Raw genomic sequence first — 72,089 nt, 5'->3', positions numbered from 1 at the left:
TTGGCACGTATAAGTAATAAAAAACAAACGAATGTTTTCAGAGCAAAACCTGATTGCTTAGGGAGTTGCGTTTTTTTTGTTTGGGAGACAATTTGCTATACACAGAAGATTTGTGGAGGAATGAAAATTGTATCAGTTTTTTAATGAAAAAACTGTGTATTGCACACTTGCATGTATCTGAAGAGCCTCAGGTCATGACAACTTTCTAAACCCCTAAAAGCAGAACTTAAAATATTTAGTTATCAGAAAAACGAGTTTGTTTCATACTTTTCTGCATTTATCGAGCAACAGCTTGTGGCACTCCAATTACGAAAGGTGCTAAATTGTACAGACTTTAGATTGACGATGAACATATAAAGATTCTCTTCCTATGTGGAATCCAATATGTTGAGAGCAGTTCCTGAAAAAGCTAGGGTAATTAATAGAGTTTTGGCTGGTTTGATGCCTGAGAGTTTGTGTCCATGGACCTCTTGAACAACAGCCTTTGTCAATTTACCATGCAACACAAAAGCAGCAAGGAAACAAGCTTGGCCATGGATAGGATAGATACAGCAAAGCAACTATACTAGAAAAGATGGAGGAAGCTGTAGTTGCTCTAGTCCACAGAACTTCCATCTCTGTCACCAGGAAACCACTCTGTCTTGGAGCTGGCTGTGAGGGCCTGCACCAGATGTCAGGCCAAGGAGACAGTAAACTAGGGTTGCTGCTGGTGTACCATCCACCCTGCTGCCCGGCAATACAAAGGCAGTCTTGGAGGCCAGAACAATAGTCCTGTGGAGGAGCCCAGAACAATAGTCCTGGGTGATTTCAATGTCTATGCTGAGGCTGCCTCTAGCGTTCCAGCTTGGTACTTCATGGTCTCCATGACGACCATGGGGCTGTCTCAAGTTGTCACTGGTCCACAGCATAGGGCAGGGCACACCCTCGATTTTTTGCTCCAGATGGAGGAACGGGTGATCTGGAGATGGGGGGGTGGATGTTATCCCATTGTTGTGGTCAGATCACTTCCTGGTGAAGTTTAAACTTATGGCTCCAATCCCCTACAGGGGTGATGGACAGATTAAGATGGTCTGCCCCCAGAGACGAATGGAATCCACTGGATTCCTGAAAGCCCTGAGGGAGTTACTAGTAGATAGAGCAGGTGACCCTGTTGAAGCCCTTGACAGAGTGTGGAACAAGAAGACACATCAGAGTCTTAACACGGTTGCCCCTGAGTACCACTTTGCACTGGTACACCAGTGAATTAAGGGCAACGAAACAAGCTGAACAACAGCTAGAGCGCAAATGGTAAAAAATGTGCTGTGAGGCTGATTGGGAACAAGTAAAACATCATAACCGTGCCTACTGTGTGATGGTGAGGGCAGCTAAGAAGGCCCACTTCTCTGTCTCCATAACATTTTCCAGTAGCCGTCCAGTGGAGTTTTCCCATATTGTCAGGGGTCTGTTGACATCAACTCCAGGAAATGGAGTTTTAGACCCTTCGGAGGCCCACTGTGAATTGTTTGCAAGGCACTTTGAGGGTAAAGTTGCTCACCTCTGTAGCAAATTTGATGCCCCATCCACATCTACTGTAGTCCCAGTGAGGTGTCCAGTGGAACATCTGCTGCAACTTCTTGGGTTCAGTGTCAGTTGATGCAGCCTGATGATGTGGGACAAGGTTTTTGTGATGATGCGACCAGCAATGTGTCCTCTCAACCCTTGTCCTTCTTGGCTTATCAAAGCTTGCTGAGGGGATATGATCAAGTGGATCCAGGATGTGGTCAACGCATCTTTGTGGGATGCAGTAGCCCCAGCTGCCCTGAAAGAGGCAGTGATCTGACCACTCCTGAGAAAGCCCACCCTGAACACATTGGTTTGTGACAACTACCGCCCCCTTTCTAGGGAAGATGATCAAGATGGTTGTGGTGCAGCAATTGTGAGTACTCTTGGTTGAAACAGGTTATCTTGACCCATTCCAGTCTGGGGTCAGGCCTAGTTATGGGACTGAATCAGCCATGGTGGCCCTAATGGATGACCTTTATCAGGAGAAGGACAGGGGGAGTGTGACCCTGTTATTCTTACTTGATCTCTCGGTGGCTTTCGATACTATTGACCATGATATCCTTCTGAGCCAACTTGGTGAGATGGGTATTGGAGGCACTGTTTTACAGTGGTTCTGATCCTATATCCAGGGTCACTTTCAGAGAATACTATGGGCAGTTGTCTTTCAGCCCCCTGGCAGTTGTGTTGTGGGGTGCCACAGGGTACCATCTTGTCCCAAATGCTGTTTGACATCTATATGAAGCCCTTGGGAGTGGTCATCAGGAGATTTGGGACAAAGTGTCAGCAGTACACTGATGATACCCAGCTCTATTTCTCTGTAACATCTGAATCAGGAGAGGCCATGCAAGCCCTGGACATGTGCCTGTGCTCAGTGGTGGGCTGGATGAGGGCCAATAAACTGAGTCTGAATCCTGGACAAAGACAGAGGCACTGTGGGTTGGGGGTTCCCGAGTTTGGATAATTGGTCAATTGCCTGCTTTGGAGCAGGTTCTTAGTCTGGGGTGCTCCTGGATCCATCCTTGTCGCAAGAAGCCCAGGTTACCTCAGCGGCTAGGACTGCCTTTTACCAGCTTTGGCTGGTAAGACAGGTGCAGCCGTGTCTGGACCAGGATAGCCTGACCATGGTTGTCCATGCACTGATAACCTTCAGGCTGGATTACCACAGTGCACTCAGTATGAGTGGGGCTGCCCCTGAGGTTGGTCCAGAAGATGCAGCTGGTGCAAGATGTGGTGGTGCAACTGCTCACTGGGGCAGGATATTGCCAACATGTTACCCTGCAGCTGAAAGAATTGCACTGGCTGCCCATTAGCTTCTGGGCCAAGTTCAAGGTTCTAATTTTGGTGTATAAAGCCCTATACAGCTTAGGACCAGGATGACTGAAAAACTGTCTTACCCCTTATATATCCAGTCAATCACTGAGCTCTGCAGGTGAGAGCCTCCTGCAGATACCAACTTATCAGGTGGTTGGTTCTGCACAATATAGGAAGCGGACCTTTAATGTTGTGGCACTGACCCTTTGGAATTCTTTCCCCTTACATATTAAAGAGGCACCATCTCTGTTGTCTTTTCGGGACCTACTGAAGACCTTCCTCTTTCAACAAGCTTTATTATTATTATTATTATTATTATTATTATTATTATTATTATATCCCGCCCTTCCTCCCAGGAGGAGCCCAGGGCCTTATTTCAATGTGCGTCACCTTATCTCAATCTGCGCCACTGTTGGATTTGCTTTTTCAGATGATTTAAAAGATGTTTTGTTTTAAGATGTTTTTGAAGATATTTTGTTGTATTATGTTTTTAAAGATGTTTTGTTTTAATATATTTTAAAGTCTGTTTTTAAGATGTTTTAGAGTGGTTTTTTATTTGCCGCCCTGGGCTTCTTCTGGGAGGAAGGGTGGTATATAAATTTAATAAATAAATAAAATAAATATGCAGAGACAATCTGCCATCAGAATGCCAAGTGGGAACAGCAAAGCTGAACAGCAGAATTAAGAAGAGAAATGGGAGTCTGAGCATGAGAAATAAGTCAGGGGAAAGGACAGTGCAATAGTCCAGATATGAAAGAATAAGTGAAACAACATGTTCTTGCACTTACTGTTCCCTCCTGGTAGGTGTTTCCAGTGCTAAAACAATCTTTATTCACTGTGCCTCTGAATACCTCTTGCTGGGAATCACAGGTAAGGAGAGTGCTGTTGTGCCTAGGTCTTGCTTGTGGGCTTGCCATGGGCATCTGTGAGAACAGGATGCTGAAACTGATGGGCCTTTGGCCTGACCCAGCAGGCTTTTCTTATGTTCTTATGTTATTTGACAAATATTTGTCAATGTCTATTCAAGTCACATTTTATATAGGAGTCCTGAAGAGCGTCTGTATAACTGTAAGGCATAAATAGCTGACAAATGTACTCAAATGAGCAGTAGAGTAGTACTACCTCATGTTTTGCATCTGACGTATGACAATCTTGCAGAAAAGGCCAGAAACTAATGCTAAAGGACATGACTAATTCTGTGCCTCTACCAGATGCAAGCTTTCCTGTGTTCCATTTAAAGCGCTATCATAAGAATCTTATCATGGACACAGGTCTTTGTGGGGGTCTGGGGGAAGAGAATATTTTTTATGAAGGTGATTCTGCCACAGTGCACCAATACTGATGTAAGTGAAGATTTGCTAGAGCACAAGCAGGGGCCCTAGTGAAGCTGGAAAAAAGATTATGGAAACAAATCTGGAGTGAGGCAGTTTGTCAGAACCCTCATTACCATCGTTTTTATGATTTGAGAAATAGAAACTTGTGAGAATAAGTCCTTAGAAACTGCAAGCAAACTAGAAACACATGTGCCCACTAAGAAAAATCTGATCGCTTGACCTTTATAAATGGATATTCGTCCCTCTTTTCCTCTGCTTTGTGCGCTCCTTGCTGCATCACAGCTGACCTCTCATTACAAGAATTCCAAACAGATTGCTATGGCTACAGACTCTCCATTCAATCACATCTTTAAATAACTCATAAACAACTTTATGCATGTCTTCAGGCATCCAGTGAAAATAAATAAAGTATTCATTATTTTAATAAAATGATCAGCCACAGACATACTCATTCTTGCTAGGCACTTCCCCATCACCACCACTTAAGCTCACTCACACAAAACAGCTCATTCTTCTCTTTATTTATTTATTTTTAAAAATTATATCCGTCCCTCCCAGAAGCAGCCCAGGGTGGCAAACAAGCACTAAAACACTAAAAACATATTTGAAACATCTCAGAAATAAACATCTTAATAACAACTTAAAAACAAAGCATCTTTTAAAAAAATTAAAAACATCTTAAAAAGCAATTCCATCACAGACACAAACTGGGATAAGGTCTCTGCTTAAAAGGCTTGTTGAAAGAGGAAAGTCTTCAGTAGGTGCCAAAAAGACAACAGAGACAGTGTCTGTCTAATATTTAAGGGGAGGAAATTCCAAAGTGTCAATTGTCACACTAAAGGTCCGCTTCCTATATTGTACAGAACAGACCTCCTGATGAGATGGTACATGCAGGAGGCCCTCGTCTGCTCAAGTTATAACAAAAAACAACAATCTTGAGCTTTCATCCTTCCTTCTATACAGCTCTTGGAGAAGGTGAAAACAACTGTAGAGTACATGCTTTGTGTGTAGATGGTCCCATGCCCAACCATTGGAACTTCCAGTTGTTAAAGAATTTCAGACAGCACTGATGGAAAAGCCCCTTAAGAGCTGCTGATAATCAGAACAGATCCTACGATTAGTCTTGTTCAGAATTGGCAGCTTCTTATATCCTTATATTTGGTTGGAGTTCCTGAATGGAGCTATCCAAGCACAGAATGACATCCTTATTTTTGGCAGGGATCAGTTCCACTCAGGAGCTTTCAATCCCAGGGCGGTTTGCATTCAACACCAAATTTAAACAGTGCCGAATGCAAGCCCATTACCAAGGAACAATCAGTAGGGCATTTTTCCAGTCCTGCACCTAGTTATGAGGGAGAAATTTCATTCAGTATGCATTTAAAGCCAAAGTTATCAAATTTGCACTTTCTGAAACAGAACCAAAACACAGCCATCCTTTTAAATTTGCACTTATCTGAATTTTGTGATGTAGCTCTCCAACTAACCAATGTTTGCAAAAATGCATATATTAGGGAAGGGGAAAATGTGTACCAAGTGAATATATTAGTGAAAATAACATACAAAAATCCATTATATTAGAAGAAATTGCTTGCAAGAATGGGTACATTAGTCAAAACTGCATACAAATATGTGTTTATTAGGATAAATTTGCACAAAAATGCTGAATAATTTTCATTAGTTTTTTTTTAAAAAAATCACAAATTACTGCAGAAAGCCGACTTTAAGATTGGAAAATGAGAACTGAGAAAACTGAAACTGACATTCTTCCAACCCTATCTGCATCTGATATATATATGTCAAATGAGCGATAGGTGGGTGTAGGTGGCTGAGAACAGCCTCATGCACTAAATTAGTCAGGGAGGTGGGCTCAATTTGGTCTGCAGGCCAGAGATCCCCTCACCCCTGACCAATATTGATTGATTGTATTTCTGTGCTGCTATTCCATTAAAGTGAATCCCAAAACAGCTTACAAACAATAAAATAATAACAATAAATATTTTTTTTAATTTTTAGTTGCATTTCTAAACCGCCCTATAGCTAGCAGCTATATTTTTAAATAATAAAAACAATAACAGCAACTTCATAGAACATCATAGTTACAGCCCAAGTTATATAATTTAATTAACAAATGATCAATAAAACAATTATAAATAACTATAATCCATAAAACAATACTAACAAAACACCAAGTAAAAAGTAAACTAAATATTTACTTTCACACCCACCCACAATAATAATTCATGGGGGAAATCATTAAAATGCATGGCCTTTACGCAAAGGAAGCAGTTGCTTTGATTTTTAAAAAAATGAAATAAAAAACAAATGCTAAACGGGATCTTGAAAGATCTCCTTACCCCATATATACACACTAAACTACTTCAGTCTGCAGGACTGACATTTTTATAAGTGCAACGTAATGTTCATTCTTCCTGTGCAAGGAATTGATCCTTCAGTGTGGCAGCACCTACACTCTGGAAATTCCTGCCCATTGATATTACACAGGCACCTTCACTGTACCATTTTTGGCACTTGCTAAAAACTTTTTTGTTTAAGCAACCCTTCTCAGACGTCTACAAATAACATGCATTTTAATATGTGATTTTATTATATATTTTTAAAACTGTTGATTTTATGTTCAAAACATTTAGGCTTTTTAACATCTGATTTTATCAGTAATTTTAATGTATATTTTCTGTACACCAATTAGAGGTTTTGATGATTCAGTGCTATATGAATCATGTTAAACAAACAAAATGAACCCTGCACTCCCCCTCCTCTGTTTGGGAAATTATTTCAGATCAATTATAGTCACACCAAGCATAAAGGTTTCAAGTAAATGCCTAACTCCAGCCTAAGAGTTTTGTTGTTTTGGATATTCCATCTGGCAGTTCATCAGGGCCAGCTCCAGGCATGCCAGGGCCCTTGGGCACCAGCCTGCCCTGGGCCCCTCTGCTCCCTTTCCGCAATCCGCAGCACGGATCACAGGACAGAAGCTTCCAAGCCACCTGCCATCCCCCCACTATCCCCCCCCTTCACCTACCTTTCTCTGCTGTTTTTGCGGCTGCGCGCACTGTGCATACACGGTTGCCATCAACCAAGATGACGGCTGAGGTTTCCATAAGGGGCTAAAACCTCTGCCACCATCATGGTTGATGGCACGCACACACGCACATTGCTGCCATCAACCAAGATGGTGGCAGAGGCTTCAGCCCCTTACGGAAACCTCGGCCACCATCTTGATTGATGGCAACCCTGCGCGCACTGCAAAAAACAGCAGAGCGAAAGCTAGGTGAATCAGGGGGATGGCAGTGAAGCTTGGAAGCTCCTCCCGTCCTGCGATGCGCCGCAGGGGAGCGGAGGGGCCCCTCAGGGGCCTCTGTAGCTCCAGGGGCCCTCAGGCCAGTGCCCCACCTGGGTGCCCTTTAGAACCAGTCCTGCAGTTCATTTACACAAATGTGCAGGATCCATGCCTTTTCTGCATGAATAGCAGCCTTATTAAGTCAATAACATACCTTCATATTAAATTTTGGTTTTTTGAACAAAGATGACCACATGTTTCTTTTCAGCCTAAACATCTTTGGCAAAATACCATTTACCCCATAGTATACACTATATGACACAGAGCAGGGGTGGGGAAGCTGTGGCTCTCCAGATGTTTCCCGATTACAACTCCCATCATCCCTGACCTTTGGCCATCTGGCTGGGGTCAATGGGAGTTAGAGTCAAGCAACTTCTGGAGGGCCACAGGCTCCCCATCCCCATAATGGTAGATACTTGACTGGACAGAAGTTTGATTGTAGGGATGAAAGGAAATAAACAAAAGATCAGGAACATATAAAAATCCAAAACAGGTAGATTTAGGATATTAAAATACACATTTGAACCCTCAATAGACACACAAAACATACACAAGCAACAAGACATGGCTTCAGGAGTCATGAATTTTGATACAAAAATTTTATTTGCACACATCTTGAAAGTTTTGTGATCTCTCCAGCCTAAACAGTCACCCACACACAAGCAGAAAGAATGGCAGTCGGAGGGACTAGAGATTTACTCACCCCTCACAGCTTCCAGCCTCTAAAGATTTTAACAGGATCTTTCCTTACTCCTCCCCACCTCCACGACAACATAAACTGCTAGTGCCAAAGCCCCACTCCCCATCATGAATCATAAGACAACCCACACTTCCCTTGGTCCTAGCTGCCTTCCCATGTCTTCAACAAGGGGGAATACCTGTATGGGCTCTTAGCCTGGCGGCCCATCACCAGCTTAAAACTCAGGCCTTGTGTTGTCTGTGTCTGAGGAAAAACACCAGCAGGCAAGAAGCAATTCTCATTATTGCTCTGAAAACTACACAAAACCAAAAATCATTCAAAGCTGTGTTCACATTAAATACCCTGATGTGTAGGATATGGTAAGTCTAAAGCCGAAGTTTTTATTTATTTATTTATTTATTTATTATTTCATTTGTATCCCGGCCTTCCTCCCAGCAGGAGCCCAGGGTGGCAAACAAAGTGCTAAAAACACTTTAAAACATCATAAAAACAGATCTTAAAATACATTAAAACAAAACAGCGTTAGAAACATTTTAAAAAAAACAACTTTAAAAAAGGGCTAAAAACATTATTAAAAAACATATTGAGCAATCCTAACAGATACAGACTGGGATAGGCCTCAACCTAAAAGGCTTGTTGAAAGAGGAAGGTCTTCAAAAGGCGCCGAAAAGATAGCAAAGATGGCGCCTACCTAATATTCAAAGGGAGGGAATTCCACAGGGTTCACTGATTCAAGGGTAAACATCAGGGCTGGCTCTAAAGGGTGGCAAGGGTGGCCCCGCGTTGAGGACCCTGTGGCCCATAGGGGCCCCTTAAGGGCCCCTCTTTAGGGTGGGAGAGTAGCACTCCCCTTCTACGATCCACAGCAGAATCTCTGCCGCAGACAGCACCGCCCACCCGTTCCCTCGCTCCGTCTACCTTTCCTGTGTAATGTGGCTCCACGCAGCACTGCCCTTAACCAAGATGGCGGTCGAGGTTTCCCTAAGAGGCTGAAGCATCTGCCACCATCTTGGTTAAGGGCAGTGCTGCATGTGCAGCCACAAAACACAGGACAGAAAGATAGGCGGAGCAAGGGAACGGGCAGGCGGTGCAATCTGCAGCAGTGTGTGCCAGGGCCCGGGGCAGGCTGGAACCCAAGGCCCCAACATGCCTGGAGCCGGCCCTGGTAAACATATTCAGATAACTGCTCCCTACTTAGAGGTAAAAGTAAAAATCTGATGACATTGTTTGAAAAAAATCACAAAAGCAGCTGGTGGGAGGGACGGGTTTCCACACCTTCCTATTTAGAAAATGCTCGTACGCAAAGCAACCCATCTGGTTAAAGTAGCATATCATGTGGATATAACCTCAATTTTTAAGAAAGAGGCTTTTTAACTTTTCATTTGTTTGTAAGTAGAGACCTGTATCAATAGTGCCTCATTCTCTGATGTCAGATTATGAGCACTAACATGTCCCAGATAAGCTTGCTTTAAAGAAAAGAAAAGCTATCGTGTTACTTAGAACTGAAGTTGCATTGTGCATCCATCATTCGTCTCTTTCTTGCTGGTTTAGAGTGATGAATGCATCATTCTCCTTGCATTCAAACTTTGGTAGCAAAATGCACAGCCAAGCCTTTCCAGTTCTTGTTATTCTGTTTTAAAAAACACTGACATTTTCTTAAACAGACATAATTTACAATGTTAAGTCATACAACACTGCCTTGGTGTGTGAAAGCCAGCAAGAAAACAAGACTCCTTTGAGACAGACTTGGGTTTGAAAAAGGAGGGGAACCAGTCTTGTGCTCTCTGAGGTCATTCCAGCTTAGAACAGATGAAGGGTGCAGGACCAAGGCAATCTTTTGATAGATTTCTTTTTTTAAAAAAGCTATTAAAAGCTCCCATTGCAGAACAGCTTCATCCAACTGAGAAAGAAACAAAACATCACAATATAGCACATGAGAGATGTGCCAATGTACTAGCTCACATTTTCCAGTGCCGTTTGCAAGATCAGATGTTTGGGGTGCATTATGTGTATAGCCAGGATAGTGTCATGGTGGGTCAAGTGAGGGTGGTCAGACTGGTGCCTGCATAGTCCAGCCTTGCAGCAGGTGGCTGGATTTGACTTATTTCTTTTCACAAAGGCCACTTGTAGAAAAGAATCTTCGGGGGGGGTTGTATCCCTACTAACCCCTTGCAGGTGTTGATATTGGGCTTCATACATACTAGAAGGTCACTGGGGATATCAGCTGGTTTCAGATACTACCACATCACTGCAACAACATCACACACAGCATTACTCAATATGGTTAATATGGTTGTGTTCTTTAGAGGGGGGAAATATATATACCCCCCATTGTGTAGTGGTGCAGCCAGGACTTCAAGAGGAGGACTGGAATGCTGCATGTCTCTAAGTTAAAGCCAGTAACTGGTCACCAGGAGTGTGCATTTTCAAAGCCATATTTGGTCACAAGGAAAGGAAATCTGCATCACCGGATTGTTCAGATTCAGCAGTCATAATTTTGGTAAGGCTATGCTGCACATTATTAGGTAGACAAGGAATTTGGGGGGAATGCAGCACAGTTCATCTGTTTCGCTACTGATCACCGGCTGCATATTGCGAATCAGCAGCTGCTGAATCAATGACTTCCTTTGAAATCTAGGGGACTCACCAATTAGGAACTCATACCCTTTATAGTCAAGAAAATATTTACTTTGGAAAAGATGGCAAAATATATTGAATTGCAAGACTTGTGGGGCAGGGATCATCTTATTTCTTTATTCCTTGCAGTTCCAAGCATGATATCAATTCTGAATATTCTAAAGAATATTCTCTTTTTACCCCACCTTTCCTTTCCTTCAATGAGCCCTAGCCAGTGTACTTGTGTATCCTCACAACACTAGGCCCATGGTCAATTGGTAAGGTTTACACCTGAGCCTTTCATGATGGGTAAGTTTTCCTGGCTCACCTCATAAATATATTGCTTTTCCTCAGTATCCTTGGACAACGCTCAGATAAGGCTTAGGATCTTTTCAAGAGGTCTCTAAGGAAACCCCAGGAAGTCTGAGAGAGCTCCAATACAACCCTTCCTGCTGCTCTTCCTATCCCAGTCATAGGGAGTATGGCTATGTGTGAATGGCCTCTTGAAATTCTCCATATTTTAAGGAAGATTTTTTTTTGCAAGGGGAGAAAATTTCATATAATTTCTTCAGGGGGGGAGAAATTCTCCAGGAAAAAAAGCAGATTCTTTCTTGTATTCCTAATGTTCTTTTTTTGCTGCCACAGCAAGTAGTAGCAGCAGCAGCAGCAACTGTGTGGGCAGCCTGGCCACCATTTTACGTCTTTATTTATTTTATTTATTTATTTTATTTCATTTATATACCGCCCTAAGCCTGACGGCTCTCTGGGCGGTGTACATAAGAGATAAAAAAAAAAAAAACAATATATAACTACAATAAATATAATAAAGTAAAAACCAAAAACAAACAAAATAACAACAAAAAACAAACAGCATCATAATACAACACTAAAAGTACAGTTAAAATACACTTTAAAAACAGATTAAAATACACTTTAAAATGCCTGGGAGAATAAAAAGGTTTTCACCTGACACCGAAAGGATAGCAGCATCGGTGCCAGGCGCACCTCATCGGGGAGACTGTTCCACAATTCGGGGGCCACCACCGAAAAGGCCCTAGATCTAGTCACCACCCTCCGAGCTTCTCGATGAGATGGCACTCGGAGGAGGGCCTTAGATGTTGAGCACAGTGTACGGGTAGGTTCATATTGGGAGAGGCGTTCCACCAGGTATTGTGGTCCCATGCCGTGTAAGGCTTTATAGGTCAAAACCAGCACTTTGAATCTAGCCCGGAAACAAATAGGGAGCCAGTGCAGACGAGCCAGAACAGGTGTTATATGAGCGGACCTGCTGCATTCTGGACTAGCTGTAGTTTCCGAATTATCTTCAAGGGCAGCCCAACGTAGAGCGCATTGCAGTAGTCCAATCTAGAAGTTACCAGAGCATGAACAACAGAGGTGAGGTCATCACCGTCCAGATAGGGACATAGCTGGGCTACCAAACAAAGATGGTAGAAAGCATTTTGTGCCACCGAGGCCACCTGGGCCTCCAGTGACAAGGAAGGATCGAAAAGAACTCCCAAGCTACGAACCTGTTCCTTCAAGGGGAGTGTAACCCCATCAAGAACAGGATGAACATCCACCATCTGGGCAGGGGAAGCACTCACCAACATCGTCTCAGTCTTGTCTGGATTGAGCTTCAGTTTGTTCGCTCTCATCCAGTCCATTATCGTGGCCACGCAACGGTTTAGTATGTTAACAGCCTCACCTGAGGAAGATGAAAAGGAGAAATAGAGTTGCGTGTCATCAGCATACTGATGACAATGCACCCCAAAACTCCTGATGACCGCACCCAGCGGCTTCATGTAGATGTTAAAGAGCATGGGGGACAGTACCGATCCCTGTGGGACTCCACAATGGAGAGTCCAGGGTGTCGAGTAATGTTCCCCAAGCACTACCCTCTGGTGACGACCCACCAAGTAGGAGCGGAGCCACTGCCAGGCAGTACCCCCAACTCCCAACTCCATGAGTCTTCCCAGAAGGATACCATGGTCGATGGTATCAAAAGCAGCTGAGAGATCAAGGAGAATCAACAGGGTCACACTCCCCCTGTCCCTCTCCCGACAAAGGTCATCATACAGGGTGACCAAGGCTGTTTCGGTACCAAAACCAGGCCTAAAACCGGATTGAAATGGATCAAGATAATCAGTGTCATCCAAGAGCCCCTGGAGCTGGCCGGCAACCACCCGCTCCAGCACCTTGCCCAACATCATCCCAGGGCATTGTGGGCGTGGGGAGGGATGGCAGCCATCACAAATAGTAATAATGGAGGATATTTGAAGAGAAGACTGAAAAGTGTATTCTTTCCCCGGTGTGTGTGTGTCTAGTAAGTAGGCCTGACTTATCAGTGACAAAAGTCTTGTAGGCTTCATCCTTAAGGCCAGGATTCTGTCGAGCATACGAGCAACCATTGATTACAGGATATATGAGAATTGTAGGTCAGGCTCCGACCACTCACTAGCTGAAGACCAACGGTTTAGCTAACACGCATATTTTGGTGTCTTAATCTGAAACAAACAGGTTGTAGGCCACAACATAGTGCTCGCACCACAAATATACCCTCTGGGTTTAAAAACGTATTTATACTGAGCAAAGAAATCCAGTTTAATGGGTAATCTTACCCCACCCAACTCCAACCCAATCTATCTTTTCTAAATTCAATGACAGGTGCAGTCTGAGAGAGCAAGTTATGCTGAGACGTTAATAAACTTGAATGTAAATAGAAAGCTAGCTGAGTATCAACTGAGATAGGTGTTCACTGCAAACTTCAGTGGTGAATATGCTTGAAGGATCAAAGCAATGCTCTGTAGGCCCCTGAAGCTTTTGAAGAATATTTAGAAGTAAAACAAGTGGGAAAAGTCCTGTGAATGCCAGATCCAAAGCTGTTCTTTAAACACTCATCAAGGGAAATGGCAAAAAGAAGCCAAGGTTGTCTCTGCCAAGATCAGCAGATTCTGCCCTGCCCCATCCCCATGAGTAAGGTCTAATCGAAAGAAGTTGTGCCACTCCCTTGAAGTGCTTACTAAATAGGCAGAAATGACTTTTATAAGACAAACCAATTTTTCCTCTGCCCATGTCAACCACAGTTGCTCCTCTGAACCTGAACTCAAATCCCTTCCCCTCTCAGCCATTGACTCACTGGGTGGCCTTACTGAAGTCACAGTTTTTGTACAAGAAGCAAGACCAGCCCCACAGTAATAGTGTGAGGATTAATGAATTACTGAATGTTTACCTTCCCCAGTTCTTTGGTTACCTTCCAGTGGGGAAGCTGCTCTATACATGCCCTTTAGGCACATCAACCACATCTTCACTGAATTCATGGAGGGAGGAGCAGGATTGCACCCCCTGTCCATGCCCCCAGCTGCTGCACATAAACTGAAAGTCTGAACAGATCCTACTCACATACATTTGCATAAGTGTATGATTGGAGAGCCTTCTTATCACAGGGTTCCTGCTTGTGTGGGGAGACAATATATAATAACAGAAGCTATGTCATGTTCAGTTGTTCACCTGAACACATGGAGATCAAAGCTGGCATATGTTGCTGCTCCCCACTACACATACTTGGACACATCCAATGAACCTGTGAAAAGAGATGCAGTTACTGACAAAATGTGGTACAGGCATTACATCATTGTCAGTACATAGATTGGGCTGATGATGTTATATGGCATAGTGAAATGTGCTCGAAACTATGTAAGGGTGAAGAGGGACCAGACTTCAGAAAGTGCCATAATGGGTGAGGGGGTTGAAATGTCAGCCAGGAAGGCGAGGGCAAGGTGTTGGCAAAGCAACTTCGTCCATGATAGAGGCTGGAGGGGACGTCCTACAGAGTTGCACTGCTGATGCAAATTGAAACACCTGGCACAGTGGCTTGGTAGAGCAACCCAGAGCCAAGTCAGCAAGTCCACAGTGGAAGGGGACATGACCAGAGCAAAGCAGACGACTCTGCTCAACCACAAGAAGTGCTCCCCCACTTTTCCTAAATCAGGCAGGACCCCTTGAAGGAAAAACGTTTCTAAAGCCTCCGTTCTGGAATTTAGGGCAGTTTGTACAATCAAGTAACATTTTTTCCCTAGACTACGCAACTTCAAGCTGTGGAGGGGGGTCTGCATATCTGAATGCTTCCCTCCCAACACCCTCTCTTTATGTAGGTGAATAGAAAGATAGGGAGAAAGCTAGGCTGTATCTTTCTTCTACGAGCAAGAATTTACTTAAAGGAGGAACATTTAAATATATAATCCTATCTGCATTTTGAAGTAGTAGAGCTTTGCAAAAATGTGTATACTAGGCATACAAATGTGTAAAGAAATGCACACTAAACTGTTGCTGAATTTTTATGAGGACCTTTTTTTAAAAAAATCACAAACTGATTTGGAAATGTGGAGAGCTGAAATAAATCAAAATTGACAGATCTGTCCATACATACACTGCCCCAGCTAGCATAACACTGGGAGTTGTAGTCCAAAGCAGGTTGCAGATAGATGCAGGAACTAGCCACACCCTTCTGCTGAAACCTTGGCAACAGAATTCCTCACTGTATCAGTTTAACATGGGAGGGAGAAGGGTGAGCATTCTTCTATGCAATTCCTTCAGGAGCAAATTGATGATAAGGATACATTTTTCAAACACAAAAGGGGAGGTTCCAAGCTATTGGAAATGTTGGTAAGCTCTCTCTGTTCTTGGATTCTTTCTCACCCTTTTTCTTATCAAAATCCAGCTTTCTGTTTTTCAAATTTATTTGAGCTATCTGTTGGTAATATCACATTAAACATGCATCACTCTTGCTGTAGTTCATTAAGTAGCCACTAGGCAAGTTTCTGCCTTGCATGTTTTGTAGTTTGCCTTTCTGCCTCAGCCTCATTTTAAGCACACCAGGGATGGGGGAGAAATTTGATTCAGTTCTCATTGAAAGCTGAATTTATGACATTCACACTTTCCAAAGAGTGAGAACCAAAATACAGCCATCCTTTGAAATACACACTTACCCAAATTTTGTGATACAGTTCTCCAGTCAAGCAGTGTTTACAAAATGCATAAAGCAGGGGAAAATATGCATAAAAATGAATATATTGGTGAAACTAACATAAATGCATTAAATTAGGATAAATTGCTTGCACAAATGTGCATATTAGTCAAAACTGCATACAAAAATGTGTTTATTGGGAGAAATCTGCACTAAAATGCTGATGAATTTTCATTAGGTATTTTTTTAAAAAAAAACATGCACATTGCTGCAGAAATGTGGAGAACCAAATTGAAGATTAGAAAAATGAGAAACTGAGAGAACCAAAACTGACAGATCATTCCATCCCTAATGCGCACACACACCCAACACTTCGTGATGCATCAGCTATCAAAGTGGGGTAAAAATACTGATACCTCAGTTAACAAATCCAAGCTCCTGTTAAGGAAGTTTTTTTCCCCCAAGATGAAACTGACTATTTTGCTTTGCTAGGGATAAACTTTCAAGCCTGTGGCTTTACTTTGCTAGGGTGAAACTGACAAGCCTGTGTGTTTGCTTTGTATAAAAGAGATAGAATGCTTTCTGCCAGGGCTGGGGAGGGAAGGATCCAATAGGATTCAGAGGAGGATGAGGAGGGTGCCAGGTAGGCACCCTTTAAAGCCCCTGTTGAAGCTGCCCCCGCCATCTATGAGCAGGTGTAGGAACCTATCTCTGTTCTCTCCATGTTTTTTCTACCTCTGGTAGCAAAGTTTCTGTTAAAGAAGTGATGTCTAGGAACACATCTACTTTGTTAACCAAGATATTACTGTAATTTTGTTACATGCTCAGAACTGCAGCACAAACCACATATAACTCATCAGGCCTCAATGTCTGTTGGAATGTTGGTGTGAACATCTATCCCCGGCATAAACTTATGACCTCAGTAGAATAACTAAAGACTCAAGCTGCAATCCTATACCCATTTATTCAGGAGTAAGCTCCATTGAGCCCAATGGGATTTACTCACTGTAAACATGTATAGTGCAGTGTGCTGAATTTTTGAGCAGGTTTAGGCTTTACCTAATTTGGATTCTCCTGCAGTCTGGTCCTCAAGTCAGTTAAAGGTATCTATAAGGAAAATGCCTCTAAGGCTTTGCCACTAAGTAGCTTTCACTCAAGGACTGACAACCTGGTTTATTCAGTTCTGAGGCCACACAATGGATCCATTCACTGACTGAGATTTTTAACCCAGCCAAATCCTGAAGGCTCCTGTCACAAAACAGCATTTAGAAGGATAATATGGCATTTAAAATATGCAAATTATTATAAAAACAAATATACCCTGCTGCATCTAAAAATAGGCATTTTTATGGAAGTAGAAAATATTGCCATATTTACAACACTTTTCAGATCTCCAAGAATAGGGCCAAGCACGGAGCCAGTAGTAAGTAAAAGGTTTGATCCTACAATAATAATTGGCTTAGAGCTGGGTCAGGTGAGGAAAATAAAGATTTAATTCAGGGATTCTCTTTATACCTGTTCTTAAAAGTAACTTGTAGTTCATGTCTAACACCTACTGATCTAAATTGCACAGCATTCAACGGTGTTTGCAGAACCACTCTTTTGTTTCATTATTAAATTTTACAGTTCACTTACGCTGAATCTTTGAGAAAAGAAGCGATTGCTTCTAATGCAGTAGAAAAATCTCAAAGGGAAGAGAAAGTTAATTTGGAATGGAAGGCATAAGACAAGATCCCCAAGGCACACATCCTAGAATTGTGATAATATACTGTCTTCTGTAGAATACCAGGCAGCAACTTATCTATCTTTAATTGGCTGCATTTAGTGGGGGTTTTATGGACACTGAACATGGTGAGCTAATTTGCATACATTAGCATGTCATTTATATGTTTACCCCAAAGTACTTCAGGTTTTATTGCCATTACCTTTTGTAGCTATGCTGTGCAAATGAAAAAAACAAACAAAACAGACTTTTGAGTGTGCTTGCTTTGTCATCTCTCTTTTATAAAGATTTTTTAAAAATAATAATGCAGCTTGCTGAGATGGAGTCTTTCCATGCAGAAATGGAGCATTAAAAAAAAGAGAGAAATTTCTTCAACATCGTTATTTCCTTATGTTGTCTGTCTGGTTTCTGGTTTCCTTTCTATGTATAGAAAACTCAGGGGCATTATTAATTCAGGTAGGGTATAAAAATACTTCAGTGCCAGGTTTTGGAAAAAAAAGCTGGGCACCAGCACCACAGTGAATGGATTTGACTCAGTCCATCCCTGCCTAAAGGCATAAAGAGAAGACAAATCGCAGCTGCAGCTGAGGAAAGCTGCAAAGGGTCAGAGGTCAGTGCCTGTATTTGCATTCAGTGAGAGACAGCAGGGGGGAAATAAAGGGGTCTCTCTTTGTTGCAATTCAGCACTATTTTAGAAAGTGCAGATACTAACTTAATTACCACAGTTCCCTTTTTGCACTGAAGCGCTGCAGCAGGTTATAAATCAATACCTAAGGTCACATTGCTAAAAGCATTGAAAAACAGCCTTTTCTCTCATTCTAGCGTGTAGCTCCCTCCTGCAGGAGTGTCTCTGGAGGTCAGGATCAGATGAGAAATAGAAGGGGAGTTGGATAATGATTACAAAGAAATCAGAACTGGTGGAGGGGGACCTTAAACGTGACCAACTCAAATAAGATCTGACAATTGCAGCTGTCTACACACCATACATATAAAGCACAACTTCCCCAAAGAACCCTAGGAACTGTAGCTTGGTTAAGGGTAATAACTGTAGTTCTGTGAGGAGTAAACTACTGTTCCCAGGATTCTTTGGAGAAAGTCATATGCTTTAAATGTATGGTGTGTACGCCGCCCTAGACAGGCAGTGTGGTGCAGTGGTTAGAGTGTAAGCTAGGACTGGGGAAACCTGTATTCAAACCCTCCCTCAGTCGCAAAGCTTATTGGATGACCTTGGGCCAGTCGTTATCTCTCAGCCTATCTTACCACACAGGACTGTTATGAGGAGCATAATATGGAATGGAGCCATGTGTGCTGCCTTGAGCTCCTTAGAGGAAACAACAGTATATAAATGTAGTAATTAAAGAAAATGTATAACCTGATTTCTCCTCCAGTCAGTTCACTGGCCCATACAGTGCCATCTGGGTACCAAACCCTTGAATCAACTTTGACTATATATTGGCTTGTTGGGTGGGAAAGCTGTGTGAGTGTTTGCATTCGACAGAGTTATTGCACTATGCATCTGGCTTCTGAAACTCATCCTTGGAAGTAAACCATATATGGCATCTGATTTCAATAAAATGCTGGGAGCTCATTTTAGCAAAGAATAGATGTCTTTCATTTGAGGGTGGGTGGAGAGTGGGTCCCCCCTGGGTCCCTCCCTCAGTTTTATCTGCTGACCCAGAGAATTTACAGCCTCCTGGAAGAGAAAACAATTCATATGAACTCCATAAGATATGGGAAAAGGCTGTTTCCAGCTGAGACAAGCTTGGCACTGCTTCTAATAGCTTTGCCAGAGGGAGGTTTTTAATTTTGGTTCACCTGGCTGAGCTGCAGCCTGCAAGTGTGTATTGCTTAGAGTAATGTGCGTGCAATCTGCAAACACAGGCATCTGGGTATTATGGGGATGAGAGCTGCAAGCTTTCATGACTCAGGGGATGCAAATTCTGAGTGCTTTACCCCCAGCGCTGCGCTCTGCACAGGCACCATGCTGCTCTCGGGTGCACATATGCTTAGTCTGCACACTCACATGGAGAGGATTCAACATACCCAAGAGAGGGCATGGTTTTTCCAGCACAGAAGTTTTAAAGCCATAGGCACACTGCCTTTGTGCTGGGTAGAACATTAGGAAAGCTGGCCTGCCTAATGGAAATGAAAGAATTATGTTTCCTTAAAAGTAGAGCTGATTCACCAGTCTCTGATCATCAGTCACAAGCAAAGATTATCATCATCAACACCACTTTTACACCTTAGTCTTATTCATGTTTACAATTATCATTGCTGCCACTGAGTTTAATGATATATTCCCAAACAAGCATGCATAGCATCACACTAGACAAGTGTTTTATATAACTGCACATACTACGCCAGCCTTCCCCAACCTGGTGCCCTCCAGATGTTTTAGACTACAACTCCCTAACCATTGGCCATGTGGCCAGAGGTTGATGGGAATTATAGTCCCACTTTGCAGAAGGCTGGACAATGTCATTCTTACATTGGGAAACTATTCAGACATATTCTGAAATTAAATGTTCCAGCCACAATTCTGTTACCAGAGCTCTTTGATAGGTTTCCACAGGGACATCTTAGGTGTCTCAGAGTTTTTGTTCATTTGATGATGGTAAGGGGGATGCTGAATACAGGGGGACTTACTTTCAAGTAAACATGCATGGCATAAGATTACACTTCATGTCAGGTCTGTACACTTTTGAGGATTGAGTGGGAAATTTTTCAATCAATTTTGTGGACTTGAAGCCTGCAATTCAAACATGCATGTTTTATGTCTGTGCACTTCCTGATCTTGGTTTCCTACCATGATAATGCAATCAACCCTTGCACCTGCAAAAGCCCAGGGCACGGATGAGGATGCAATTGCTGTCTCCAACATTCTCCTACCTTCCTCAACTAGGGTTGCCAGGCTCAGGGCCTGAGACTGATCCTGTATCTTTAGGAGAAGAGAAAGTCAGTCAAGTGCAGGTGTTCTTGCAACACTGTAATGGGAAAAACCACAAGGTGGAATATTCCCTCCCCCCTGCACAATTTTTAAAGATACAAAAGACCTCTTGGTTGCCAGGCCCAGCCACCTGGCAACCCTATTCTCTCAGTAAGCAACAGCAACTTACCTGCCAAAGCTAACATAGCAGCTCCATCCCACCCAGCTAGCCACTTCTGCCCAGTGTAAGGCACCTTCCTATGCTTTTAGATGAAGAGAACAAATGTAAAAAAAGGCACTGGCAGGAAATTTGGAAGCAACTGCGCGTCTATTCCTTGATAACATATTTTACCTTTATTTGCCTACTGCTCCAAATATTCAAAATCCTGCTGGCCCCTTCTGTATATTAAATGCTAATCCTGCAAAAAAATATTTCTAGACTTGTGTTTTCAATGAGGAGTTTCCTGAAGCCTTTCCATTTCTTACATCAGGCCCGTAACGCAACCTGTGACCCATCAGGCCAAATGCAAATGGACAGCCATGTATGGGCAACATACCAAGGATTCAATTAACCTGCTTTGCTGTCTGGGGCTGCAAAGACAACGGTATGATGAAGCACCAGGTAGCTAGGTTGCTTCTCTGACCTGGTGGGTAACAAGTTGTCCTACAGGTGTGTCCTAGATCAAAAAGGTAGAAGGCCGAAGCAACCGGTTGTATGTTGCAATTTCCGGGGGAAATTCTGAATGTCTCACAGGCTATTCCCCTTCCGTTGTGCAAGTGACTAGGTAGCTTATTACAAGCAAAACAAGAAATTCACCTGAAGGTAGCATTTGTTTTCTTCAAAGGGACAACATAAAACCAGGCCTTGCATGGCAGCCCCATTATCCACTGGCTGGGCAATTAGAAAGGCCAATGCTTTCTATCAAAGGCAGGCTTTAAATAGATACTTGTGTTAATTGCAGATAGCCACAAAATGCAGCGCCAAATCTTTCAGACTGGCATCAATGGGAAAAGGGAATAAACAAGCTACGGTAGATTAAACACTGCAGAGTGGTGTTTTTCTGTCAGTGTCAAAATGTGTAATAGAGTCCCATGCTATTTGACTGTTCCTCTCCTCGTGATGCATGCTGGATACCTATAATTTATGACAGCAAGCCACTGCTTGGTGAGTTTCCTTTCCTTTTCGACTGATGCTAACCTTGTTAGTGGGGAATATCTGACAGGCTGATTGTGGTTTCTTATCTGCAAGTTAAACATTGTCAGAATAATTCATGGCTGGGCAACTGTTAAAACTGTAATGTTTTTATAATTAGAGATGTTTGTGAAGGGTTCACCAAGCATTCAGGCTCTAGTGAGCATGCCCTCCTGTTCGGGTACACCCGGCTTGCCTCCATTCATCAACATTCAAAAAAGAGACACATTATTGGGAAGGAGAAGGTAAAATAATTCCATAGAGCCCCCAGGAAACCTCACATCGCTCTTCCTAGAGGCCCCATTAGAGCTTCTGGAAATGGAAGGTCGCATTCAGAAACCAGCTTCTACATCATGCTGAATATGATACATCAGGTTCTCAGTTAGTATAAATAAACCTGTTGAAAACAAAACCTCAAAAGATCCTAACACTGATCTGAAAATGATAGTGGCTGTGTAAAGAGAGTTTCACAATTTTGGGGGGAATTAAATTCATAACACTGATCTATTATCAACATTTTAATCTGCCTTTCTAAGAATTATGCCCAAGGGGACTGACAACAATAAATTTTATGAAGCAATTGATTAAAAAGAGCAAACTATCAAACTGAAAAATTCAAAAACAACAAACAAGTAGGTTTATTTTTATTTATTTATTATTTTATTTATACCCCGCCCTTCGTTCCAGCAGGAGCCCAGGGCGGCAAACAGAAACACTAAAAACACTTTAAAACATCATAAAAAGACCTTAAAATACATTAAAACAAAACAACGTTAAAAACATTTTAAAAAAAACTTTAAAAACATCTTTTTAAAAAAGGATTAAAGATATTAAAAGACATATTAAAAGCAATTCTAACACAGACACAGACTGGGATAGGTCTCAACTTAAAAGGCTTGTTGGAAGAGGAAAATCTTCAAAAGATGCCAAAAAGATAGAAGAGATGGCGCCTGCCTAATATTTAAGGGGAGGGAATTCCACAGGGTAGGTGCCGCTACACTAAAGCTCCGTTTCCTATATTGTACAGAATGAACCTCCTGATAAGATGGTATCTGCAGGAAGCCCTCACCTGCAGAGCGCAGTGATCGGCTGGGTATATAAGGGGTAAGACGGTATTTCAGGTATCCTGGTCCCGAGCTGTATAGGGCTTTGTACACCAAAACTAGAACCTTGAACTTGTCCTGGTAGCAAATGGGCAGCCAGTGCAGTTCTTTCAGCAACGGGGTGACATTCTTTCAGCAACAGGGATACCCTGCCCCAGTGAGCAGTCTCACCGCTGCATTTTGCAGTAGCTGCAGCTTCTGGACCAACCTCAAGGGCAGCCCCACATAGAGTGAATTACAGTAATCCAGCCTAGAGGTTACCAGTGCACGGGCAGCAGTGGTCAGGCTATCCCGGTCCAGAAACGGCTGTAGCTGTCTTATCAGATGAAGCTGGTAAAAAGCTCTCTTAGCCACTGAGGTCACCTGGGCCTCTAGCAACAAAGATGGATCCAGGAGCACCCCCAGGCTACGGACCTGCTATTTCAGAGGGAGTACGACCCCGTCCAAAGCAGGCAACTGACCAATTATCTGGACTCAGGAACCACCAACCCACAGCACCTCCGTCTTGCTAGGATTCAGACTTAGTTTATTGACCCTCATCCAGCCCACCACCAAGTCCAAGCACCAGTCTAGGGCTTGCACAGCCTTTCCTGATTCAGATGTTATGGAGAAAAGGTTTAAAACACAAGAAAAAAAGAGCAGGTAAGATATTTACAACATAAGCAGCAGTGAGAGCATAAGACAAATAATCTTACAAATACTGCCAGCTACTGATATGAATAACTCACAGGAGGATTCCTCTCACCATTCAGTAATGGTGCTTCATAAGGAACAGCTGCAGTACTGGGGGACTGGAGAATACCTGTCCTAGGAGTGAGTACTTGAGCATCTGGGTGCTTGCTTGCTTACTCCTCTGGGTCGCTCTCTCTTGAGATAGCTCAGGTCCCTGGTAAGTGCTGAAAGGACTGGTACCCCCTGCCTGACCCTGAATCCAGAGAGAGGCTGCAGAGAATCTTGCAGCCTCTTGCATCAGCACCTGGTTGGGTCAGGTGACATAAAAGCCCAGCAGCCCTTGGGTGGCAGGTCTGCAGCCGCCAGGGTCACCACTGAAGGGGTGACACCATAGGGAGCTGTCCCTTGGGAAGCCCCTTATGGAGTCTCGAGGGGGAGGGCACCATCCTATTTTTTTAATAAAAAAAAATATAGAGGAGATTGGTAGTGGGGAGGGTGTAAGCTGCATGTGTAGTTCTTGTGCAGGGTGAGAGTGAATAAGCAGGTGGGCAGCTCCCTTCCTGCAATCCGCGGCAGGGAGCCTGCTGCAGAAGGGGAGCACTACTCCCCCACCATAACAAGGGGCCCTTTAGGGGCCCCTGTGGGCTGTGGGGCCCTTGGCTATAAAATGATATTTTTATTTATTTATTTATTAAATTTACATTATTTATTTATTTATAAGATTTATATCCTGCCCTTTCTCCCAGTAGGAGCCCAGGGCGGCAAACAAAAACACTAAAAACATTCTAAAACATCTTAAAATGGACCTTAAAATATGGAATGAAAATATAATTTGTTTTGTCTTAAAACAAAACATCTTTAAAAACAACTTAAAAAGTAATTCCAGCACAGATGCAGACTGGGATAAGGTCTCAACTTAAAAGGCTTGTTGAAAGAGGAAGGTCATAAGTTGGTATGGAAAAGATAACAAAGATGGCAACTGTCTAATATTTAGGGGGAGGGAATTCCAAAGGGTAGGTGCCACAATGCTAAAGGTCTGCTTCCAATGATGTTCTCAATGTTCAATGTAATTCTATTGTTAGGTCATATTGGTGTATGAAGAATGCAGTGGGTTAAAAGGGAGCCAAGGAAGCGAAGCCCATCACTTCCTTCAACATATTATTATTATTATTACTACTACTACTATAAATAAAATTGGATCCATTTTGTTGTTATGTGCCTTCAAGTCGACTGCGACTTATGGTGACCCTATAAATAGCATCTGTCATGAACCACCCTGTTCAGGTCTTGTAAGTTCAGATCTGTGGCTTCCTTTATGGAATCAATCCATCTCTTGTTTGGCCTTCCTCTTTTTCTACTCCTTCTGTTTTTCCAAGCATTATTATCTTTTCTAATGAATCATGTCTTCTCATGATGTGTCCAAAGTATGATAACCTCTGTTTCATCATTTTAGCTTCTAGTGATAGTTCTGGTTTAATTTGTTCTAACACCCAATTTTATTTGTCTTTTTTGCAGTCCATGGTATCCCCAAAGCTCTTCTCCAACACCACATTTCAAATGAGTTGATTTTTGTCTTATCCACTTTTTTCACTGTCCAACTTTCGCATCCATACATAGAGATCGGAAATACCATGGTCTGAATGCTCCTGACTCTAGTGTTCAGTGATACATCTTTGCATTTGAGGACCTTTTCTAGTTCTCTCACAGCTGCCCTCCCCAGTCCTAGCCTTCTTCTGATTTCTTGACTATTGTCTCCATTTTGGTTAATGATTGTGCCGAGGTATTGATAATCCTTGACAAAACTGGATCCATAGATATGCCCAAAATTCATGGTTGATGAACTTGGGAGACCATTTTGCCAAATAGTCTCCAAGAAAGAATGAAATTCGGTAACAGTTCAGGAAGAGATTGAAAGAAGAACTTTTTGAAATTTTGTAAAAAAATGTGAGACATTTTGGCTCAATTTTGGACTAAATGTGTAAAATAAATGCCTGCAAGTCTAATAAAGGGTGGGATTCATGTGGTGAGCTGGCAGGGAGCCGTAATAGGACTATTGATGGCTGGGAGGTGAATACTATCTTTAGCCTCTCCAGCCCTTCTTTACTGTACCTGCTCCTGTTTCTGCATCTGGAGAACTACAAACTGTTGAGAAGTCAGAGCGTTTAGCCAGCCAGTCCTGCTCTGAAGAGCAACTGTAAGAACTTTGCCAGTAGGAAGCTTGTTGTGTGGGTTATTATTTTATGGATGGCAGTTGCATTTGTGGTGGGAGCACAAATACAACTCATGAATGTATAATGTGTGGTTTATGTTGTGCCTACATTTTTGTTAATTCATATTTTTATTGATTTATTGTATTGTGCTTTTGAATTTGTATTTACTGTAATTTTATTATATTTTCTTCTGGATTAGTCTGGTCACCACTTTGGAGGCCTTGCCCCCAAAGTGGCATATAAATAAACCAATGAATGAATGAATGAATCTCTGTCCACACCCAAAACCTGACAAGTTTGGTACAAAGAAAAGGAAGCACTCATTTCCACTAATGCATATTAAGAGCCATCATGTTTTCTATTTTTTTTTACAATTGTATTTTTATATTGTTGTAACCTGTCCTGGTTTACCTGTGGTAAAGGGTGGGTAAGAAATCCTACAAAGTAAACAAATAACTAGAAGACTACACAGCAGGAGACAATTAGCTGAAAGCTGACCTCACAATCTTAATAAAGAAATTCATCACACAATGCCTCTCCCTCATTGACAAACTACATTAATAATAATAATAATAATAATAAAATTTTATTTCTAGGCCGCCTATCTGGCCGAATTAACGGCCACTCTAGGCGGCGTACATAGACTAAAATATAACATAGAGTAAAATATAACATATAATACAAAACAAAACCCCAGTAGTCTATAGACATCCCGAGCAGCAGGTTCACGCACACATACACACACGGTCTCTGGCCCCTTCAGCAGTTGCTGCTTTTGTAGCTGGAGAGAGACAGGGCCCCGCCCTTCCAGCCCAGGTGGAAATCAGCCAGAAATGCAGGGAGCAGGTCTTGCAGAAACTCACACAGGTAGATGGTCTCTGGCCCCTTCAGCAGTTGCTGCTTTTGTAGCTGGAGAGAGACAGGGCGCCACCCTTCCAGGCCAGGTGGAAATCAGCCAGAAATGCAGGGAGCAGGTCTTGCAGAAACTCACACAGGTAGATGGTCATTGAGATTCAAGCCTCCATAACTGGTTACATGTGGTACACAATATACCCCATATCACAAGTAGCAAGGAATCTATGGGGAAAACAGATAATCATTTACTCTATTATCAGGAATGACTAACTGGTGGCCCTCAGATCTTGTGGGACTCCAACTTCCCATCATCCCTGACCACTGGCCATGCTGGCTGGATCTGACTGGAGGGAGAGTCCAACAACATTTGGAGGACCGCAGGATAACCACTCCTGCTGTAAGTGGAAACATACCACAGTTTGCTATGAAAACAGTTAATAGGATGGTTGACTCGAATAGCCTGTCAAGTAGTGAGGAGAATATTATCATGCCCTGATTCATCTGATAGTGATAAAATATCATCAGAATGGATGATCCAGTCTACCATTTAAGTATATGCCCACCATGGTAAGTCATCACATGGTAAAGTCACCCATAATCACCTTCTGTAAGGCTAACAATCATGCACTGTGATACAAGCCAATAGTACATGAGCTTCCTTAGCAGAGAGGATATCCTTTAACTGCCTCTTTTTCCAACACTATCCTTCACCAACTAATCTTCTTTAGACTGAACAATACACACTAGTGGGAGCTGGGGGGGAATAACAATAAGAAAACATAAGGTGGCGGATGGGAGGATTTGTTTCCAAAGATCTTAAAAATGAAAGGATGGGAGAGGAGAGAACTCTCCAACGGAAATGACATAGCCAGGGAACAGTGCAGGCCACTGGAATAACAAGCATGCTGTCAAAACACAGCCAAAGGATTCCAGTTTGCTGAGAATTACAGTATCATTATCGGTGACATGGAGGAAAAAAGATAAGAGCAGCTTAACTACTGCCTGTCAGTGTCTGTGCCTAGTTCAGCACCCAGCTTCAATAGCACTCAGCCAGCTGCCTGTGGATATACCCAATATTACATGGAAATGTAAAAATTGCAATGCCAAGAGAGATCCCCCCCTCCTCTGAACAAACAGAGGAAAGTGGAAACCTTCCACAAAGGCGTGACCGTGGTGATCACAAAACAGAAAGTGTTGGTTTCATTGTGGCTGTGATCATGACTGCCGGCCTCACTGGCTCCTCAAGAAATGGAAAGTAGGCTTTGGGAGTCAGAATGTTGAAGTTTTCTGTTTATTTTTTTCTTTTTGCAAGGCTAAACATACTTGCAATATAAATAATAATGCTTAATAGCAATAAACATTACAACTGTTATGCTTGGATGTTATTTCATTCTTTACAAAATGAATTTTTATGGTGATTGTGCATGGGAAAACCTAGCAAGTCAGGATCCTAATAGGACTACAGTAGGGTATTAAATAAGAGGAAACCAAACTAGTTTTAGCAAGAACATGGGGATGTCTCACCCACAAAAAGGTTACTCTTATACATTAGGGGCAATATGCCTTTCTCTAAAACACATGAACCACACCTCTCCATCATTTCTTTAGCAATACTATACACATTCACTAGCGACTGTAAACCCTGTTAGATTCACTAATAGGCAAAAAACCTTGCAGTTTAAGAACGTACCTATAGCCCACATATATTTCTATCAAACTTAAAAAAGGAGGGAAATTGGGCAGCTATAGTGAATGCACCAGGGGAGCAGGAGGCCTCCTCTATGAGATATTGTACTGCCCTACAAATTGGTCAAAATGCAAACACCATTTGAGTTGGTCTTTCACAGTCCAATCCACTTCCTGTGTAGCTTGGAAGAATTTGGTAACATGTGCCTCTGAGCATATGGTGAGTGGTGGTCAGCATTTCCTCCACCTTTTTATTCTACAACAGGCACATGTAGCCTCCCACCCAAATTTAAACCAAAGCTGTCCCTGGCCACATCCACACCAGACTGTTATTTCACTTTAGGCAGTCATGGCTTCTCCCAAAGAATCCTGGGAAGTGTAGTTAGTGAAAGATGCTGAGAGTTGCTAGGAGATGCCCTGCTCTCCTCACAGAGCTTCAGTCAGAGTGGCTGACTGTTAAACTAGTCTGCTCACTGGAGCTCTCTCAAGGGAATAGAAGTCTCCTCTCAGCACCCTTCACAAGCTACACTTCCCAGGATTCTCTGGGGGAAGCCATGACTGTCTCACGTATGAAATCAAAGTCTGGTGTGGGTGTGGCCCCTTGATTAGGCAAGCCCAGCAGCTGGGAGTCTGGCTTTTAGAAGACTGACAGTTGGTTCTTACTGAGCATGCCTGACACTATCATTCAGTTTTTAATTAAAAATCAGCCAGGCATTTTTTTAACTTTTAAACTGCAGACGATGAAGGTCATAGTATGTGGCAAGGTCAGTAATAGGATTACACATACTCTGTGAACATGGCTGATTTTTAATGAATTTCTACAGATTATGAGAACTCTGAAAAAAGTGCAAAAGGGCTCTGGGTTTTTTTCTTCTCATTTTAGATTTTGAACGCTCTATTCTCTCTGTTTTGTGTATCACCATGAAAATTTAGAGGGTTGTTAAGCAAGCATTTCTGAGTTCAGGAGTATATGTTTTGTAAGGTTTTGGTTTGAAATGAGCTTATGGGAAGCATCAGAATGGCATGTGGGGTATTTTCAATTTAACATTGCAGAATGTGAAAAGTCCATTCTGGCTATAGTATATAGCCACTCTTGTGGCTGTATAATTTGGAAGTTTTATTTTGTTTGTAGTTTTGGTTTTTATTTTGTCTTGTTTTTGTTGTGGTTGTTTGATGGTTTTATATGATATTTATATTAGAAGATCTTAAAAAGTGCCCAGCCCTCATGCTGACATTTGGGATCCATTTTGACCGCAGGTACACTTTTCATTGTGTAATTTACACATAAGCAGACCTACAAGGATGTCCTTCTAGAACATTGTCACAAATTTTAACCTGTACAATGGCCCCAAAATTCAGCCACTTACCATTTTTCTTCTGGAAAAAAAAATACCCCAGCAAAAAGCCCCAAGGTCAAATATCTGTCTCAGGCACACTTTTCATTGTGTAATTTACACATCAGTAGACTTAAAGGGCTGTCCTTCTAGGACATTGTCACAAACTGTCACTGTACAATGTCTCCAAATTTCAGCCAGTTACCACTTGCTGTTTTTCTTCTGGAAACAAAAAAACACTGGGGTCAAAATATACCCTAGAAATTGTGATGTACTCATTATGCATGGGGGAAGGGGCCAGCGTATACTGCTCAGAAAAATTCTACCTCCTCTGAATAAGTGTTTTTTTGGCTCAAGGTGCTTTAGTATTGTCAAGCACACTAGTGCTGACAACATAGAAAAAATGGTTTCTGGTGGACACAGTTACCCCATCCTTCCATTGGAAATCTCATTGGGGTACAAATATACTCCCAAGTTTTATAAGGTTATGTTTTCAAACGAGGTATGGGAAGCATCAGAATAGGAAGGGGGGGTATTTTCAATTTAACATTGCGGAATGTGAAAAATCCATGCTGGCTATAGCATACAGCCACTCTTGTGGCTGTATAATACACTGGGACTTTCTTTTAAATTGGCATACCTAACATTGGGCTGTATATTCCAGAAAGATCACCAAAGCCTACCTAACATTCCATCCAGGGGCAAATATTTCTCTAGACAATTTTCACTCTACAAGTGAATTCACACAACCATTTGTTTTTAAGTGGAAAGTTATCATGAGATGACCTTAACACTCACTTTTTGATTTTGTGAAAGCATTCCTAGAACTTGTTCATGACAGCCATGGCCATGGCAATCCATTTCTGGACAAGGATTCTTTTCTGAAAGGCAGAAAATCACAGTGCTTGAATTATTGTACATGGGAGGGAGATGGGCTTTCGTTAAGTCCAAAAGCCCCATCCCCTGACTTTTTAGCTGAATTATGGCCTGCACCCTCCTAAAAACAGTAATTGGATGGTCTAGCACCAAATGTAAGAGGAAGTAGACCCCTGTGATTCCCATATACTGTAACTCAAGCACTGCAAAAAGCATTCCCTACTGCACCCAAGCAAACTGTCAGCAGCTAGGCAAAATGGCACTTCGTAATTTTTAAAGATGAAATCAAGGCACAGGATCATGTTAAGTTATAGTCTGTTACCAAAACAAATTAACAGCAGCTATTTCAACCATCTGGTAAGACAACTCTATTCTAAAGTGATCTGATGCCGCTTTCCTTGTTGTTCAGATACCCTAGTCTTTATTCAGAAGATTAAATGATCACAGGTAAGAGCTCATTTCTCCAGTGCTTAAAAAAGGAGAAAGCATCTTTACACATGCTCACTTGGATCTCTGCGGCTTTCATGCAAGAGGCAATAGGATCCCATGAGTTACTTTTACAAGAGAGATCTCTCTATGAGAAGCCTACTTTGCTTTATGCCAGAGGCAGCGGTGTCACTAGGGGGGTGCGGGGGGTGCGGGGGGTGCGGACCGCACCGGGTGACACCATCAGAGGGGGTGACACCCAGAGCCACCCCTATGATGGTGTGCCGTGCAGCGGCCATCTTGCCAGCCACTTCCGTCTTGGGGAATCTCCCGCTCTTTGGCTGCAGAGCGGTTTTTCCCCCATCCTGCCTGGCCTGCCCACTCATCAGCTGTGAATTTTAGGCGGGTGGTTTGAATCCCCTGCCTGCTCTTGGGCTGCGTGCCTGAGTGGCTTCCCAGGAGTAGGGTTACCAGGTGTCCGATTTTCGGTTGGAGTTTCTGGTTTTGGGGGGTCCCCTCCGGGTCCCCAGCTAACTTACCTTAATCTCCAGACTCTCAGCTTCATTTTTTTTAAAAAACTAAGTTTCTAGGTTGTCTGGTTCCTGAGATATACACCAAAACATCAGCCCCCACACAACTGTTTAATCTGTTTTTTAACCGATCTGTATAGCAGCTTTTAGCCAGAGCTTGGAAAAGTTACTTTTTTAAACTACAGCTCCCATCAGCCCCAGCCAGCATGGCCACTGGATTGGGTTGATGGGAGTTATAGTTCCAAAAAATAACTTTTCCAAGCTCTGGCCTCTAATCCCACCCTTTCAGGATTGTAGCCAATAAGGGGAGCCAGGCTTGTGATCTGTTGACCCAGGCAGTGCTTAGGCTTCATTACAATGTCAAAATGGTGGTTTTGAGGTCTTCAGTTTGAGTAAGTAAGAATATGGGTTAAAGTTTTTTTTCACTTGTGTGTAGCAGTCAGACCCTGGGCTGTTGGAGAGGGCAGTGCTTTGAAAACCTTTGCAATATGAAAGCTTTAATCCAATACTTGATTTTCTGGGAGTAAAGGAATGCTGATCCCATGTACCTGGCATAAACCCCATTGAATTCATTAGAAGTTACTTTTGAGTAGACATGGTTAGGATTGTGTTGTAAATTAATGGGACTTCTGAGTAAACATAACAAAGAATTGTGTTTGTGTTGTAAATCTTTCCCTTCTTCTCCAATCCTATTTTTAAAACAATTAGGCAGTTCTGCAATGACCAACTGGTTTGACAATAAACTATTATGTAGAGTGTGTGTGTGTGTGTGTGTGTGTGTGTGTGTGTGTGTGTGTGTGTGTGTGTGTGCGGAGTCTTTCCAACAACCCTGTGAGTCTTTCCAACTTCATGTGAGAGGAGCTTTTCAAAGCTGAAACTTATAAAGAACTTATAAAGAACTATTTGTGATCTACCATGGGACAGTCAAGGCTTTCCAATCTTGAGATATCAATTTTGATGTAGTTCTTAAACGTTTTTACTTCGAATTCTATTGTTTTCTTACCGAATTTTCACTTTAACCACATGAAACTATGTAAATGTAAATACATTTAGGCTGTGCATGTGATATTGTAATTTAAAGGTGTAATTTTAATTTTGCTAGTTGTTTATGTCACTACTACTGCCATTACATTCAGTGATATACGGGAATTACGATTTACGAGTAACATTAGTACAAAAAACATTACTAAGGATTGTGTATGGTCTGGTACGGGAGGAGGTCCATGGGGGTCACACCATGAGTTACCACACTGGGTGACACCAACCCTAGTGACGCCACTGGCTAGAGGAAACCACTCCTCCAAATGACTCTGGCGCATAAAGGTCAGTATCCTTTCTTGGAAATGCCAGCAATAGAGGACTCTCTGCAGGCAATTCTTAAGACTTGGGCTCCTCCCATTTCTACATAATATACCTTGAAGGCACTGCTTTCATGGTTGTGTGTTATGCTGGGACTGCAGGTAGGCCAGCCTATCAGCAGTGGGCTTTGCAACAGAGTTCTACCTTCACCCAATTTCAGCTATTCTTGGGCTTACCTTTCCTGAGCCCTGCAGTTGGCACAGCCCTAGGGTTGCCAGGTCAGAAGCATCCCAAAACCTGAGATTTTAGGGGCGGGCCTGAGTGATGTCATGGGGCGGGCCGAGTGATGTCATTGGGCGGGCCGAGTGATGCCATGGGGCAGGCCCGAGTGATGTCATTAAGCATGATACATTAAGCATCAATCACAGTTGCTTGGAGCATACAATTAAAAAAAATCTGACTGGAAATTAAGCTAGACATCTTAGCTAAAAGATGGAGCCTGGGTAGGGAACATTTAATCTAGCCTACTTGCTTTTGGCAAGAAGGGTTTAAGTGCCTTCAGGCCAGATCAGTCACCAGAAGGTCACTGTAGGAAGAAAGGAACCTAGTGTTGTGGAGATGTTAGATGGGAGCATTCGGGAGTAAAGATGGATGCCCCTGAAGGCTGCAATTCTAAACACATGTACTAAGGGACTAAGCCCCCATAGAACTCAACAGGACTTACTTCTGAGTAGATATAGTTTGGATTGTGCTGTTGGTAAACCTTGACTAGGGATCCTCTGTAAAGACATCCATATCCAAGCAGGGTTGGCAACCCCCTGCCTGAAATGCTCTGCCCTTATCTTTTAATGTGGCTGCTCCAAACTTCTTTACAGATTTGACCCTTCACTTCAGAAAGAGGTCTGAGAAATGAGTAAGAGTAAGAAGATTCTCTACCCTTTCTGTCTGCATAGATGCCCTCATCCTTCCCCTGTGCCCAGCAGAAGCTCTGGGCCAGGCGGGACACAGTGGCATCTCATAGAGGACACCCTCCGCTTTCATGGGGTGTATGATTTATCATGGTCCAGAGCAGATTTTGGGGTGGGCTTACTTATTTTTTCCTGTATGTTTTGGTCTGCTTTGATTTTGCATAGATGCCCTCCTCCATGCCCTGCGCCCAGCAGAAGCTCTGGGCCAGGTGGGATGCAGTGGCATCTCATAGAGGACACCCTCCCCTTTCCTGGGGTATATGATTTGTCCTGTCCCAGAGCTGAATTTGGGGTGGGCACCCCCAGTTACTTATTTTTTATGATTTTATGACATTATGTATTTATGATAATATCAGAAGCCTGATTTTGATTGCATAAATGTATTGTTATTCTTGACGGGAAGAGTCCCCCGATCACAGTGATATATCATACAGGGTACCCCAACATATATTTTGGGGTTCAGAGACATGTTAAGTTTGGTTTGAAGTTGCTGTAGTTGTCAACTCTTCTTTTTTAGTGTTTTGAACTTTCAAGCAAATAAGGAACTGGGAACTAGGAACCAACTTCAGCGTCGTATCAGTTAAATAGATTAAACAGTCGTGGGGGCGGCTGACGTTTTGGTGTATATCTCAGGATCCAGACCACCTAGAAACTTTTTTATTTTTTTAAATTGAAGCTGAGAGTCCAGGGATTAAGGGGTGCTAGCTGGAGAGCCAGAGGGCCCCCCCAAAAACCAGAGACTCCGCCCAAAAACCGGAGACCTGGTAACTCTACTTCACACCTTCAAGCAATTGAAATCAAACCTGAGCTCAGACTCAGTTTTCACATTCCCTTTTAATGGGATTCTTTCTTCTTTCTTTTCATGGGAAGATTTTACCATGCCAAATCTACTTGGTAATTTTTCCATTTGCATGTGCCCTCCTGTGGAAAAAGCTGGCATTTACCACATGGGTAAAACCCACTAGAACTCAGATTTCACTCTGGCATGATACTAGAAATCAAACAAGGGCTTGTTCAAACAACTCACACACAACATGAAACTGATGTGGTAAACTGAGCAAGCCTCATGGTGGTTTTCACTTCAAAAGAAATGTGAAATTTGGGGGTCAATTATTGCCTGATAGTGGAGAGGAGGGGAAGAATACTGCTTCTCTACAAAGCACAAGTTTTTGAAGCCACTCTTTCTAAAATAAACCACTTCCAAGCTTCTCACATTGAAATATGGGATGACTTGAATTTAAACTGAATTTCAGGATTCCCATGTTTGGTCACATTTAAAGTTCCAGCTCACTGTCAAGATCCAGGGTTGTACTATAATTTCCAAACAGGTATGATGCTGAGCAAATACATTCCTAGGATGCTGATCCTGTGACGATACGGAAAGCAGAATGTTTTCTGACTGGAAGAACTCACAGTAATCATCTTATTGGTGCTGAAGTTTTATCTGCAGCATTTATAGCTGCTGCTACTGGTAGCAACCATGCAATTTTCTTTCCTGTAGGGCTGCTTGATCTGTTTAATGGAATGTAAATTCAGACATATCTAAATATCTTCTAAGAAGAGAGAAATTCCTTAAAAGCAGATATCTGACACTGCAATGCCAAAGCCTCCTTTTCCATGGAAGGCCGTATAAAACATTACTGAGATGGCAGCAGGGAGGAGATATATATATATATATATATACTATTTACATAGAAATATACATAAATTGGAAGCCAGTGCTCTGGCCTAGAACAGGCCAATTCACAGACAGAAATGAATGCTGGGCTGTGAGACTTCCATTGTCCCATTCTACAATTGAAAGTGGTAGCCAGGAACATACACTATACAACTTTCAAGATACAAAGCTGTATTTGCCACCACAAGACCAGGCCTTGCTTTAGCAAAGTGAGCCACTGCCTCAGAAAGTTGCATGTTGTGAAAGGGAAGCAAACTTATTTAATTTATTGTTTTAATGTATTGTTAATGAATTTTTACTGACAGGAAGGGGGAGATGCATTTGTGGGATTTCCTGCCTTGGGTGCCAAAATAAGTAGGCCAGGTTATTTGCACCCTCATTTGTGGGGCGGGGCAAGGATCAGAGCTTGGAAAAGTTACTTTTTTGAACTACAACTCCCATCAGCCCAATCCAGTGGCCATGCTGGCTGGGGCTGATGGGAGTTGTAGTTCAAAAAAGTAACTTTTCCAAGCTCTGGCAAGAATGTCATTTAGTGATCTGCCTCAGATAACAAAATGCCTTATAATGGTGCTGATTACCATTGTGTAGAGAACAGGTATATGATGATAATGAAGACTCTAAATTCCAACAATGAGATTTGGCAAAGCTAATTTATATTCTTCATGAATAGTGACATTCTTGTTATTAACAGAGAATTAGACAAATTCATGGCGGATAAGGCTATCAATGGCTACCAGCTATGATGGCTATATCGGAGGCAGTATGCTTCTGAAAACTACTTGCTGGAAACCACAGAAGGAGAGAGTGGGAGAGAGCTTGTGGGCTACCTATGGGCATCCGGTTGGCCAGTGTGAGAACAGATAGCTGGACTAGATGGGCAATTGGCCAAATCCAGCAGGCTCTTCTTATGTTCTTACATTTTAATTTAATTGTGCGGTATTTCAATTTGAATTCCATAGAATTCAAATTGTAATACAATAAAATACAATATAAGAAATAAAAGAAGCAATAAAATACAATTTAAAAAGCAATATGAATATTTAATGCAATGGATTTGCCATCTTCCATCCTCAACCATAAATCCACAGATATGCTGCAGACCACCTAAATGAAGCTCATGACCACTGGTGCTCTGTAGACCACAGTTTGGGAACCCTGATCTAGCAGAAGAATCTGGATTTTCCCAAAAGTTGAGCATATGACCCTCAGGATTTGAGAAAATTGTTGGGGGGGGGTTAAAACAACAACAACAACAGGTGTTTGAATGGGAGAGGAGTGTCAGTGTCACTAGTCATGAATCTACAAGATTATGTTTGGTTTTAAGAAAATTAAGGATAAGCTACTGAAATTCCAAACTTTGGAAAAAACCTTTCTCCCAAGGAGGAAAATAAGACTGAATGCAAAAAGAGAGTTTGTTTGTGTGCTTACACATATGCACATATACACAAGTACATCTTAGTTCTTATACAAAGGGGAATACAAAGTGACCCCAATTATGTTGTTCCATGGTATAATGAATGCCATCAGACTCTTACATGTAGCTAGATTTTAAATATCTCTATCGTTATATCTCCCTGTACTCTTGAGATGTGACTATATCCATTATAGCAATCATCCAGCCATGGCCTATTGCTTAATTTAATAACAGGTTATGCTGGCCAGCATTTAATAGTTATTAATATCCTAATAACATTAAAGTATTCAGTATTGAACTTAATTGTAATGCTGATGAGAGCTGAACTAATTATAGTGGAATTTCAATAATAAATCACAGCACTCTCTCCGTTCATTAATAAACTGACAACCAGCCTAAATAAACTAGACATAATAAAAGGCAAAACTGAAAATTTAGGACATGCAGGCAGTATTTCAAAGGTACAAATCAAGGTTTGTAAATCTGATGCACACAGGAAGTTATTAAATTCTATTGTAAGCCAATAAGTGCTGTGTGGCATATGGAGACCTCACATCTTGTTCTATCAGAGCCACTCTTATTTATTTATTTATTTATTTATTTATTACATTTATATACCGCCTCACAGTCGAAGCTCTCTGGGCGGTTTACAGCAGCTCCAAAGCAGGATAATATTATAGGCCAGAAGATTATCTGACAAACAGGCAATCACAGAGAAGTCAATCCATTTTTTAAAATGCTATTATTACATGTATATCCCACCTTTCATCCAAGGTTCTCCTCCCCCCCCATTGTTTTTATCCTAACCCAGTGACAGGTTAGACTGAGGGAGTGTGACTGGCCTGAGGTCACCCAGTAAGCTTTATGGCTGAGTGGGGATCTGAACCCTGGGGCAGTATTCCGCTAATGTGTCCCATCAGTGCAAGGACTACCATTAGCATGACAGGACTCCTCCACACACGTGCCCTGCACACTCCCCAGATATGCTCCGAAGGATTGGGAGAACTCCCAGAACAGATTTAGGAGACATGCAGGGGAGAAGAGGGGAGGGAATTCCCATTGTGCTAGCTCAGAGGCACATGTTACCAAATTCTTCCAAGCTACACAGGAAGTGGATTGGACTGTGAAAGACCAACCCAAATGGTGTTTGCATTTTGACCAATTTGTAGAGCAGTACAATGTCTCAGAGAAGAGTTCAGGTCTCCTGCTCCCCTGGTGCATTCACTATACCTGCCCAATTTCCCTCCTTTTTAAAGTTTGATAGAATAGCTGTGGGCTATAGGTATGTTCTTAAACCGCAAGGTTTTTGCCTATTAGTGAATATAACTCCAGGTCTCCCAGGTCCTAGTCCAACACTCTTACCTCACGTTATGCCATAGAGTTCCCAGATCTGCTGCAGCCCTTCAGCTTGTCACTGATGATGCCACTGGACTTCCACTCCATTTTCCTGCCCACCTGTGGCCTTTCCTGTACAGACAATAGCTGCTTCTCCAGACAAGAGTGTATTTATTTATTTTATTTATTTATTTTATTATACTTGTATACCGCCCCATAGCCAAAGCTCTCTGGGCAGTTTACAGTAACTAAAAACATTAAAACAAATACAATTTAAAACAGATCTTATAAAAACAATTTAAAACACAATTTAAAAATTTAAACAGTATAAAACACACGCTAAATTGCCTGGGAGAAGAGGAAAGTCTTGACCTGGTGCCGAAAAGACAACAGTGTTGGTGCCAGGCGCACCTCGTCATCCAGCTAATTCCATAATTTGGGGGCCACCACTGAGAAGGCCCTCTCCCTTGTTGCCAGACTCCCAGCTTCCCTTGGAGTAGGTACCCGGAGGAGGGCCTTGGATCTTGAATGTAGTGGACAGGTGGATTCGTATCGGGAGAGGTGTTCCATCAGGTATTGTGGTCCCAAGCCGTGTAAGGCTTTATAGGTCAAAACCAGCACCTTGAATCGAGCTTGGAAACATACAGGCAGCCAGTGCAAGCGGGCCAGAATCGGTTTTATATGTTCGGACCGTCTGGTCCCTGTTACCAATCTGGCTGCTGCATTTTGCACAAGCTGCAGTTTCCGAACCATCTTCAAAGGCAGCCCCACGTAGAGTGCATTGCAGTAATCTAATTTGGAGGTTACCAGAGCATGGACAACTGAAGCCAGGTTATCCCTGTCCAGATAGGGACGTAGTTGGGCCACCAACAGAAGTTGGTAGAAGGCACTCCGTGCCCCTGAGGCTACCTGAGCCTCAAGTGACAGAGATGATTCTAGGAGAACCCCCAAGCTACGAACCTGCTCTTTCAGGGGGAGTGCAACCCCATCCAGGACAGGTTGGACATCCACCATCCAGTCAGAAGAACCACCCACTAGCAGCATCTCAGTCTTGTCTGGATTGAGTCTCAGTTTATCAGCCCTCATCCAGTCCATTGTCACAGCCAGGCACCGGTTCAGCACATTGACAGCCTCACCTGAAGAGGATGAAAAGGAGAAATAGAGCTGCGTGTCATCAGCATACTGATAGCAACGCACTCCAAAGCTCTGGATGACCGCTCCCAATGGTTTCATGTAGATGTTGAACAGCATGGGGGACAGAACTGACCCCTGCGGAACCCCATACTGGAGAGTCCAGGGTGCCGAGCAATGTTCCCCAAGCACCACCTTTTGAAGCCGACCCACCAAGTAGGAGCACAACCACTGCAATGCAGTCCCTCCCACTCCCAACTCAGCCAGTCTCCCCAGAAGGATACCATGGTCGATGGTATCGAAAGCCAATGAGGGATCAAGGAGAATCAACAGAGTCACACTCCCCCTGTCTCTCTCCCAACAAAGGTCATCATACAGGGCGACCAAGGCTGTTTCTGTGCCAAAACCAGGCCTGAAACTGGCTGAAATAGATCCAGATAATCGGTCTCATCCAAGAGTGTCTGGAGCTGGCCCTCAACCACTCGTTCAAGGACCTTGCCCAGGAATGGAACATTTGCCTCCGGCCCATAGTTATTAATATTTTCTGGGTCCAGAGAGGGTCTCTTCAGGAGTGGTCTCACTACTGCCTCTTTCAGGCAGCCAGGGACCACCCCTTCTCACAGAGAGGCATTAATCACCTCCCTGGCCCAGCCGGCTGTTCCATCCCTGCTAGCTTTTATTAGCCAAGAAGGGCAAGGATCCAGCACAGAAGTGGTTACACGAACCTGTCCAAGCACCTTGTCAATGTTCTCAAGCTTCACCAACTGAAACTCATCCAAGAAATCGGGATATGTGTATGTGTTGGCCACTGCCAGAACGTGGATCAGGATTCCTGACAAATGCTCGGTATATCACAGTGTCATGTTTAAAATAATGAAGGACATACACCTTTGTGGAGTGATTAGCGAGAAAGAATGAGGACCACTTCACATCCATGCTTATCTATTCATGGCCAGCTGTGGGTTGAGTGAACCCATCTTCAGTTTGACCCAAGACAATTGTATCAGCAGCAGGTTCAGAACAGGCAAGAGAGAGGTGTATTCAACACAGTGCATAATTAATGTAGGAATTCTCTGCCTCAATATGTGGTAATGACCACTAGCCATCTAGGTGGCTTATTAAAAGGGTTAGACAAAATCCACAGAGGTTCGTAATAGCATCATAATGGAGCAGAATCTGGTAATATAAAAGGGGGGAGGGCCACTGTCTTCATGCCTTGCTTGCATGCTTCCCAGAGGCATTCATGTAGCTATTGCTAGAAGCAGGAATCTAGGCTAGATGTTCCCTCTGATTTAGAAAGGCTTGTGAGAAGCTGTTTTCCAATGGCATCATTTGCCGAATTCAGCCATCTGTCTACAATGAAAAGGATTTTAAAATGCATAAATCTCAATGTGCACTAACAAGCAAGCTCAGCTTGGCACAGTGACGGAATAATCTAATCACTACTCCACCACATAGCCATCAAAAACATATTAACTCAGCACATCCCTTGCCTGTGCAGGAGATGGAATTAAATGGTTCCAGGACTACTCTCATGAACTAGGAAATGTACTTAATTCATAGAAATTATTGTTCAAACATTAGTTACCACAAACACCTATACACCTAAATACATTATGGCCCTATTCAGGCATTCAACCTGATCACAGGAGAGATAAGTGCATGTAGAGGACCAGACGCCCTTACATGAGGCCTCTCCTCTTACCCACCCCCAACCTTTAAATGTTTAGCACAAAGTTCTGATAAGGGCTTCTAACCATGTTCAGTTACATTAGAAGCATCCATGAAATCAGGTTCAAGGAGGTATCTAACCATGTTCAGCTGTTAGTAGTGGATATATCCTGCTTTGGTTTGCTATGCTTTGCTTACCCAATGCTACCACATTATTGCTGCCTGGAGGAACCACAACACAACAAAAGCAGGACAAAAATAAACTAGAACATTTGCATTATAAAAAGCGATGGGATTTCAGCAGGTAGTTATGGGGTATGTACAGACTGGAAATGAAGCAGTGTGACCACTCCAAAACTTTGGCAGAGGCAGACAATATTAACTGCCCCGATACTGACCACCCCAATAGCATCAAGAGCACAAATTATAATGAATGTGCAATAAAAGGGATATATGGAGGGGTCTTGTATATAAATGGCACTCACTACTAAAATCCTAATGATTTGAGGGGCTTTGATAGAGATTTTTTTCCCCCACAGCCGTATTTTACTTTACTGTAAGTTGTGTACACACACACATGACCAGGACTCACTTACAGGTATAGGGAAGGGACTTTAATAGAAGATGCTGCTTGATGTTGCTATAGAAAAATGCAGGTCATTGGAGAGGTGAAGAATGTCCAGTTCTAAGATCTGGTTTCATATTTCATTAGGGTGAAGAAAAAAATTAAGCACATGAAACTTCATGTGTTTCATCCGCCCTCGCACTACGGACTCACATAACTCTTTTGGAAACAGATTGTAAGCTAAACTGACAAAGAGTGCTATGGCGCAGCTATTCAGTGGTTTTGCGATTGGCTGCAATGCATTCATTCTGAACTAGAATGGAGGGAGATTTTACCCAATGAAGATTACCAGCTAGATGAATGCATCAGCAAAGGAGGAGCTGAGGAAGAACAGTAGTGAACTTTTGTTGACTCCATCAGACAAAGCCAAGAATGTGCCCTGGTGAGCACAGTTTACAGTCAGGTACTTAGCTGGAGCAGAAAAATTGCATCTACCCCTTGCAGACAAGATTCTGAAAACACAGACAGCACACACAAGGCTCCCAATATTGCACTTCATGCTTTCAGCTCAAATGTTTATAAAAGGAAACACTCTAGCTTAGCCAGGAATACTGTGAATAACATATTTTCTTTCAATGCTGACGTTTTTCCAGGCTGGTCCAGGCAGATCTGACAAGGGCAGAGACATGCAGCAATGGAAGGGAAGAAGAAAAGATTGCCATACTTTGCTAAACCTTGACATATGGGTGAGGGTTCATTAGAAGGTCAGGGTTATACCCCAAATGACTCTCCCACCTAAAGTACTAGATGATCAGCTCTACAAAGTAGCATTCCAATAATCTTGTGAAGCTATAACCAGGGATGGGGGAGAAATTCGATTCAGTTCGCATTTAAAGTAGAATCTATCAAATTTGTACTTTCTGAAACAACATGAAAACCAAAACACTGCCAACCTTCAAAATTCACATTTATCCAAATTAGTTGTACATTAGTCAAAACTTAAATGCTGAAGAACTTCCAAGAGGCTTTAAAAAAAAAATCACAAATTGCTGTAGAAATGTGGAGAACTGAATTTAAGATTGGAAAAATAAGAACCTGAGAACTAAAACTAATAGATCCTTCCATCTCTAGTTATAACAAGTACATTTAGCATCTCACAAAGACATAAATGGCAGCAAATTCTTTCATGCCAGTGGAAGCCAAAGAGAATTCCTGGCCATCATTTGCATCACTGAAAAATACAACTGTCTCATCTGAAAAATATCTTACGAAGAGACTACATTACTGGGAAGGCAATACTGTGCCAGTAGAGGAAACACACTGAAAGTCCCAATACTGAGAGCTAGGAAGGTGAGAGGAAAGGGGGCCCAGGACACAGGAAAGGTAAAGAACAGACAACACCTTGATGACTGAAAAAACAGGATACTATAGATGAGTAGCTGATGAGAAGGAACCTGAGGCAACTACATAAGGCGAAGGCAAGGAAACCTATGGAAGGAGGCGCCAATGAGAAACAGGTGTGGAACCTTACAGGGGACCCAGACATTTGAAAGAGTCAGTGCTATTACTGGGTAAAAAGATGATTGAGCTGGGAAGCATGGCATCAGTAAAGCAAAAAATTAATATTGAGTTAAAATAATTGTCAAATGTTTGGATTCAGGCCCAAGTTTATTAATTGACTTGCAGTCTACTCCAAAACAAATTCAATGTTTCAAAATGTAATATATTCTCATAATGGCAAGGAACTAAAGACTGCGTAGTCAGGACACTTTAAGGAAGTGATTTGAGCAGAACCAGAGAGAGGCTGTGAATACAACACAAAAAGAGCCAAATGACACCAAATTGTTCAGGTAGGTAAACCAAAAAGCAATTGCAAGGCACTCAAGTATCTCTCCAAACTGGCAATTAAAATGGTAAATGCAGTTCAGTATAAGCAAGCATAAGATGATGCACGTGGTAATTTCATGGGGTCTGAACTGGCAGTGGCTAAGAACAAGAACTTGTGGATGTGGTGCACAGCGCAATGAAGATCTTGACCCAGTGTGCAGCAGCTGTGAATATGACAGATTCCATGTTAGGGTCATTAGGAACCTGCCAATATCATAAAGCTGTTATGCAAATCTATGGTATGACCACACTTGGAATACCATGTGATTGCTACATTTCAAAAAGAATCATAGAAGTTGGAAAAGATTCAGGAAAGGACAACCAAAATTATCATGGTACTGGAACAACTCCCCTATGAGAAGAAGTTACTGCATTTGGACTGTTTATTTTAGGAGGGGGAAGACAGGTAAAGGGGGACATGATAGAGACGTATAAAATTATGCATAGCGTAGAGGAAGTGAATAGAGAGAAGTTTTCCTTTTTCATAATACTTAGGAAATGGGGTCATCCCATGAAGCTGAGCATTGGAAGATTCAGAACAAACAAAAGGAAGTACTTCTTCACACGGTGCTTAATTAAACTGTGGAATTCGCTCCCATTACATGTGGGAATGGCCACCAAACTTCAAAAGAGGATTAGACAACTTTATGGAGAATAAGGCTATCAATGGCTACTAGGCATAATACCTGTGCACTGCCTCTAGGATCAAAGGCAGTCTGCCTCTGAATTATGGATGAATGAAAACAGTCTGGTCAGGGTCTCTTGCATGCAAGTAGACCAGCAAGTCCATTCCATCCTAAATCCACACAGATTTTTTTTAGGAATTTTTTAAAAAAATCTGTGTTTTCAAAATATTTAAATTATTTTTGAAGAATTTATGGGGTGGTCCGAGGCTTTCCTAGTCGGTCCGTCCTTTCTTCCTTTCTTTTATACAAGTGTTTTTAGCTGCTTGCCGCACTTGTTGAGAATTTTTGAGTAAAAAGCCCCTGGAAGCAGCTGTATATTGTGATGTGCCACGCCTTCCTGGGTAAGTATATGGGGGGAAATAGATTGCTACCTCCATAGGTGCATGGGGGCAGCCATATTTTTCTCGGCTTTCAACAAATACTGCACTTTCTAGCTGCTGCAAACAGTTAAAAATGGTAGATAGATTGGGAGTGTGAACCTGCAATGTAATTCACATGTCTGTTTTCTAATCTGTGCATGATCCATTGGATGCAGACTGGAAATGCTGCTCCAAATTGTGGAGTGAACTGGAATCTTCCCCCACCCCCACTCTGAATACCAGTTGCTGGGGAACATGAGTGGAGAGAGTGCTGTTGCTCCCATAGCCAGTCTGTGGTTTTCCCACAGGCATCAGTTTGGCCATAGAGAGGACAAGATGTGCCTTTGATCTGATCCAGCAGATCATCTTCTGATGTTCTTATGAGCCACGCCCCTATCTCCCTCCCAGATACACACACAATACATTTCACAGAGCTAGTTTCATGGCAGAGAAATTCCATTACATAACATGGTTTCTTTTCACTTGAGTCTCATTTATACTCTACCAGAAATAAAGCGTATGACCTCAGCTAATTACATGTAGAAGGACAGCAAGTGACAAACTAACAGCACAATTTTACATATCTATTCAGAGGTAAGCCCCATTGAGTTAAATGGAGCTTATACCTCGTAAGTGTGCATAGGATTGCAGCCAAAATTGGCTTTTTATTTCCCTCACTCATACAAAAAGAATTCAAACAGCTATTACTGTGCCTTTGATTTGACAATGAATCCATTTCAAGTAAGCCTATAGAAGGAGGAAGGAAATAGAAACAGCTATGCATTTGTGGCCCGCTTCCCAAAAGCCACAGAAATAGACAGTTTCCACTGATGTCAATGAGATTTGGATCAGACATATTATACAATGCCTATAATCTCTAGTACCTCCTGCATTGCTAAAAATAATCACAACATTTACAGTTACTGGTGGAATTATGATTGAGTTATGAATCACCTTCTGTGTCTGGCCTTCTTTCTTGAGTCATATTTTTTATTATTGCAATCAGACTGTCTTGCACAGCACACTGTTGTCAGCTATATCTTGTTGTCTAGATAGTTTAAGAAATTATGAACCACTGCAGCAGCTTAAGTGCCTGATGGGGTGCTGGGAGTGTCTGTGGGTACTGGGAGTGGTTTGGGAGTGCCAGGAAGAGATTGTGGAGTTCCTGGGAGTGGGATTGGAGCGTAAAGTCCCTAGACTTTTTTAAAAACAAACAAAAAAGTCATCATGAAAATTTATCAGAATTTTAGTGTGCCTAATATATACATTTTTGCCTAATAGACACATTTTTTCAAACCAGTTTTCTAAAATTTAATGCATTTTGTATGCTATGTTCACTAATATATGCATTTATATTCACATCTTATCTTAGTATATTCATATTTGTACGCATTACTTGGCTGGAAAACTTCACTACAAAATGTAATAAAGGTAAAGGTGTCCCCGCACTTGTAGTGCGAGTCGTTTCCGACTCTTAGGGTGACATCTTGCGACGTTTACTAGGCAGACCGTATATATGGGGTGGGATTGCCAGTTCCTTCCCCAGCCTTTCTTTACCCCCCAGCATATGCCGGGTACTCATTTTACCGACCACGGATGGATGGAAGGCTGAGTGGACCTCAACCCCTTTTACCGGAGATTCGACTTCCTCCTTCCGTTGGAATCGAACTCCGGCCATGAGCAGAGCTTCGGCTGTGTTACCACCGCGTACAGAAGAGCAAATTTGGTTGTATGGCTGTGTTCAGTTCTTGTATTGTTTCAGAAAGTGCAAATTAGGTAGGTTAATGTTTAAAGGTGAACTGAATCAAACTTCTCCTGCATTCCCTAGTATTGGCCTTCCTGGCTTGCCATACCAAGAACTGCCTGAGTCAGCTCTCAGGCGCTGTGCTTTCAGGTTCAGTTCTGCATTACAGGCAGGAGCCTGTTGCATGTTTTGTCCCTCCATAAACTGTTTTGTACTAAAGTTGCTTTTGTTTATGCATCCTCTGTGTGGCCTTCTCTTCATGAAATTCCTTTCTGTTTGAAAGGAAGATGGAAAACTCTGTGACTTTCTTTGGCAGTGACTTCCATGTTTCTGTTTGAAAACAGGGAGGAGGGGGACAGTTCAGACTTACAGAAACATGGAACCAATTTAAAATGTCCTGAATCATGTTAAGTAATAACCAAATAATTCTCACCATTCCCTCAATATCTCCAAAGGTAACATCATATTAGGATTCCAGTTGCTGGAACGATGTTATAGATTTCCCAATATTAGAAGTTTTCACCCATTAAAAATTCCATATACTGTTACCAGATGTTTTTGGGTTTTTTTAAAAAACACAATCCTCTGCCACACTCTCCCAGCTAGAATTATTAATTATGCCTTCTATTCTCTTACAGCAGCTCTTAACTTTAAAAGATTAAATGGCTTGATTAGCAGTGTTTAGTTTCTCCTAGGTGGTTTATTGAATGTCACATTTAACATTCTGGCACCTCACAGATGAAGCTTAAGTTCTTGCAGCCTGGAAGAAATATGACTATTTTTTTCCAGAGAGCAACAGAAGGGCAATTTGTTACATATTCATTAACTCATCATATTGGACATTTCTATTTATACTCCAGGAAAGTGACATGTTCTGTGCTGCAATGCATATCATTTATAATATTGACATTGAGCTGTTTTGCAAATATTTCCAGAAAACCTTTTCTAAGAACCATGAATTAGACCAGTGTCCAAAGAGCTGCTGTATAATATGTTGATAATTTGATAATATTACTATCCTGGGCTATCCAAATTCTCAAAAGTACAAATAATTAGATGTCCAAGTTACAGAAAAAAATGTACACATTGCATTCTAATCACACTTCCCATATCGATACATGAACTGAAATGCAGCTATCCTTCAAAATTCTCTGATCAAACAATGTGTACAAGAATGTCATTCCCATCCTTTAGTTGGGGGTGGGTTTGCTCCATGCCATGAAGGGAAAAGTCTTGTGTTGCTTTCTCCTAAGGGGAGGGGACTTTTGTTCACCAACATGCGGCCTATTTGGGCCAACAGGTTGCCTATAATAGGCTGCCTCTTCCCTGAGTCTGTCTGTCTGCCTGTGTGTCTTCTTTCCCTGAATAAGTTTATTCATCTTATTCTAACACAAACAAACAACCACTAATAAAAAAGCACAAGTGGCGTCCCAGCCCTTGAACCCTTGAGCAGAGTGGGCTTAGCCAGTTGACAATTTGGGGCTGAGTAGGAATTTTTTGGGAGCACCCTGACTGGTCTTTGGGTGCTCCTTTTCCCCCTATTTGTCACTGCTCTGGATTGGATCGCCTTAGGCTGGGGTGGGGCTTGATGTAACTGTTTGGTTTGTTTGACATTTGGTGTGGAGTTTTAGATAACTGCCAACACTCTGAGGCATGTCGGGTGGAGGGCACTCCACTAACCACCCCCTATTGTCAACCAGCTTCAGGAGATGTGGTGTTTTTGGGGCCTGGCAGGTGCCACCTCCTAAACACTGAACAGTGGGATTGGCTGGCACCTATCAGGCCACAACCTATGGCTTTCTTTTAAGGAAAGATGGTGCTGTGTCTGTTCATACCAGCTTGGGTGAGGAAGTTGCTCTGGGCTGCTTTGGCCCAGGAGATTTTCTGCCTGCCATCACAGGTTATGCCTGCCTGCACTTCTGTTTAGTTTGGCACAAGTATTTGTTGTTATATTTTAATAAATGTAACCTTTAACCAATCCCTTTGCAGAATCTTCATTCCGCGTGTGGGGCAAAGCACATATTAGGAGAAAGGGCGCACAAGTGCATATAAAGTACACATTTCTTGCAAAAATGCATATATTGGAAGAAATGCATACAAAAATGCTTATGGGTTTTCATGTGGACTTTTTAAAAAGAAGTTCACAAACTGATGCAGAAATGGGGTAATCCAAATTGAAGATTGGAAAAATGAGGAACCAAGAGAAACCAAAACTGACAGATTTGTCCATCCCTAGGTTTCTAACTCAAAACCGATTTCTACGATACAATTTTCATCCATAGTAGGAGTCTCAGCTTTCTCTAGGCACACATTCATGGACATACATTTGTCTGAGAGTTGATGCTGCCAGTAGAAGTGTTGGCATTATTTGCAAGGACCTAGTTTATGATTTGTGAATGCGTATTTGGGAAGAACAGAGATGTTCATATTGTCAAAAACTATGTGAATTGGGCCACAGAGACAAGACATATTTGCCAGCTAGTTATTTTGGCTTTAGTTTTCATGGGCAGAAACCTGCTGCAACAAATTTTTGGAGTAGATTGCTTGAGACGATGGTAGTTGGAATGTAGCTGGCTGAAAACAAACCAGTTAGTCTGTAAAGTGACAAAAGCACTTTTTTGACAATGCAGACCTAGCATATCAATTGGGAGGTATGCTCAATATCACCAAAGGTGTGTGTGTGGGGGTGTACTGATTATTTTTACTAGGGCTGTGCATGGACCCCTGATCCACTTCACAGCCTGATCTGGCACTTCAGAGCAGTTCCAATATGACCAAAGATAATCTGGGGCTGACCCGGATTTGGGTCTCAAAGTCATTTGAGGGTCTTACACAGTCATGCAGTGTAGTTGGCAGGAGTGGGGGAGATGTACATTTAAACCATTATTAAACATACCATTGGGAGGGAGGAAGAGGGAGATGCATGCAGGCTGTCTGTGTATCTCCTCCCCCCCTCCACTGCCAGATTGCCCCCTTTTGACAGCCCCAGATCGCTCCAGGTGGTCCTAGGGTGATCCGGGGCCATCTCGACCTGATCCAGCTAAATCCTATGTAAACCAAATTGGCCCAATTGAGTTTGGGATTCAAGATTCAGCAGGATCTGGTCCACCGTCCTACTTTCTACCATACTTTTGTTAACAGTGGTACTCTCAGAATAGGACTTGAGGCCAGTATCCAAGGCCTCTCTCAATAGAATAAGCAGGAGGGGCCCAAAATGCAGTAAAGCTGGCTTACCACATTTTGAAGTAAGACAAATAATACACATTATCATGTTAAGAGGGGAGTCCATTAAGTCTAGGGCCCAAACTAACTGCATCATTGTTCATTAACACCATCAGCATAAATTATGTCAACAGAAGAGCTTTCAAGTACTCCATGGGCGAAAAGAAAAGAAAAAAGAATAAAGATAGCTACTAAAGATAGCAATGGTACCTGAGAAAGATGTACAGGTGAAGCAACATTGGGTCAGGACAACAAGCCTGCTCTGGAAGTATTTCCAGGAGTTTGGAGTAGGCCATATTTGGCCACATGATCCAGTTTTAAATGCTGATGTTTGTAAATTGCCTTAAGTGCCTAGTTGATGAAAAGCCAGGTCAGGAATGCTGGGGGGGGGGGGAGGCCTTGCTGATGTTTGTCACATTTTAATTCCCACCATGGAGTGGTAATACACAAATAAAAGATTGAACACATCAGAAAATATTGCAGTCATGGGAGGAGAGAGGAGAAATGGTGTTGCTTGTCCGTATCCAAATAGGACTTCATGACATTTGCCCAGTCACATTCCACACAGCGCCCACAGTAGTAGTGTAAGTGAAAGCTGGATGAGGAGCCTCATTTCCTATAAGATATCACTGTTGGAATTTTATGAAAATTCCACATCCTTACCTCAGAAGTATTATCTTGTGGAATAATGTCTAGATACTACAGACGTTAATATCTGGGCAAAACCAAAGTGAATAATGTGAAAAGGTCCTCAGTAAATAAACAGGCTTGAGTAGATAAAGAACACTTTAATCAAGGTCTACCATAATACAACTAATTCTTTTTTTCAGGGGGGCACATTATTATCTTAGGCTGTAATTCTATACTGCTTACTTACCTACTGAATAATCCCACTGTACTCAGTGGGGCTTATGTTTGAGTAAACAATAGACATATATAGGATTTCACTTACAAGGTTTTTTCACATACATTTTTACACAATTGCCTCTGTTCCTGTGTTATGTGCACCTGAGTGTGTACACCAGAACTTCCCCAACCTGGTGCTTTCCAAATGTTTTGGACTGCAACTCCATTAGCCTTCCAGCCAGTATAGCCAGTGGCAGTTATATATGAGGACAGTTGAAGTACACTCATGAGAGCATAACGCATGTATGTGACCTTCAGCAGGCTGGAACATATTCACCCAATGCAAAAAATAGCATTGAAGAAACCCCAGTGAATGCTGGAGATCATATAAACCCCCTCCTCCATTTGTTTTCTAGCTTATTGCCAAGCAGTTTTTAAATAGCTGTCAGTTCTAACATTTGCATTCCTCTTACCCCTTTGTATGTGGGGGGTGGGTGCTATCATAATTAGACTACATTCTTCTGGGTTCCATAATGAGCTATTATTTTGCTAATGGAATATTCAAGTAGTCTGCAGTAATTTATCAAATAGTCCCAAATCCCATTTTCTCTGTGTGAATCTTTTTGTTCGCAGGTAAATTGATGGGAGGGGGGTTATCAGGACTTTTTTGTAATTCAAATTAACCATTCCACCTCCTTTTCTAGAAAAAAATACCCAAAAAAAGATATTGAAGCAGAGAGTGCTATTTAGAATGTCTAGCATTAGAATCATTCAGGCTTTCTGTAAGTAGTAATTTCTATGTTTTTAATTTGTTCTTTTCTTTTGCTTCTTGTCTTCTGAGTTTTTAAAAACTGCCTCAACTGAAGGGAAGCAAAATTTAACATCCCTTTAAAGTATTGTTCTTTGCCTGATGAGGCTTATTTACCAGCTGCACACGATCCCAAGAACTTCCTACTGGAACGGGCCAAAGGGTGACCCATTCCAGGATTCTGATACCAAGATCAGCCAACCACACAAAGATGATGTGGATGGAAGATGCCAAGATTATGGAGATGCCATAACCGTTTCTCATTTAGAAGCTGTATCATGCATTTATAATAATAATAATAATAATAATAATAATATTAAGATTATGGAGATGCCATAACCGTTTCTCATTTAGAAGCTGTATCATGCATTTATCCATCTGACTTTGATTTTAAAAAAAACTAAAGAAAATATAAACTGTGTATTCATGTAGACTAAATGTAATATTCCCTACCAAAAAGAAAATGTTCTCCAAGAAAAATAGAGAACAAGCAAATATGTACAATTGAGATCTGGTAAAAAAAGCAGTCTTGTGTTTTCTCTACAATGCCTCTGTGATGAATGGCACAGCATCGCCTATCCTTCTCAGGGGCATTTCCAGCCGCATTTCAACCCTAAGATTGTTGCACATTTTTAAAAAAAATTAAAATGTTATAAGGTAGCCCCTGGGCCACCTCATGAACCTATAGTATGTGCATTATGTTTGCTTTATTTAAGAAATAAAAAAGCTGCTTGAAACAGGATGGAACAGTCTTGATATTGGTCATGTGCAAAATTGTTAGGGGCTTAACTGAGCCCAGTCTGCCCATCTCCAATGTCAGGACTCTGGTGCACAATAAACAGAAAAACAAACCAACAAGATTAATCAGCAGAGCTAGCAGGTCTTTTGTGTTTTTAAAAAACAGATAACAAGCCATTAAAAGGTCATTAAAATATCTCAAAATACCATTAAAAGTTTCTTCCATGCCTTCCAGTGAGTTTTTGTTTCCAAGTCCCAGCAACAAACTTTTAATTCCAGCAACAAAACATGTTCTGTGCAACTTCACCTTCCAAGATCCAAAACATTGCAGTTCATGCTGATTCAGGAAGAATCCTCATGGCCAGCCTCAATATTAATTATTTCACAAGTTAGAACTCCCCCCCCAAAAAAATTGGGGCCTGATCTACCACCCAACATCATTGCAGCACCGCACACACAGATGGATTGCCATTGGGCCAAATGGAACCTCTGTTCCTTTTCCAGTAACAGCTTTCCTTAAAACCAATGCCCCGGTTGCTGCAGTTGCCTTAATTACACTAAAACAAGTTACTGTTGAAAACCACATGAACATCACAATTTAAACCCATATGAATTAACTGACAACCGATCACTTACTTATCCAATTTAAAAACTCAGCTCAGCTGAGAAATATGGTAGTTACAGACAGGGATGGAAGAGCACACACACCAATAGGTCACAAGTATGCCAAATCTAAGCACATTTCACTCACACTGATTTCTATAGGAGACTTCACCTGCAACCCCACTGAACTCCATGGAACTTACTGAGCATAAGATTACTGTCTTAATCACATGCTTCAGTCTCTCCCATTGAATTATATTGAACTGTATAAAGTCCCTCAGTTTGGCAAGATAGTGCCCAGAGAGTGCAACTAGATACAGGATGAAAAGCCTGCTTTCTCTTGGCTTGCACTAATCCCAAAACAATGAAATCTCAGTCTGATATGAAACAGAAAAGTTAACAGTGACCTTTTCTTTTTCTTTTTTACTAGCAAGTTCAGGAAGGAAGAGAAAAAGCTTTCAATTATACTCTTGTCAGAAAGACCTTATAAAGGAGCCAAAGGTACCAGGCTGCTGCTGCTGCTGCTGCTGCAGCTGTTTCAAATGAGAAACTTCCAATTTTGTTGCAAATCCTCTTCTGCCCTCTTGCCTTCAATGTCCATATGTCATAGAGAATTATTTCATTAAATCCTTCTTGTCCTCTAGACCTTGTTTTGTCTTTGAAGATAAACTCTAGACCTCCGTTATATAGGATCCTCAAAGGACACCTGCTATCTCCCTAAAAAGGGGCCACAGTTTGAGCTCTGTCCTTGTTCTCTGTTCTCTTCATCTATTATTGCTACTTTTTATTAAAAAGGAAATTATGCTTTGGTCCCCGCACCAGAGCAGACTGGCTTGCCTCTTTCATTCACAAATTGACTTTCTTCCTCCAGACAGATGGGAAGACAACCTTAAGTGACAATGAGACAAATTTCATTTTCCTGTGAATTGCCTTTTCAATTATTTGTCCCTACTCTATTTCTCCTTTCTGACCTGGGCCAAGCTGTTACACTGACAGAGGTGCCTCACCTCCAGATTAAAATATGCAGATTGTTATCCTTGCTGCACTTTGAGCAGTGTAATTACAAAGGAGTGTTTGATTCAGTGTCTTATACATGAACAATGCACACATCTACTTCTGACATCACTCCCACCAATATAAACAAAACAGTGGCATGGTGTGATCCATTATATAATGGCAGATGTACATCATGTGCATAATGTCACCAGTGCATTTTCTATTCTGGCCCAGATGCTATTACTAGGAAATTTAATAATCTAGGATCCAACTGTCTTGCTTTTCTACCTTATTAAAACAGTTTTTCCAATACAGCCCTTTCAAACTAACAGCTATGCCAAAGCCATCTTTTTCCAGACTCCTATATAAAGTCTGTAGAGAACAGAATAAAACAGGACATGGCAGGTTAAAGCAGTCAATGCTGGTGGCTCCATGTCAGTGGGGCTCAGCACCTTGGACAAAAACCTGGATTCCACTGCCCCACTGACATGAAGACACCAGCCGTCACTGTGTTAAGAAAACAGGAATACTTGAGTTTGTGACTAGGCAAAAAAAACAAAAATGGACTTGGACAACAGCTGATGTATGATGCAGAACACTGGTTCCCAAACGTTTTCACCAGGGGCCACTTTAAAATTGCTGAGGGGCTTGGCGGACCACATAAATGTTTTTTTTCTGCCTGTTGTAGCAATTGTAATGCACTGTGTTAGATGTTGTATGATTTTTAATTGTATTTTTACAGACACACCATGGACTAGCTGAATGACCCTCATGGACTGTGAGCGGTCCATGGACCACAGTTTGAGAATCCCTGGTGTACAGAAAGTGGATAGGGGAAAGTTTTTTCTCCCTCTCTGAAAATACTAGAACTCAGGGCCATCCAATGCAGCTGAATGCTAGAAGATTGAGGAGAGACAAAAGAAAGTCCTTCTTCACACAGCGCATAGTTATTAAATTATGGAATTGACTCCCACAAGATGTAGCGATGGCCACCAATGTGGATGGCTTTAAAAGAAGATTAGACAAATTCATGGAGGATAAGGCTATGAGTGGCTACTAGCCACAGTGGCTACGCTTTGGCTCCACTGTCAGAGGTAGTGTTCCTCTGAATACCAAGTGTTGGGATTCACAAGTGGGAAGAGTGTTGTTGCACTCATGTAATGCATGCGGGCTTCCCATTGGCATCTGGCTGGCCACTGTTAAAACAGGATGCTGGACTAGATGGGGCTTTGGCCTAATATAGCCAGGTTTTTCTTGTGTTCTTCTGTAATACAATTACCAATCTGTATCATCTATTCTGAAACATGATAATGTCTAAAACCAGCAGTACAACCCATGGTATGGCTACATGTTAAGTACTGGTAAATAGTCTTAAATGCTGAGAGTTTATTTTTATATTCTTGAAGTAAATCTCAGAGAAAGCCCCAATCACTCTTAAAGTCATTGTGTATGCAAATAAGCGTTTAAGATGGAGTTGCAGTGACATTTGGGTGGAAAACACCATGCCATCATATTACAGCAGTGTCACAAGCTAATGAACATCGAACATTGTGCTTGCAAAGCATGGTGACTTCTTTCACAGAATAAGGAAGTCACCACTGCAAGATGCATCAATGAAGAGACACTCAGAGCTGACATTCACACTTCAGTGGATGAACACTGAAAATGAAATAAGTGTATGGGGAAAAATGATGATAGCTCAAGCCTTATGCAGAGTCACCAGCTGTGGCATAAATGTATAATGTGATAAAGTGCTTGTGAGGCACCAAGGATCTGAAGCCCAGGAATATGACTAGGATATTTAAGCTTCTTACTCTCTGCATCACTGTAGTAGCTTACCAGAGAGAAACGTTGCTCATCTGCTCTCTGCTGTGCATCAGCAATTCTACAGGAGATGGGTAGAGGATGGTATTATAGCCACCAATTCAGCAGACATCAGACAACCTAAGGAACCAATAGGGTTTCATCTCATCCTAGAAAGCAGGAGTAGGAAAGCTGTGACCCTCCAGGTGTTGCTAAACTACCACTTCTTTCATTCTCATTTTTGGCCATGCTGATTGGGGTTGGTAGAAGTTGGAGTCCAGCGACATCTGGAAGAAGGGCCACACGTTCCCCGCCCTTGATAAGCTTCTGAATCTGGCCTAGCTCCTCAAACTGAGCAACTCTTCAGTGAGACGCCAGCTTTTATTTCTTTTTCCTGACTTTAAAGCAGCCTTTCCCAACCAGTGTGCCTCCAGATGTTGTTGGACCACAACTCCCAACTTTCCTGACCATTGGCAATGCTGGCTGAGGCTGATGGGAGTTGTGGTCCATCAACATCTGGAGGCACACTGGTTGGGAAAGGCTGCTTTAAAGTATCAGTCTTGGTGACTAGGGATGGGTGAGAATTTTGATTCAGTCACATTTGAAGAAGAATTGATGAAATTCACAATTTCCAAAGCAATATGAGAACTGAACCACAGCCATCTTACAAAAATGCATATATTAGGGGAAAGTGTGCATAAAAATGAATTGTTATGTGCCTTCAAGTCAACTACGACTTATGGCAACCCTCCAACAGCACCTGTCATGAACCACCCTGTTCAGATCTTGTAAGTTCAGGTCTGTGGCTCCCTTTATGGAATCAATCCATCTCTTGTTTGGCCTTCCTCGTTTTCTACTCCCTTCTGTTTTTCCCAGCATTATTGTCTTTTCTAGTGAATCAGGTCTTCTCATGATGTGTCCAAAGTATGATAACCTCAGTTTCATCATTTTAGCTTCTAGTGACAGTTCTGGTTTAATTTGTTCTAACACCCAATTATTTGTCTTTTTCGCAGTCCATGGTATGCATAACGCTCTTCTCCAACACCACATTTCAAATGAGTTGATTTTTCTCTTATCTGCTTTTTTCACTGTCCAACTTTCACATCCATACAAAGAGATCGGGAATACCATGGTCTGAATGCTCCTGACTTTGGTGTTCAGTGATACATCTTTGCATTTGAGGACCTTTTCTCATTCTCTCATATCTGCCCTCCCCAGTCCTAGCCTTCTTCATAAATTCACTCATTCATAAAATTCATGAATTCACTCATTCATAAAAATGAACACATGAGTGAAAATAACATGCAAAGTGGCATGAAATGATGAGAAATGGCTTGCAAAAATGTATACCGTTGTCAATACTGCCTACAAAAATGTGTTTATTTGGAGAAAATTGCACTAAAATTGTGGAGCATTTTCATGAGGATTTTTTTTAAAAAAATCGCAGATCACTGTAGAAATGTAGAGAACTGAATTTAACATTGGAAAAATTAGAAATTGAGAGAACCAAAACAGAGAGATCTTTCCATCCCTATTGGTGACTTGATCCTTCATGTAAAGTCAGAATATCAAGCCTATCACACAGGCTTTTTCTGAAGTGTGACCACACCTGGGTGCACCATTGATCACTGTGGTTTAATTTCATTCTGGATTTTAAATTGTTTTATGTTATATTGTATTCTTATGTTGGACACCACTTTGATATTTTTAACATTAAATGGTACATACATTTGTGCATTAAATAAATAAGTTTAAACACTGGCACCAGACTGATTCCATGAAGGGGAGAAAAAATATTAGCATTAGCTAGGTCATTTGCCATTTACTAACCTGTCTTTTGGCACACAGGTGCTTCTACTTTATGAGATGAGATTGTATCATAGAATAAAATTGAACTGTTCTTGGTCACATAGGAAGCTGCCTTATGCCAAGTCAGACCAATGATCCATATAGCTCAGTATTGTCTACACGGACTGCCAGCAGCTGTCCAGGTTTTCAGACAGAAGTCTTTTCCAGCCCTATCTGGAGATGGCGTAGGACTTTCTGCATGCAAAGGAGATGCTCTACCACTGAGCTACAACCCTTCCTATATTGCAGGCTGGCAACCTTCTTGAGGAACATAATCTATTGTATGAATACATTTAGGTAGCAAGATCATCTTTTTCACACACACAAAAACACAGTTTCAGAATTTAGTTTTAGTTGTAATTGGGCTAAAAGGCTTTCAAATACATGAAAAAAGCATCCATCAACACAAAAATGAGGAAAGTACTTCAAAACTAGGAGACAGTAGCTAATGCATGACTTTTGTCTTCCTTTCAGCCAGTATGTAGCTTTGTAGTGGTCAATTTACCTTCATCGTCAGTGGGGTGCAGAAGAACATCTAACCCCACAAGGGACTCTCATTTTCTTTTACTTGGCTAAGTCCTTCTTTGAGCACAGCAGTGTAGACTTCCTAAACAGAAAATAATATCCTATGAACTGGAGGCTCAGGCTAAAATTTTGAGAAGTACATATACTGTGAAAGTGTCATGTAAAATGCTTTAGACTAAACATTTTAAAAGCAGACAACACAACAGCTCACAATCATGGGCCTGTAGCTTCATCCATTTAACTTTCAAAGCTGAATGCACTAACTCATACTGCTAAAGGGTCTTGCATTTTTAATACAGTCAACCAACCCAGTATTATAAGTGCCATATATTGGCTCAAAGTGTACACCTAGAACATCTTCAGACAACAGCTTTTGAATCTATAGCCACAAAGATTTGAAACCAGAGTCAAACAAAAGTCTCGCCACCATCTTCAGTATAATTTCCTTCTAGAGTTCCATCTAGTAGCTATTTCTACCATGAACATAGTTTTCCCTTCAGGAGAAAATTGAAGAAACAATCAACCTGAAGCACCCAAGCCTCTCTAAACATGTTTTCCCACATCATGCCAAATAAATAAAATAAGGGATAAATTAGCCAAGAACAATTTATTAGAAAGCCAACTCTCAAAAAGGAGCAAGAGCAGCAACAACTTCTTGCTCAGTACATCCCCGGGGCAGATTCCACTTGAGGAATTCCAACAGAAAAAGAAATGGGCGCAGAAGTTCTTGATGTTGCATATTTGGTCATTGTCAGGACTGGATTTACTTCATGAGAATGTAAGCGACATTTATTGAAACTGGAATTTATTTATTTATTATTTATTTATTATTTCAATTTATATACCGCCCTTAGCAGAATAGCTCTCAGGGCGGTGAACAAACAAGATAAAATACAATATATCATAGTAAAAAAAACAAAAACATGTACAAACAAACAACAGAAAGCACAACAAAAATGAAATACAACACAAATTAAGAAGGATACATGTTAAAAGTAGAAAGATTAAGAAAATTAAAAGATTAAAATGCCTGGGAGCATAAAAAGGTCTTTACCTGGCGCCGGAAAGATAGAAGTGTAGGCGCCAGGCGTACCTCTTCGGGGAGGCTGTTCCACAACTCAGGGGCCACCACAGAAAAGGCCCTAGATCTAGTAACCACCCTCCGGGCTTCCCGATGAGCTGGTACCCGGAGGAGGGCCTTAGATTCTGAACGAAGTGAACGGGTAGGTTCATAGCGAGAGAGGCGTTCCACAAGGTATTGGGGTCCCACGCCGTGTAAGGCTTTATAGGTCAAAACCAGCACCTTGAATCTCACCCGGAAGCAAATAGGGAGCCAGTGCAGACGCGCCAGAATAGGTGTTATATGCGAAGACCGACTGGTCCTCGTCAATAGTCTGGCAGCCGCGTTCTGCACCAGCTGAAGCTTCCGAACTGTCTTCAAGGGCAGCCCTACGTAGAGCGCATTACAGTAATCCAATCTTGAAGTTACCAGAGCATGAACAACGGAGGCGAGGTCGTCCCTGTCCAGATAGGGGCGTAGTTGGGCTACCAGACGAAGATGGTAAAATGCATTCCGTGCCACCGAGGCCACTTGGGCCTCGAGAGACAAGGAAGAATCGAAAAGAACCCCCAAACTACGTACCTATTCTTTCAGGGGGAGTGTAACCCCATCCAGAACAGGGTGAACATCCACCATCTGAGCAGGGAAGGCGTTCACCAGCAGTGTCTCGGTCTTGTCTGGATTGAGTCTCAGTTTATTAGCTCTCATCCAGTCCATTATCACGGTCAGGCAACGGTTCAGCACATCAACAGACTCACCTGAAGAAGATGAAAAGGAGAAATAGAGCTGCGTGTCATCAGCATATTGATGGCAACACACTCCAAAACTCCTGATGACCGCACCCAGCGGCTGCATGTAGATGTTGAAAAGCATGGGGGACAAGACCGACCCCTGAGGAATCCCACTGACCCCGCAAAGCTATGAATATTACACAATTAACAATGTTACTAAAACTTTTTTTATCTGTCTTTCACATGGTTACTTATCTTGCAATTGCATTTTGTGGACTGTAGTGACAGAAAAGATAAATAAAACCAATATATTCCCTCACCACCCCCTGCCATAGTGAGGTGATGATGGTTGTGGATTGTGCCCTTTGCTGTCTTCTGACTCTGTGTTGTGCTGTGGTGCCACGCACAGTTACTTGGATGTAAGCACCGTTGAACTCAGTAAAAGTTACTTCCAAGGATATATGCATAGGATTATGCTGTAAATCTCATAACATAAGATTGGGTTTTGACTCCAAACACTATCTGAACAATAGTCTACGGTGCTATAACGAGTGTCTTTAAAATATTTTTTTACATTCAAAACATAAAGGCAATGGAAAGACTGAGAATATGATGTGGCATACGACCGCTTCCCAGTTTTCCCTAGTTGGGTCCTTGTGCCTTTAACAGCTGAATGGCAGACACTGACTCTTGCAGATGAGGAATGTGACATTGTGCCCCCAGATTCCAGGATCCTGCTCCATTTGGTCTCTATTCAAACTCTTGGGGCCCATCCACATCTCCTTTTAATTTGCAATCTAACCCCCTTGTGTGTCCATTAATTTGCCAGCATCCATAGGATGTTCCCCACTATTTCATAATTTCTTTAGAGAAATGCACACTTCCTGCACACTGCTATGAACCGATTATTATTTCTGTCCCAATTATTAACCGCTCTAACCTCTGTACAGCTGGTATAGCACAGTAGGGAGGAGAGCCTGGCTGGGAGTCCAGAGTCTGTGAGTTCAAATCCCTGCTCATGTCTCCTGGGTGTAAAGGGCCAGCTAAAGATCCCCACAGTGAGTGGCTCAGGGGTTAGGTGCCCTACACCCTGTGCAACCATGGGCAAGCTGCATAGTCCCAAGCAGCCCAATTGTCCCCCAGCTGGCAGTTGCGGACAAGAAAGGGGCTGGCTTGTGCAGCTGTGGCAAGCTCAGCAGGCCCTAGCCAGCTGGGGAGGACCAGCCTCAGATGGAGGCAATGGTAAACCCCCTCTGAATACCACTTACCATGAAAACCCTATTCATAGGGTTGCCATAAGTCGGGATCGACGAAGGCAGTCCATTTCATTTCTAACTTCTGTAGTCAGGACGTCTTGCCCTGTTTTTTGCATTATAGGCGGATCACAGGAGTATGTCCCAGCCTCTGTCCACACCTTGTCCTCCTTGCTTACAGTTCATTCCTGCACTGAACTGGGGTACTTCCTCTTTCTGGCTTCTGTAACTGTATCGCATTGCTTAAAAAAAACACCCTACTATTTTGCAATCAAATGTAAAATTAAATATTTAATGAATAACATTTTCACTTAAAAGCTCTTTTGCCATATTACACAAACAATTCATTGAAAACATGGAATGTACCTCTGTATTAGTAAATTTTAAGTAGTATGTACTTTGTTATATGTAACAGCCCAGTCAAAGGCATTTTATTTTAAAAACTTTTTCAATAAAGTTTGTTAATAATAATAAATAATAATTTGTGCCTTCTGCAGTTGAAGGAATTTCTATTTAAACACAAACCTGCACATGTGTATTAATTTTTTAAAAAGATATATGTTTTTGCGCTCTTCCGGAAAAGCATGCAAAAAGCAAAGTACTGTTATGGAGCAATCACTGTAAAAGGGTGGGACTTAGGGGTGAGACAAAATGCAAAAGGGAATTAGACACACACAAAAAGCCCACACTTGTGGATGCTTGAAAATAGGGTTTTAACAAATAAATCCAACCACAAACAGGACATGGTATGGATGTCGAGGCCACCAACCAAATATGGAAAACATGGATTTTGAGTTTAGGTGTGGATGGGCCTTTACTAGGGGTTGCAGCCTCTTATAATGCTGGGAAAAACAGAAGAGAATAGAAAAAGAGGAAGACCAAACAAGAGATGGATTGATTCCATAAAGGAAGCCACAGACCTGAACTTACAAGATCTGAACAGGGTGGTTCACGACAGATGCTACTGGAGATTGCTGATTCAGAGGGTCGCCATAAGTAATCGTTTTAAAGGGACATAACAACAACAACTAGGAAGTACACTAAACACAGTGGAACTAACTTCTGAAGAAATGTTCAAAGGATTGAGGCTGCAATCCTGACCCATTATCTTGACATTTATAGTCTTGCCTTGTATGCAATTTTATACATTTTTACAAGGCAGTGAGAAGTTTGCTCAGTTCTCCTTTTCCCTTCCTGAGCATCAGATGGAGGCTCTCCCCTGCAACCCCCCCTTAACTGTGTCAGGCATCTCTTTAGCCCTCTGAGGGGATGAGGTGTGACTGCCATTACACCCATACCCATTCCTCTCCTTTTGTGTGCATAGGATTGAGGCTGCAACCCTAACCCCTTATCTGGAAGTAAGCCCCATTGAGTCTTCCCTCTAAGTAGATGCATTTACTGAAACACTCTCGTCACCCACCTCCCAACTGTACCAGGCATCTTGATAGGCCTTTAGCTTTTTCATTTAATTTAAAAAGACAATTCTAAAACACACACACCCCGTGAAGAAGCAGGAAACACTTCAAAGTGTAATCACATAATAAATATGGCAATAATAACAACAACAAATACATAAAATTCCACCCACAGGGGACAGTGAGATGAATAACGTTGTATTTGGTGGAAACCAATCTGCATGGGAAAGGAATCAACTCTGCTTAAGGCGAATGCATGACATTACTAACTTTGTACATCCCTAGACTCCACTAACTAAGGGAAATACAAAAGGCTCCATTAGTACTGGCATTCCACTGGCTGTTAAAGACGTACCTGTTTAGATTAACATTCCATTGATTTCCTGACTGAACATACTGATTTAATTGTTGTTTTAACTGCTGTGTTTTTTAATAGGCTTGTTTATTACATACTTTAATTATGGATTTTTTAGTGTTCTGATAAAATTGTTTGGCCATGCATTTTAATTGTGGGCAGTTATATTTTAATAATTCAGCTTTATACTGGTGATTTTGCTATTGGCTTTCATGTGTTTGTGAACTGCATTGGTATTTATTTCTTCTCAAAATGAAAGGTGGTAAATTATTATTATTATCTTTCTGATCTAGATACCCTTGATAAAGAGGTGTGTAATATCCAAGTTGTTATTTTATTTGAGACCATGCCAATAGCCTTCACAGATAGCCAGGGCTGATCCTGCCATTACATCAGGTGTGGGGTGAGTAGGTGTAGCTGAGGGGAAATGGCCTCAAGGGCCAAAGTAGGACCCCCTGCTCAGCTAATATGGCCCTCAGGCCAGAGGTTCCCCTATTATTATTATTATTATTATTATTATTATTATTATTATTATTATTATTATTATTATTATTATTATTATTATTATTATTGTGGTGGTGGTGGTGGCTGTTTAATTTCTCTACTGCTTACATGCCAAAATAGCATCTAAGTATTATAAATCCACATATTAAAATACACAATACAACAATTCCATCAAAGCATTAAAAACATCCCTAGTTAAAGTATACAATAAAACAAGCCAGTTAGAAATTCATAACAGTTAAAACAGTTAAAAATAGTTTAAAAAATCAGGTAGCTTAAGTTCAGGGGAATGCATGCCTAAACAGGTGTCTTCAAGAACTGCAGAATGCCAATATTGATGGGGCCTCTCGTACTTCAGCAAGGAGGACATTCCACAACACTGGTGCCACCAGTGAAAAAGACAGCCTACATTACCACAAAGTGATAATCATCAGGCCATCACAAAACTAACCAGGTTCCATTTGCTGACCTTAATGCCCTTAGCAGGCAATGCAGGGAAAGACCGTTTTCCAGGTAACCTGGTCCAGAGTCTCCAGAGTATGAGAGCTGCCTCATTTGGCAGAGTGAGACAACTGCCTTGGGTGGCATATGTTGTGAGGCAGTGGTGGTAGCCCCTTGGCTGTCCTGAATGAGCTCCACAGCCATTCCCCTTTGTGGTGAGATGTGGCCTATCCTGGGACCCCTAAATTAGCCTGCCGCCTTAAACGCAGTGAAGGATGCTATCCCATTGCCAGTGTTCAAGGAAGATTCAAGTGCCTGTCCAGTTCACTTTTGTGTGTGGAATTGGGGGGGGGCACCCTCTTGTCCTTTGCCTCAGGCATCATGTCTTGGGCTGGCCCTGCAGACAGCTTATTTTTTTAAAAAAAGAGGGGAGTTATACTAAAGTCCTTTAGTATAGATAGAAACAGAGTATCACTGAGGACATCGCAAAAAGGCTGAGAGGAAGGGCTGTTCTTTTCAGATCTGTGCTCTTTTTACCATGCAGCCCAGCTTGTAACTGTGGTGGAAGGGATCTTAAAAAAGAGAAAGCAGCGTGATTTTATCAGGACGGAGCAGGAAGGCATTTTAATACCTTAAAGGTCAACCTGCATAGTGGTAACATCAATATTGAAAACTCAAAACAAATTTCAGAGTAAATTGAGTCCCCAGAGGTCTCTACTCTTGAATCATTTCATACAAAAGGCTTGGAGAGATTGTTAGAGCAAAGCTGGGAAGCCTTTCCGTGGACAAGCTGAAATGCCTAATGTAACATAATGAAGTAATATGAGAAATCGTTGAGAGAAAAATAATCAGATGTTCTCATATTTCATTTTGGTCAGTGGAGACAATAGGACTACTCACACATTCATCCACGTAAAATGAATGCAATGGGGGAGTAGGATTGGGTTTGCTGGCTCCGCCCCCAACATCTGCATATCTGTTGAGCCTCCACAGAGCTTCTATGCATAATAGTTGTGTGCATAGAAACGTTGTTGGTGTGGCCTGCAGCAACTGAACTCCATATGTGAGAATGCTGGAAGAAGGAGATTTGGGGTGAGGACACAGATGGCAGGGAAAGTGTTGAGTACACTGCCTGTCCCCTCACTCCCCTGCTTCTCTGACTTCAATCTCCCTTTCCAGTGTAATACAGACATTTGCACTATCACTGAAAAATGGAAATGGACTGCCTTCAAGTCGAGTCCGACTTATGGCGACCCCATGAATAGGGTTTTCATGGTAAGCGGTATTCAGAGGTGGTTTACCATTGCCTTCCTCTGAGGCTGAGAGACAGTGGCTGGCCCAAGGTCACCCAGTGAGCTTCATGGCTGTGTGGGGATTCGAACCCTGGTCTCCCAGGTCGTAGTCCAGCACCTTAATCACTACACCACACTGGCTCTCTGCACTACCATTACACATATGTAAGTAGCAAGTAGTTTTTGCATGCACAGTCACTTCCAACCATACATCAAGGCTAGGTACACTGTATACCAGCTTTCACTGACCTGGTGCCTTCCAGATGTTTTGGACTTCAATTCCCACCATCAGCTGTGCTGGCTAGGGATGATGGGAGTTTTAGTCCAAAACATCTGGTGGGCACCAAGTTAGTGAAGGCTGGTGTACACCATACCATTGAAAACACAGAGACCTCTTCACTTCTTCTAGGATTACTTAATAATTTTGACCTTGAGATTGAAAAGCATTCTCCTATGGAAGTGCATGCCTGATATCAAACATAAGTGCATTCCAGGATTATTCAGGACATGCATACCAGGCAAATAGTTGACATGAGTGCTTGAAGCTTTGCAGCAGATAAGAGAGCAGCCAAAAGTGCTTTCATAATCCTGACCTTGTAAAATGAGCTCTTTATTAACAAACATGGGGGAGGCGGAATACCCTGCAGCTTAGGAGCATAAGGAAAATCTTAATTAAACTTCTTTGGTGTTAGTGCAGCCTTTGTGAATGCTATTGCTCCCAAAAGAAAGATGAAGAGAAGCAAGCAAAACCCTCAGTTTGACACTTTCACTTTGATCTTCAAGCCATTGATGTGTCAGTCCTATACACACTTACCTTGAAGTCAGTGGGCCTTGCTTCTGAGTAGGCCTGCATAGGATTGCACTGTGAGTTAAAAATAAGGCTCCTTACTTTAAGTGGAACTGTTTTGTTTTGTTTACCTTTACTATTGATGATTTCTATAGAATTTCTTAGTATAAACAACAACCCTGTAATTCTTAGTCCATTTACTTCTACAGTAATCTTATACAGCTGATGACTTGCCAAAGTACACACTTCAACTAGTCCCCTCTGAAACTGAAATATATTTAACACACCAGTTTTGTTCCTATATAATCCACATTGCCATTATCAATGCTATATTTGACTGCATTAATGATTTTCGTAAATAAATGTAATGAGATGCAAGAAGTGGAACCATGATGCATCATGCCAACAGTACATGTAGTGGAAAACTCATTTTGAACTTCAGTGTTCTGATGGAACTCCACTCTGTACTATTTCATTTTGGGGGGAGAGGCGAGGCGAGAAATTAAATTTGATTTTAAAATGAAGCTGATAATCCAAATGACAAAAAGAAAGAACACTACATAACAATGCAAGGTCATCAATTAAGAGAAAGAAGGGAAAGGAACCTCACTAATTATAGTGCCAGTATGTGGTGGTTGGGCTTGTAGCACAGTTGAACTCACATGACGACAGCTGGCCAGCCACTGAAAAGACTGAACCTTTGCCCAGGATATTGTGACCAGAGGGCTGCCATCTGTCCAATTACTTTGCATGGTTGCCTCTTTCCCTATAGATTCGAGGGAGCCTAAATGGGCAACAGCCTCTCACTCTTCTCCTAGGGATGGATGAATCTCAGTTTCCCACATCTCTCATTTTTCCAGTCTTGAGTTAAGATTGGAAAAACGAGAAACTGTGAGAAACTGCAATTGACAGATTCATCCATCTCTAGGAGAAGAGTGAGTGGCTGTTGCCAGTATAGCCTCCCTCTAATCTGTAGGGAAAGAGGCAACCCTGCAATGCAGTTGCATAGATGGCAGCCCTCTGGTCACAGTATCAATGAGAAATGTTCAGTCCGTTCAGCAGCTGGCAAGCTGTAATCTTGTGTTTCTGGATTAGTTTGCATTTTTTTTAAAAGTCAACACAAAAATTTGCATGCACTTTCAAGTACATTTCTCATAATATACACATTTTGTATACAATTTTGCATTAGTCTGGGATGTCCAAATCAGGTCAGTTCGCTTAAAAATGCAAACCAAATGAAATCCTAGACCGTCCTTAGGATCATGTCCTTTCTTTGTGTAGAAAAAAAAGTGAACCAGGATTATTTGGCTATTCAAATATGACAGGTGCATTTGGTACATGCGACATAGCTCAGAGAACCTAGATTTTTAAAATTAATTTAGAAGTTTATGCTCTTAAACATCAAAGCCAAAAGACTTTAATACAGGCAATCTAATTGCATGATGCATTTTTAAAGTACACTTAGTACAATCACCAAACTGCCTTTATTCCAATATCCCAAATCAGCAATCAGCATTTAGTACAACTAGTTAACTTTAGTCACCTATAGTTTGTTCTTGGAATCACTGGAGACCCTATACAAGGTACATATCTGTATATATATGTGTATATATGTGTGTGTGTATATATATACACACACACATATATATGAACGTAATTGTGATTAACCAGAGGTTTTTATTGTATTAACAAAACGTTTCAGCTTCCGCCTTCATCAGCTGCCAACATACAAATGCTGTTACCAAGGTGGCAGTTATGGAGCTTTGAGGATGGAATGCTCAGAGGGGCTTCATTTGCGTAAGCTAAGTAGTGGTGGTACTGTCCTCCAGGTTCAGGCCATGTGGTGCCAATGTGTCCAGAGAGTAAATCCAAAAGTTCTCCCTTTTAGTCAATGCTGCTGGATCTGCTGGCATCTCTATTGCTGTAATGGAAAAGTCCAACAGGCTGTGATCCTTGATGTTAAAATGCTTTGCAACTGGTTGCTCCACTTTTTTTGTCAAGATTGCCGACTTGTGGTTCCTGAAGCGTGTGCGTAGGTCAGTTGTGGTCTTTTCTACATATTGGATATGACATCCTGGTCTTTTGCACTCAATGATGTAAACTATATTGCAGGACCTGCAGGTGATGTTCTGTTTGATATAATATGTCCTGCCTGTCCTAGTGCTTGTAAAAGTGGCTGTCTCCCTGAGGTACTCACAGGTGATACAATGTTTGGAGTGACAAGGATGAGACCCTGGATTGGTGATAGGTGGCTTAAGCACAGCTCTCACCAACAATCTGTGCAAATTAGGAGGTTGGCGAAATGGTACAACAGGAGGCCTGCTGATGGCTCTAGTAAGATGTTCAGAGTTTGCCAGCAATGGGTAGCTCTCCCTGATTGCTCAGTGATAGTTAGAGATGCTGGATGGAAATCTACCACAAATGGAATCCGCTGCTCTCTGCTCTTTGACACCTCAGTATGATGGAGGAGGTTTTCTCTGGACAGAATGGAGGCTCGGTGGATGTTGCAATTGATGATATGTGGAGAATATCCTCTTAGAAGAAGGTGTTCTTTCAGTTCACTGATCCTTCTCTGGTATTTATCTTCAGTGTTGCAAATAAGTTTGATTCTCAGAGCTAAGCTATACACAATGTTCTTTATATGCCTAGGATGGCAGGATTTCCAGTTTAAATAGGTGTGGGCGTCAGTGGGTTTGCTGTAGAGATCAGTGACTATTTTGTTGTTTTCAATGGTGAGAAGGACATCCAGAAAAGGATACAATGCTATGCGGGTTGGAGGTGAGGAGGGAATCTAAAAAGAAGGGGAATTCCTTTTCTCAGTCAATAGGAATAATGAGAAATAACACATTGATTGCAGCATTTATTCTTTAGCAATAGGTTATCTCATTTTGTGTGTTCTATAGCTTTTTAGCATAAGTATAATGAAGATTCTCTCAACCATTTTCATACATGGTGAAGGCAACATAGATTGCATAGTTTTTTGCAAGCGTTTTGGTCATGCGACTGTTCCAGGTTCCCCAATCACTCATTCCAACCGTGACAGGATTCAGCCTGCACTTTTTCAGGATGTGGTGGTGAGTTGTGATCTGAAGGCATATGGTGCAACCACCCTGCTGAAGCTACTGAGGTTTCTGTCTGGTCAGTTACAGCTTTGCTAGTCAGCAGAGGAAAATTCCAAACTGCACCTGTAATTGGACAAAGCAGGGCTTGCTTTGAAGGTATGCTGTCAGTGCCAATCAACTGTGTGGATTGCAGAAGATGGAGCATCTCAGTCATGATGGCTAGAGGTAAGCTGGCCAAGCTATCCTTTTCAGCCAAGCCTCATGGTTTTTTAGATTTCTCAAATGGTTCTAAGGTGTGGCATGTGCTGGAGGGTTGGGCAAGAGAACCTCCTATTGTCCTTAATGCTTGCAGGCTGGTCCCCTCAGCTTTGTTGCTCAGCTTGCTTGACCGGTGGAAACAATTATGTAGCACTTATTTTATGACCCTTTTGTTTCATGCCACTGCTTTGACTATGATTTGGGGGGGCTTTGGGGGTCAAGGAGATTGTGGCTAGTTCCAAATCCGACAACATGTTCCCCGCAGGGAATGAGCTGAAGAAGCAGCACCCAGCAGGACTGAACCCTCCTGTGTGCTCTCTGAAGTGTGATGGGGGGGGGGAAGACAGGATGAGATGCAGTGTCTTCTTCCCCTCTCCCTCTTGACCACATGTTTAACTGGGGATTTAAAACCCTAAATAAACATTAGCTCCACCCCTGAATTTAGTCGGGGATGGATCCAGGTCTCCTTCCCCTCCCAACTGTATGTGTAATGAGTGTTTACAAAATGCTATTTAAACATTCCCTCCATCCCCCCTGAATTAATTGGGGGGATTGGGTCTACCTGTTGGCTTCAAGCTTCCTCTAAGATTTGATAGAGAGTTCCTGCACTAATAGGTTACTTCTGCTGGTGTTTTTTGGTTAAACAATGATAAAGTGTTCCCAGAGTTCAACCCAACACATGTGCCTCACTCTTTATTTCATCCCTTTGGCTGCAATAAACAATGTCACCTCCCAATAATTGCAGCTTGCTGTGGAAGAACTCAACTAGCAAAGTCTCAGTTCATCTTATTATTAAGGCTAGGGTGGGGAGTGGGGGTGCGAGAGAGAATCTGTATTTAGAAAATAGCTTCAGAAATTTGTAACAAGCTACATTCGTTTAACCACATGCTTAGGCTTTCAAAAGAAAAGCTGAACAGAATTGCGGTTCTGTTTTCCAAGCCTGTTCAAAAAAATATTATCTGAAGCACACATAAAATCATACAATAAAAACAAGGACAACTGAAGGTCAAATCTATATCTCAGAGAGAAGGAACAGGCTCATAGATTCTTTTCTTAATCCATTTGCCACAGCTCACAATCCAGAAGACTATAAAGGATGAATAGTGGGGTTCTTTGCACAAAGCACATGGAACTGACCTCAGCTGCCCTCCTATGAATAATGGGTGCCATTAATCGGAGGTGACGGCAACAGCAACAATATCGTACTTTGTAGTTTCCACTTTTAAGCATGGTAGTGAAAGAGAGATAATACAGTCCAGTAGATGTTTGCTATGCTAATATTTTTCCTTTTCATTATATCCTTGCTGTGATACAGTCCTAGCAGTGAGCTACTTATTCTGGCATAATTAATGATGCAGCAACTATGGCAATCAAACACCCTGAATGCATTTCTTTCCTTTTAAAGAAAAGAAAAGAAAAAGCTATTTAACAATAACCAATTCCAATTGGACACTGCAGTAAAGATTAATTATGGGCAGTTTTCTTTGAAGATCCATTGCTAACATGCATAGATAGGCCCAGTTTAGGCAGCAATGGATAAAGTTAGGACATTATACTTCACCAATCCCATTCTCTTTGTAATTAGTTATACGAATAATGTGGGGGAGAGGTGTTTTAAAGTGTTTCAGCGGGATATAATCACAGTGTCACTTTTATTCTTGGTCAAGTGACCACAACCAGGCTGTAAACCTTTATACATATAGGAACGCAGAAAGCTTCATTATGCTGAGTCGGATTACTGGTCCATCTAGCTCCGTACTGTCTACACCGACTGGCAGTGGCTTGCTTTCCAGGATACCAAGATACCAGGGGCTCCCCCAGTTCTACCTGGAGATGCTGGGGATTGAATCTGGGACCCTCTGAATGCAAACCAGATGATCTGCCATTGAGCACAGCCCTTCCCCTGAAGGGCTTGGGGGACCTTGGGGGACAAGAAACAGGCAGATTCACATTTCGCTTCTGAACAGAATAAGAGACCATGTGAAAAAGTGATTGAGTGCATGACACTTACAGTAGGTCAGATTAACATGCTTAGGTATAGCATCTATGGCTGTCCAACACTGTAGTAGATACCAACCATGCAAGGAATTAAATAATAATACTCTGGGCCCATTTTACATAGCAGACCTATAAGTGGTCAGGAGTTTTTGTCTGACTGGAGCAGCTATAAGTTCTGACAGGTATTACAGTCAAGTAAAGATTACAATTCTAGCCTTTGCTCAGTGCCACCAGTTTGCTCAGTCGCTTCTTTCTCCATTAGAGCCTGGATTTGTCTTGCAGGCCCTCTCCAGTGGAGAATGTTGCAAATAGCATCATTTGCCCAAGGGGGATGCCAGGTTGTGAAGTCTCAAATACCTCTCCACTGCTGCTATGACTACCCTGGCTAAGGTTTGTGGGCCTGGGAATGGCAGGGAAAAGGGGCAGCAAGGGAGGTGACAGCAGGTGCTTCGAGCACCCATGAATGCAATGCACATGCAAAGGATGGAATCCTTTTGGGATGGACTGGAGAAATGCTTGTGGATCCTGCTTTTGTGTTTTTATATGCATCCGTAATGGATTAAATGGGTGTTGAGAGAGAGAAATTGAAAGGCAAACTTTCTTATACATAAATATAAACCCAGTTTGGGCAGAATTAAAAATGCTTCACAATATATTTAAGATTCTTCCATTGCAAAGAATCTTTAAACATATTTATTGCACAGAAAGATATCAGCATCATTAGGATTGTCTGAATAATACACTTCCTCTTTCCAAGTCTGTCCATCTGTCTGTTTACTTATTTATTTATTTATTAAATTTGTATCCCACCCTTTCTCCCAGCTGGAACGCAGCATAGCAAACAAAAACACTAAAAACACTCTAAAACATTGCAAAAACAGACTTTAAAATATATTGAAACAAAACATCTATAAAAACGTATTAAACCAAAACGTCTTTAAAAACATGTTTTTGAAAAAGCTTTGAAAAAGGAATTCCAACACAGATGCAGACTGCAAAAAGGTCTCTACTTAAAAGGCTTGTTGAAAGAGGAAAGTCTTCACTAGGTGTTGAAAAGATAACAGAGATGGCTGCAGCTTCCAGACCAATCTCAAGAGTAGCCCAATGTACTACGTTACAGTAATCCAGTCTGGAAGTTACCAGTGCATGGACAAGTGGTCAGGCTATCCTGGTCCAGAAACAGCCACAGCTGTCTTACCAGACAAAACTAGTAAAAGGCACTCCTAGTCACTGAGGTCATTTGGGCCTCTAGGGACAAAGATGGACCCAGGAGCACCCCAAGACTACAAACCTGCTCTTTCTGAAGGAGTATAACCCCATCCAAAGCAGGCAATAGACCAATTATCCAAACTTGTGAACCACCAACCCACAGTGCCTCTGTTTTGCTAGGATTCAGACTCAGTTTATTGGCCCTCATCCAGCCCACCAATGAGTACAGGTACATGCCCAG

The sequence above is a fragment of the Rhineura floridana genome, chromosome 1 (genome assembly GCF_030035675.1).
Source record: "Rhineura floridana isolate rRhiFlo1 chromosome 1, rRhiFlo1.hap2, whole genome shotgun sequence".
Classification (NCBI taxonomy): domain Eukaryota; kingdom Metazoa; phylum Chordata; class Lepidosauria; order Squamata; family Rhineuridae; genus Rhineura; species Rhineura floridana.
Note: the sequence above shows the minus strand (reverse complement) of the source record.